The sequence below is a fragment of the Ipomoea nil genome, unplaced genomic scaffold, assembly GCF_001879475.1.
Source record: "Ipomoea nil cultivar Tokyo-kokei standard unplaced genomic scaffold, Asagao_1.1 scaffold1576, whole genome shotgun sequence".
In the NCBI taxonomy this organism is placed as follows: domain Eukaryota; kingdom Viridiplantae; phylum Streptophyta; class Magnoliopsida; order Solanales; family Convolvulaceae; genus Ipomoea; species Ipomoea nil.
In genome coordinates, this window is record NW_017618004.1 from 1,345,809 (window position 1) to 1,417,897 (window position 72,089).

Consider the following 72,089-nt stretch of genomic DNA (forward strand, 5'->3'; position numbering starts at 1 on the left):
TTAATTTTATTATAATTAATTTCAAATATTTCATATTATTATGTTGTGATTTAATCTAAGTATACTACCAGAATTATGTGGTCTAATGGTACCCGGGTTGGACTTCCATTTGAAAGATTGTGAGTTCAAGTCTCAGTGAAGGTGTTATTAGTTCTCTAAGTATACTGAGTTTTTGGATAATTATTTTTTATTTAATTCAACACTTTTGAACTTGAGCCTATACTTATTAAAATATTAGGTAAGATCTCATTCCTTTTTATTTTAAATTAAAATATCAAAGAATTAAAATAATGGATGCAATTTTATAATATGATGGTATAAGCAATTTGATCTAATCCTCATTATTTGTTGGGATACTTTTAAAATATTTAATATAAAAATTTTGAACTTGAAGATCATATTTTAATTTGGTGAAGTAAAATATTGGATGAAATAATGATTATAACATAATCATTTCTTGTTGAACCCATTAGCTTGTACGACATACGGTGACTGATTTGGGTTTCCTTTTTCTTCCCCACTCCCCTTTAGAGCATCCACACTTGTGCATATTATGGGGAGATTTCAGTTTGCATTCTTTCCTACAAGAGATAATAGCTAATGTGGAGGGGAGATAATTGAAAAATATTTATCCTGCAAATGTTTGCATATTGTCAGAAAAAGAAGAAGAAAGAAAAAAAGAAACATCAGGCTGCTGTGCGCGTTCCACACGGGCGCGTGCGCGTCAGGCGTGCCTGACAATTTTTTTTTATTTTTTTATTTTTTTTATTTTTATTTTTATTTTTTTTTTTGCGTTTGTTTTTTTATTTTGGTTTTTTTTTTTCCTCCCTTCCCCACATTTTCTCTCCTAATCACTCTTACATTATCCCCATATTCTTCCCAACTAATGTAGATGCTCTTATTTTATCTTAGCCATTTCTTGTTAAACTTATTAGTTTGTACGAATACGTGGTGTTTTGATTTTAGTCTGCAAATATGTATGAATGCTCCAAATCTACGTCATAGTGTCTGCCTAAGGGGGAACATACAATTCACTTTCTCTCATTTTCTTACAATTCACTTTCTCTCATTTTCTTACAAATTCACTTTCTCTCATTTTCTTACAATTTCACTTGCTCCAAATCTATGTACTTACAAATTCACATATTCGTACAAACTAATAGGTTTAGGGGAGGGGTCGTCGTCTTGGAGACCGGCGGTGGCGAAATAGATAACTGCATCAAATAGCTTATGTTCTTTGGTTCTTTGGTAATTCCAGTTGGGAAGAACAATAACACCACCCTTCACGGCTAAGCCGCTCTACTGCTTCTTAGGGCAACCCCAATAAGGGATTCATTCCCACATTTTAGCATAGTAAAATCCCCATGAGATGCTTTTCGACAAATGGGATAACAAAATTTGGCCTACATTTTTCTCCTGCAACTCACAAAATTTTGTCAGAAATTTTATAAAAAAAAAAACAATAAATGAAGGGTGAGACGCGCAGGTGCGTCTCACCCTTCTTCCTAGCGGGCGCGTGTGTTACACGCGCCCGCCAGGGCGTTTCAGAGTGGCCGCCAACTGGCGGCCACTCTGAAATTAATTTTTTTTTTTTCGGCCGTTGCCATTGGCAACGGCCATGTTTCCGGCACACCTTATTTTTTGTTGTGCCGTTGCAATTTGCAACGGCACACCTTGTTCTTATTTTATTTTATTTTATTTTATTTTATTTTAATAAGTGTGATTTTATTTGCTATAAATAGTACATTTTTGCGCAAATTTGATTGAGCATATATAGAATAAATAATGGCAATTAATTTAACCGTTTTGTATTTTAATTTTTTATACGTTTGAATTTATTTTTAACCACTTTGTAGTTGTTTAATTTTCATTTTATAACTATCGTATTAATTAATTAGGCTTACTATGTTTATTTTAATTAAAATGGTGGGTCCACAAAAAGTTGTGAAAAAACGTAAACTAATGGGAAGAAGAGATTTTGTGATTGAGTGAGATATTAGATGATGAGGTGGATGTTGGGGCCCACAAAAATGTGGGGGAAAATCCTCAACTATTGAAGATGTCCTTAGAAGAATTAGCAATACGGGCCTGGGCAACGGCTAATACTCTAGGAAGCCTCTTCTTTCGCAGCAAGGAATGATAAAGTTTGGGCCTTTCGGGCAATAATTCACAGGGTTTTCTTGCGAGATCCGGAGATAGGTTTGTTAATGGAGGCGATGAATTTATAAGCATAGTCATGAATTGAACAGTTTCGTGAAAGAAACAAATAAACAATTCCTTATCTCCAGAATTTTGACAAGACAAGAAACTTCATATGAAGTTATGGTTGAGCATTTAAAGATTAAAAGATGCAGGAAATCAAGAAAGAGATTAAAGGGAAGATGAAATGGAAATGGAGCTAAGGAGGAACATACGGTAAATGTAGTCCTTTCAATTCTTTATCATGTTTAAAATCTAGTTGTAAATATAATAAAGTCCTGTTTTTATTATTATTATTTTTTAATAAGGACTAGCCTAACTTGCTACCTCAAATAGTGTAATAGAGCATGTGACAGACCGGCCTACTTACTTGATACCAATGAGAGAGGGAAAGAGACTATCTTCTGAGTAAAAAATTTGAAGACATTTTTCGTCAAAAATAATCTTTTTTGCTTTAAACTAAAATGAATATTTTGTATTAACTTCATTTTGTGACAAATTAAAAAAAAAAATGACTTGAAACTTCCTAATTGGAACAAAAATGTAATGTTGTGTTACAAAATACAATTGTACGTGGTTAATTGATCATGCTTGATTAATACTTCTACTACTAAAAATGATTATTACTACTATCTATAGCTAGTCACCAGTCCCCACAACGTTGCATGAACCGTCCAATTAAGCTAGCTAGTGCATAATTCATCCAATCACAATATATAATTATCACTATATAGCTACAAACAAACACCAAATTAAAGCTAAGAAAATGACACTTGAGTTTATAAAAGTTAGTCCTTTCCCTTGTGTTTAATTTAGTTCTTAGTTTTTTATCGGTGAAATATATATGTCCTTGGTATTGTGAACTCACACGCTAAAACATCTGATGGGTATTGATCTGTCTTGGAGATTGCACAAAACATCTGATGGTCAAAGGAGGAGGGTACAAATTTGTATGGGTCTTTTGAAACCATTTACGGTACACCCGCAAGCAGAGGCGGACCCAGCATGGGGGCAGCTGCTCCCCTCACCCCACCCCACCCCACCCCACCCCATATATAATCCTTGTATGTATATATATGTATATATAGTACAAGGTTTAGTATAAGTAAAATAAAATAAATAAAACTCGACAAAGGGTGAGTAGATCAGGTGGCAAGGCGCGTGTTTTATCTTTCTAAGAGGCTTGGGTTCGAATCCTGCTTGTGTGCTCAATTTTGCAGTAAAATTTTACATGCTCCATGACAATCGGTCACTGAGTAGTTGAAACCATGAAACACTTGGTATTAGAGTAGAGTGCACCATCCACTGCCTATGCTTTTAGTCTTGAATAATTTATCCATTACAGTTAACAAGTGAGCGATTACAATTCCCAAGTTAGTGCAGATAGTTTTGCCTGAAAAAAATTTAAAATCCACTTATTGGCGGAATTATCCTTAAAGTAGTTATTGAATGTTGACTGCTTAGTAGGTGTCAGGTATGCCCCATCTGCTTAGATGATCTATTTTATGAGTAAATTCTGAATTGAAAGAACTAAGCTTGAGCAGCAGTGGCCAGTGAGTGTTTATAAAATTGATGTCTGGTGTATAACCAGGGGTTGGGATGGTTGTTTGTGTCAAAAAAATTGCTGCTATCCTTGGGAAACATTGCGTCTTTACAATGATTACCCTAAACTTTTCTTTTTGGTTTTGTGTTCCAACCGTGGCTTATTTTCTCATGTTATGAGTCCTGTGATTTATTTTCTCATTCTATGATTTGAGGTCTTCACCATCCACTGCTCTTCACAGTTGATTCATTTTAACTGTGCCTTCTAAATTCCTAAGATGAGTTGTGATTATAATTTTGAAGGGTACAATTGTTAGTCATAATCTGAGAGCAGTAGGCTGAAGTTGCTTGCTTGATTATATCTACTACGGAGTATTTAAATGTAGTGCATATTGGATATAAATTTATCATTTTAGATCTCTGCTGCTTTAGGTATTGGGTATTGATCTGTCTTGGAGACTGCACAAAACATCTGATGGTCAAAGGAGGAGGAGTGCCGTGGGAAAGAAGAGTGCCTTGGGAAAAGAAATTGAGAGGGAGACCATTGCCTTCTTTCCAATTAAAAAGACAAAGAAAAGAGTCAATATTGAAATCACATAATAATTGTAAGATAATAAGTGAAAATAATTCTTAAAAAATCAATATGAGTCAACAAATTAAAGTGCAAATTATTGGTATTCCATAATTTTGGTATGCAGATGTCACCCTCTACCTTTAACTTTCCATTCTTAATTGGTTCAATTCCAAAAATAATATGACACCAAAAATATCATGACCTTCCTTTATTAAGTTTAAAAAAAAAAAAAAAAAAAGAGAGAAGAATTCTTCAAAAAATTTCCAATGATTAAACATGATTTGAGTATTAGGCCCAACAGAAACTTTAGGCCCATTACGTATGAAACGGACGCAAAGAAAACGGCAGCCGTCAACCCCGGTGGCGGGACGGTGGCCAAAGAGACTGACATGGCCGGAGTCTGCAAGTACTCGTGCAGAACTTCGAGCGAAACTCTTCAATGGATTCTAGCAATTAATGATTTCATAAAGCCTTATCGATTCTTCCTGGATTCTCATGTCGTCAATTTCTTCAAGGTCTCCTCCTCGCTCTAAAATTTTATAATACAAATTTATTTTTAACATATGTAGATATTTGTGTGTATACTTACGGAATTTAGTGAAAATGTATTTGAAATTACAGGATAGACTATGGGAAGCTGTGGATAAAGAGTGGATGGATTGTTTAAAAGATGAACCTGTGGAAAATCTTATCCAAATTCCTTCCGGCGTGGTACAGGTAGTAATATCTGTATGTCTGTGAATATTCTGATAATATTTTTAGCTGTCGTTTCTGATTTGATGTGATGCTAAGTACAGTGCACATTACCTAAGAATTTTACTCCTTTTTCTGTTATGGAGATCAGCATTTGTTTAGTAACAAGCTTTCTGTCTTCCACCAATTGGGATGCATTAAGAAATTTAGTTGTTAGTTATAGTTCTGGGCATTGATAAAATATTGATCTGATCTTATTATATTAGTGGAAGTAGTGAAGTACCATAGGTTTGTTTGCTTTAGTTGAGAATTACACTTTGGTATAGAAATCAGATTATTAGTTTCTTTCTCTTGCCATCTCTTACAAAACCTGTTTCCTTCAATGATTTCTTTTCCATCTATGATGTCAGTAGGATCACTGGCCTGCTTCACTTAAAGAATTTGTCATTGCTCTGAGATCTCTTTCTCTTCCACGAAAACAGGCAGATTTGCTGGAGGTATTCCATTTTTCATTTTCTACCTTTAATGTGATCTGGTGCCTATAGAATTACATTGCCACATTTATTTCATGGTTAGTATCAGAGTACGTATGATAAACGTGTACCGTTTATTTTTCCTTTCATCATTTTTGTTTTTTCCTTTTCCCTCTTTTTCCTTGTCAGTTTATCCTTCAGACCCCTAGTTTTTGGAAGTTATAAGATAGTGCGTTTTGCTGATCCTTCTGTTTGCACAGGAATTCCCAGGATTGCACATGGCCTCTCTAAGTACTGTTCTTGCTCAAGGCATGAATCGTAAGAAAAAGCACGAAGTAGGGCATGGAATTTCAACTTATTATTCATGTTTGTACTTATGTTATCTACTCATCTGTTTCCTTGTGTCTTGCTTCTTTGCAAAATATATGTTTGGATGTTATTGGAAATTTGTCACTAATGTTGGTATGTTGATATGTGATTCATCTGATTGTAGAATGTGGCACAAAAGTCTGGTCATTTTTTGTTATGAGAAATTTTATGTTTCTATGCTGGGGTTTTAAAAGAAAAAAAAAAAAAAAAACATGTCCCTAATGAGACAGTGGTATCAACTTAGAAATTAGAGAATCACTGACCAATTTTCTCAATTTGGACAGCATGAGTTCTTCTGAAAGGTGTAACTTCAGAAAAATTGCCGAAACATCATTGGGCATAAATGTTTTATTCTGATAAATTACATATTTTCTTAATTGGCAATTAGTGAGCTGTTCTAAATTGTGTTCCTTGTAAAAATTCTGCTATTTGCAATGCTAATGTAGGCGTTACATTGCATAAGTAGGTGGAAGCACTTGCTGCTGTGGTAGGTCAGATTGCCAAAGATGTTGAATCAAAGACAATAGTTGATGTTGGCTCTGGTCAGGTAGTTCTTCTTCTCTGCTTTTATTGCTAATCACAATGTTCCTATTCAAACATTTTTCTCATCAGTTGTCTACCCTAATCTTTTACTTGGTTCAGATGCTCCTCGTGTTAGCGGTGTTAACCGGAAGAGAAACTTGATTTAGATATGGATTTTGAACAAGTGAATTGTGTTCTAGCATCATTAAGATATAGAACAACAATATACTCTAGGTCTCTCTCTTTGTTATCTTTTCTTGGGTCTCATTTACTCCTATCTTCTAGGGTTATCTTGCACAAGTACTTTCATTTGAGTATGGGCTTTCCATTCTTGCAATTGATGCCTCTTCACATCATGGAAACATTACTGATGCACGTGCAGAGAGAATTAGGAAACACTATGCTGCTAAGATCCGCAAGTCTGAGTATAGTGCTTAAATCCTTTAAATTCATCTTCTTTATTTAATTTAAATTGCATTCATATTAGTGCGTATGAATTGCTTTTGGTGCTAATTTTCTTGTAATCTTTACTTTTTATAATGAGCTTAGTTTGTAACTAATTGATGAAATTCTACTCCTGAGCCTATTTTGCCATTTTCATTATTTGTTTTCAGATCAGAAGACAGAGAGTTGTCTGTACCAAAGACAGTCACATGCCGAGTACTTTCCCCTGAGACATTGAAGGCCTTGAGTAATGGCTCACTGGAAAAATATGATGTTGGTAAACAATATCTTATTGGAGAAAGTTCTATTGGACAGGCTCAAGAACACTCTGAGGATAGATTAACTCCTCACTCCTACATGGTTGGTGATTCATCATTAATTCTTGCTGGACTTCATGCCTGTGGTGATCTTTCAGTGACTATGTTGAGGTGATTGGGCCTATTTCCTTATTTTAGTAACTTAGTCTCAGTGGAAGCTAAATATCCATGATAATTGAATGGGGATCCATCTAACAAAGATACTACAAAGGTCACGATAAATTGAATGTAGAAGAAATAAACTTGTATGGTTAGTAAATACTTCAACACTTTTTTCTGGTCAGCTTGCAGTCTATGGCATGAACTTAATCTTAGGGAATTACTCTATGGTTATTGTCGGTATGGAAAGCCTACTTTTTACTTTCTTATATTTGACTCAGTTTGTATTTAAATAGGACATTCTTGGAATGCAATGAAGTAAAAGCAGTGATTAGTGTTGGATGTTGTTATAACTTGCTATCTGAGGAAGCTGCTGGCAAGGATGATTCTCATTGTGGCTTTCCATTGAGTAAAAGTGTTAAAGCTGTTGGCTTAGTGCTTGGTAAAAGTGCCCGTGATCTTGCTTGCCAGGTATGTGCATATTTTGTGTTTTCTGGTTTTCCTGCATTCTATATGAATTCAGAGTTATGATCCACAGCAGTACATGTATGATTGATGAGAATTTATAGAATTGAATTCAATTGAGATATGGTTCCTGTAGGGTGTGATGTAGAATTGAGTATCACTGTATCAGCTGGTTTTTCACCATTCTGCTAGCCTAGCATCATATGGAGGCAAAACGAGAAAGAATGCTTCATTTATTTACCTTTCTTCCTATGCTCATTGTGATATTTGGCTTGTCTTGCTTTATCAGAGTGCAGATAGATGGAGAGGTTTAGGACAAGCTGCTGGCCTTCACAACTTTGAATTGCATGCATTTCGTGCTACCTTTCAGATGGTACTTGCTATTATATTAGTTTGTCTTTGGGTTTGACTCTTTTGTCAATTTTGTAGTGTCAAGGCTCTTGTAGTCTTACTGTATAGTGGTTTCCGTGAGTAGTAACCCCAAACTGGTTACTGGATTTACAGATTCTCTTGCGATACTATTCAGAAGTATTGGTAAAAAGTCCTGCAATAGGGCGCCAAGGGAAAACATTACGCCGCCAACATCATCAAAGGGCCCTGGAGTCTAATTTACAGTGTCAAGACTGCCCTAAAAATTCTAGTGGAGGCTCATCACAGAAAAGAAGTGAGGATGAAACTAGGTGCTCTATGTCTGACCTTGGCTGTGGAAATGATGGGAAGAAGGGTAAATCGATTCAACTATGATATATATTATGAGTTAATATCCAAAATGGTCCTCGACTATAGTGATTTTTTTCAATTTCGTCCTAAACGAATTTGGTGACCCAATGTAGTCCAAGACTTTTGTGTTTTTGCTCAATATAGTCTTCCGTTTGTTATTCCATCCAATTGGTGTTAAATAGAGGGACAATTTGGTAATTGCAATATTTGCTTCTCATTACCCATAGACTTGGGAAATCCCTCTTTCTTTTACGACCAGAGAGAGCTGCAAAATCCCTAATACCATTTTCCCCTTCAGCCATTGAACGAGCCCTACATAGCGGTATTTCGTAGCTTTCTTTGGTTATAAAACAAAGTGGGATTTCTCCTTATGAGAGGCAAATATTGTAATTACCAAATTGTCCCTCTATTTAACCCCCAATTGGATGAAATAACAAACGGAGGACTATATTGAGCAAAAATACAAAAGTCTGGGACTACATTAGGTTACCAAAGTTGTTTAGGACGAAATTGAGAAAAACCAATATAGTTGAGGACCATTTTGGGTGTTTACTGTATATATTATTCATGAGAAGTTAATATATGGTAGCAAATGGTTCTGTTTTTTGTGATTGACATGCCCTCATGTCTTGGAATAATTGATTCCAATCTATGAAGGATTTCATTACAAAAGGGAGTAGGCTATTAACTTGATGTGCTAAGATAGTTATACTGCTTATAATTTTTGTTGTATTGACACGGATGAAAAAGGTTTTCTAACTTAAAAACTTTTTTATTTTATTGAACTTCAACAATTATGCTCCTCTTTATACGTTGTTATGATAATGCGTTGCAGGTGTAACCTGTGATGATGATGCCCTCTTTCATAAAATTTCTTCCACTCGGAGTGTCAAAAATGAAAATACTAATGCTGTGGATAGTTTTTCATTATTCATGAAATTCTGTGACTCTGGGCTTGCCCGCCTTGGTATCAATGAGTCACAGGAAATTGATTATTCTGGCATATGGAAGGAGACACAACCTTTCACCGTAAGTTGTTATTATTCTTTTCTATATATATTTTCTCAAATATTGTCAATGTTGCAGAAGGCGCTAGGCGCTAGTCGGGTGTCCGGGGTCCACCTAGCGCCTAGAGCGCCGCCTAGGCGGCTGAGTATATCGTCTCCACATTTCCTATTCAGGGTTGAGAGTTGTTAGACTGTTATACTCCCCAAACTAGTTAGCTACATATGTAAGATGGTTAGTTGAGTAAATGGTTGGGGGAATATAGAAGAGAAGTAGCCAAGCAGGCAAAAGAAACCCACTCGGCCGAGTTGAGTGCCAACTCGTCTGAGTTGGGCACTGACTCGGTCGAGTTAGGAATTCATCTCGGCCGAGTTAGGTGCCCAACTCGGCGCCTAGTCGGCCAGTTAGTCGGCCGGCCGACTAAAAGCCGCCTAGAGTTGAAATCGCCTCAGCCTAGGGGCGTCAAGCACCTAGTCGGCGCTTAGGCCGATTTTTACAACACTGAATATTGTTAAGAAATGGAATTTAACTCTTCCTGTTCTGTTATCATTAAGCTGAGATTGCAATTTAGTTCATACTCTTCCCAACCCATTGTAATTGGCCACTTGACCGGATACTGCTTAAGAAAAGTCAGCTAAAATGTTCCACTAGCACCCTTCCTTTGGATTGCATTCAGTCTTGATTGATGTAATGTGGGCATTTTTAGAAATTTTCCATTAAATTTACGTAAAAAATTGCTAGTGGTCAAGTTTTTTTGGATCATTACAAAAAGGAATCGTGGCCAATAAAAATGGGATGGAGGAAGGACGCTTTTCTACTTTTTAGTTTTCTAGTTTTAGCATAAAAAGCCCCTTATACCTTAATTTTCCCCCTCCAGTTGGATCTGTAAGATACTCATATGAAACAATTTTGTGCAGGAAATGATAGGGCCATATTGGTCTCTTCGTGCTGCTCTTGGACCGGTTTTGGAAACTATTATTCTACTTGATCGGTTATTATTCCTCCAGGAGAGCAGTGATTGGGTGGAAGCTGCACTGGTTCCAATTTTTGACCCAGTATTGTCACCTAGGAATATGGCTATTATTGGTAGGAAAATTTGAAGTTTACATGAATTGGTGTCTTAGTCGGTTGATGCTAAGCTTGAAAAGTTGGGAATTAGGATTTGGGTTATGCATTATATCAAGTTGTATTAGGATAATATATGTTGAGGGAGGAGTGTACTGATAGGAAAGTTGTTTCTTTTTGTACTGGAGCAAGTTGTCATCATATCACCACTTAGGGAGGGGCGGTGGTTTGATCTGTCACTATGGTGGAAATATCAAAGTGAATTCCATGATATTGTTTCCCGGGCAGACCAAGACTAAATCCTATAGGGAGAGTGACTTCATGAATGTGGATGAGAGTAACAAACTGTTATTTTCTGCAGCCTATATATATATAAATGTGAGTTTGAGGACAGTTGCACTTGTTTAATCCCCAGTGTTCAATATATAATGAGATGAATTGAAGGTAGCTTTGGCAAGTTGCATAGTAATATGATGAAATCTTTGGTGCAGTGGAATTTTCTTAATATTTATCCTTAGCTTTTCATTTATCTTCAGACATTCATTCCATTGGACAAAAGGAATGTCAACTTCTGCAACACTTACCGCCCAAGTTATATATATTTTTCTGATCAAAATAATTAAGCCCTCCCCTTTCAACCGCAGCCCGTTCGAGCTTAGCTCACTGGTTCAGTAGGCAGTATTTAGGTTAAGAGATCAAGGTTCAAAATTCGGCAGCGACAGTGTGCAAATTATGTCCAAAGTGACCAGATCACTTATGTGTCCTGTTTGCTGTGCCACTGAGTTACCGTGATGCTCGGTCGGGTCAGGACGTGAGAGCCTTTAAGATTGGGGATTCAACCTTTGGGAGAAGATATATATTATCTGCCTTAGCTTGGCCTTGCTTCTTCCTCTCAAATATCTGAATGCATATATGCTGTCACTGTTTACATACGTACTTTCTCCATTCCCCATTCCTAATCTTTATACATACTGTTTTACTTGTACCATTTTAACTCACACCGTATTTCTATGATATATATATATAACACCAATTTGCACAAAAAGTCAGAATTGAAATGTTCTTTGATTTATTATATTTTCACAATAATTATTGCTTCTTAGCTTGCATGCCTTAATTGGGTCTACCATACCTGTCATGGCCTGCTTAACATATATTCAAACTATGTAAACTCAGATCACTTGTTTTACCTCAGCTCCAGAAATTTCCATACATCTTTAATTTTGAGGCCTTAGCTTCTATCCTATAATTTCTCTTTATTCTTTTTCTATTGAATCTTGGTCAAAGCTGAATCATTCTGCAGTTTTTAATTTGTCCAGACCAGATCAAACATTCTCCTGTCACACAAATTGCTTGATGGTCCTGGAATATTCTGCAAGTTTGTGTTCTATAGGATCACCTTCACTTTTTTCATATAGCACTAGTATTTTGCCAACGTTGACTCGATGACAACCATTCATTTCATTCAAAATAATTTTAAGTTGGATTACTTTTTTTTTTTTTTAATCCTTGTAATATTTCTTTACTGTAAACTAAAGAATCTGTTACATACCAAAAATCATTAGTTAGGAGCATTACCTATATGTTGATGGATAGATCAAATACAAGTTGTTTAATTGTATTTGGGAATTACAAACTTCAATGAAGAGAAAACTCAAAAGGGTGGTAAGAAAACTCAAAAGGCCCCTCAGTATGCAAAGAAAAACAAGACAAAATCCATTCCTCCACCACTTCGAAACAAAAACAAGAAAGAAAATGCAGCAGTGGATGCGCATAATTTTACACTCGCGCACATTAAGCACACAACTCACGCACCTTAGGCAGTTAGGCACAAGACTCACACACCTTAAGTACAAAATTCACACACATTAACGTTACACACCCACGCACACTAAGTACAAATCTCAGGCACATTAAGCACAATACTCACGCACATTGAGTACAAACCTCACGCACATTAATCAATCGCACAGGAACCTTTCAACTATATATATATATATATATATATATATATATATATATATATATATATATATATATGATTATTTCATTCATTTAAGTAATAAAAATAGATAGAGATCAGATAGAACATAATTAATAGCTAGCTGCATGTGGAAAGTCTTGTGGTAGTGATGGTCATTGTGAGTTTGTTGGAGTGATATGATGCTGCCATTCTCTTATTCTATTAACTGTGCTACCTAACAATCCTAACCCATTATCATATTCCCCTCCCTCTATGAAAATTACATCAATTATATATATATATATATATATATATATATATATATATATATATATATATATATATATATATATATATATATATAGGGCTCATCAAATGAGAACCCTTCTCCTTTACGAACGTGCGTATTATATATTGTGTATCTTGTATTGCTTGATTATATATATGGGCTGGATCGGATCACATGAGAATCACATTTTCCGTTCAAAGGTGCGAATTACTTATTGTTAATCTTGTAATGCCTGATTGTGTAGTTCACACATTTGCATGGAAATAGTGATTCTCATTTCATCTTTTCATATATATATATATATATATATATATATATATATATATATATATATATATATAGACACATCATTATGGAACTATCCCACCACATACAGTTTGAAAGGTTTTGTTGTTTTTTGGCTGCTTGCAATTGGTAGCCACCAATACTACTGTGTGTTTGTGTAAATCATTTTCTTTATGCACTATCTCCTCTCAGAAACTTCTTTGCTTTCTCAAAAAAAAAAAAAAAGCTTATTATATTTCCGCCAATCAGATTAATAGATTCATTCTCGTTCTCTTTGACTGTGTATCATTCCTGTGACTTTAGTTTATTTTATATAATTGTTGTTGGAAAGTAGTGCTATCTTCTTCTTTTCTTTTCTTTTTTTCAATTATCTTTTTTTTTTTTTTATCAAGAACTTTTATTGATTCCTCAAATATGATAATGAGTTTATATTACATAATTTGGACAAATTTAATTGGTTTACGATTTGTTTAAATAAAAACAAACACGATCGGTGAGAACTTTGCTAAATAGATTCTATAATTTGAGGCGTTAAATGTAATTCATATCTTTTATTAATGAATTGGTCTTGTGTGAGATCGTCTCACGTGAGACGTGTATATAAAAAATATTACACGTCTCATATAAGACAATTTTACACAAAATTTAATATTTATTGATGACATTAATATACTAACTTTTTCACAACATAATCTCTTAATTTTCACAAGATAAATTGAGTTAACCCCTTTAAGTGACCGAACACTAATAATTGCACCAAATATATACCAATTATAAGTTAGAAGATATACAATATATAATAGTATCATTTCGTAAATACTCCGTAACTATAAATACCGTATTGATAGCTTTTTGGGTATAACAAGTCAATTTTTTAAAAAGTTATTAAAAATAATGTTTTAATGGCTTTTTATTACTTGAAGATTATTATGTATTAATTATAATTATTATGTAATTAATAGTAAATTACTATTACAAAATATACTTATGTTTTTAAAAGTCTTTTTACATCTAACTTAACAACTAATCTTATTAATATTTCTTTACATAAAATTTATACTATTAGTTAAGTCGCTAACACGATCAATTAATCGTTGAATTATATTGATTTTTAAACAAAATAAAAAAAATACTCGTAATATGGATTAAATATGAAAAATTGGCCAAACACTCTGTGCTATTTTTGTGGTTCTCATTGAGGGAAGCTCATAGGATGAACCCGTTATATGTTGGGGTATTGACTTTTTAAGTTATAACTGATTGAAAAAACATATTGAACATATCAGATATTACACTATAATAGAGTTATACTCAAAAGATATGAAGAATTCAAAGGTGAAATGGTAGGGTAAGATTATGCGTTGGTCAACAGTAAGTATCACATCCAAGTTAAGGTGTGGTGCCAGGTGGCTTGCTTATGTGTGGTTACACGTGTAGATCAGAGGGTTGATTTTGAATGAGGTTATTTTGTAGTTAAGGAAGTTGAACTGGTAGTTCCTCATTATCTGGTAGCTTTTAGTATATCTGATCTAAATTGGAGTGGGTGAGGATGGGGTTGAGAATTGAGATGTTTGTTACTGTTTAGAAGAGGATAACCTCATCCACATGTTGCCATCACACAAAAGGAGCCCATGCAGCTTTCAAACCAAACCCCCCACCCCCCACCCCCCCCCCCAAACTTTCCAAAGTGTCCAGAAACTTTTTTTCTTTCTTTTTGATAACTAAGGTATCTTAGTTTAGGCAAATTATATGTTAGTCGTTCTCCAAAATTCCGTCTCTAGAGTTTCAGAAAGAGATAAAAACTCGATAAAATGTGAACTAGTCTATCCCTAGAACCGATGAAAAAGGTAAAAACTCAATAAATTGTGAGTCTTTACAATTGGGCATAACTCGAAATTAAGAACATCAAACACAATAAAATGGTGGGAATAAATCACATATCATTATTATTAATATGATGTTTATAAATACTTTATATTTTAATAGATTAATTTTAAGTATTCCGAAATTAATTTAAATACGATGATGCACAAATGAAACTTCTTGTCTACATAAACTAGATATATAGTTTATAATCAATTTAAATAATTATTCCCACAAATCAATTAATATATTTACTTTCCCATTGCCCCCTTATAAATCTCTTTCTCCCAAAAGGTTGAATCTCCAATTATAAGGGTCCCCAACACCCCGGTTCAACCGAGTATTTGGGGGATGTAAATCACGGTGACTCAATGGCTCAACATACAGAATCAAATATTGATACGCATAAAAAATCTATCCACTTTAAACATAATCTTCACACTACCACCGCCGAAGTTCAAACCTTACCCCATCTTCCCCTATGTAAAGATGACATAGTTGAAGCTTGAATTGGGTGTAACGGTGTTTGATTGAGATTAGGGTTTTGAAAGTTGGGATTAAGATTGTACATAGAGATTTCGTTTTCAAGATATATAGGTGGATGAAAGTGGCCTAAATCTTATCATGTAATCACGGGAACCTGCATTATATATATATTGACCATTTTGGATATTTCTGGTGGCAAACGCATATACTCCTACTCGATCATTTTTCTCCCTTTTTATTTGTTTTATTATATTGAGTAACGTTATATTTTCATATATATTAAATTTAAACCAGTTCTTAACATTGCCATCCTTATATTATTTATTACATTATTTAGTTAATACTGGGTTCAACCAGTTCGCGAATAACTAATTAAAATAAGTTTATAATGTCACGCCCATAGTTAATATTAAGGTGTGATTTTATTTTCTTAATTTAGTAATTAACTTTTTATTTTTTATATTTTTAAAATGTTGTATAAATGAATATATGAAATGGTTTAGGATAAGGATAACATGTAGATTCATTTTGAATTTTTAGAAGGAAGTCTGATATATATATATATATATATATATATATATATATATATATATATATATATATATATATATATTGAAACATTGAATTCCTCCCGGAATAGTCTTTGCTTGGACTTGGCATTCAACTAATGTGTGGAATTGGCTTAATGGCACTTTCTCTTCAGTACGTTTTAAGTAGCAATATAATTCACACATGGCATCACTATTTTAAGTAATTATATAATAAAGTAATACTACATAGGCCTCCTATATTTGCCCTATAAACTTCCTTCTTATCTTCTCCCAAAAGGTTATCCCAACCCAAGGGCTCCCCACACCCCAGCTTGATAGAGCATTCGAGATGTTGTAAATCATGGTGACTCAATAATTCAGCAGACATGACCAAATGTCGATGCGCACAAAAAATTTATCCACATTAAACATAATCTCCACACTATCACTATCGAGGTTTGAACCTTGGTCTCTTCTCCCAAATACTGTCCACTGAACCAGTGAGCTAAACTTTCTCAGTCTCTTGACATGACATCATTTGATTAGATTTTTCAATATTTGATTATTAACTAAATTTATTTTTTAATTAGTAGTGAGGTCAACTAATTAAGGAACACTGAATAATTGAAAGCCATATCGATCTGGGAAAATTGAGGAGAAATTCAAGAACGAAAGAAAAAAAAAAAACATGTTTCCTATATATAGAATAATATTTGTGTTATACAAAGTATATTTTTTAAATATTCGTCCTGCCAGTAGCACTTTTGCGTAGTGCACCTGTTATGGATTTATAGTTAGCTAATATTTATGTGTGTATAGAGAATAAATCATGTGATAATGTTTACTGGTGTAAAAAAAAATAATAATAACATACACTATTCAAATCAATTTTGGGTATTTTTTTCGTAATTAAAGGTGCAAGTGCATCAATATAAAGGGTACATTATGTTGCATTTTCACATGAATGACCCTTTTCAAACTAGATCTCACCTCGTGTGTGTATATATATATATATATATATATATATATATATAAGGAAAGCATGCAAAATGTGGTTTTTATCTCTTAATTAGTGATGTCATGTCATTTCGGTACCCTATTATCCAAAATTGCAAATATCACCTTTAATTTTGTAAGATCGTTACAGTTTTAATCACATGGCTAAAAGATTCGTCAAGTTTTGATAGTATTTTAATTTTATGCTTTAATTGTATGCCCATATGACTTACATGTTGAAACCAATTAAAGAATAATTATGTAAATTTATCTTCTCCAACCTTATTTCTTGCTTAGTCATCTTTCATTAGGACAAACATGTTATTTTTACTAAAGTTCATACACCTAGCAGACAGTACCACTTTGGGTGGCATAATTCCCACACTATCACCATGGAAGTTCAAACTTTAGTATTTGATATTCTTCCAAATACTGTTTACTGAACCATTGAACTAATTAATTAAACTCGTGTCAGCAGCATGCTTCCAATCTCAATGTGAGAACAAGTCCTACAAAATCAAAATGATGATCGATGAAACACAAAAATACTAATGCGATCTGTTGTCATTTATTGATTCAAAAAGAGTTCTTTACGTTAGCTAATAACAATTAGGGTGTGTTTGGTTGGTGGGTTTTGTCCATAGGAATGGGTATGAAAGTGATTGTTATTGTTTGGTTGATATGTTTTTAGAACATTACTATGGGTTTCGAATGCCCCATCAATAGAAAAACTCATACCAAAATAAAATAAGGGTTTCATTCACTTATTCATTCTCAAGCACTACTATTAGTAACTATTCTCATTCCACTCTACTACCAAACATGTTAAATACTTTTATCAAAACCCATTATCATTACCAAGTATTTGATAACCATTCCGATTCCGATTCCTATGTGTACGTGAACCAAATACACCCTTAGTTTTGTTTTATCACTTAAAAAACAAGATCGAATTAAGTGTGTAATCAATAAAAGATGAGAACTAATAATTCGAGAATCTTAGGGTGTGTTTGGTTAGTGGGTTTTGCCCATAGGAGAGTATGAAAGTGAATGTTGTTGTGTGGTTGATAGGTTTTTAGAACACTACTATGGGTTTCGAATACTCCATCAATTGAAAAACCCATACTCAAATAATATAAGGGTTTCATTCCCTTATTCATTCTCAAGCACTACTATTAGTAACCATTCCCATTCCACCCTACTACCAAACATGTTAAATACTTTCACCAAAACCTATTATCATTACCAAGTATTTGATACCCATTCCGACTCCGATTCCTAAGTGCAAACCAAACACACCCTTAATGTTACTAAGCCTACTTCATATCAATTAAGTTGGAGAGTGTTGTTGGATAGTATCCGATGAATCGACGAATAACGCATCTTTGTCTCTGATATGCACATGAACTATCTAAAATATTAGGTCACCTAATTATGCTATATATTAATTTCAAACTAATGGACTTTAGGGTTGCACGTGTGGTGTGCATGCATGCTTCCAGTTTAATTTGTTGTTTTTCCTAAATTCTGAAACATTCTTACTTATTGAAATAATACTACACGTAATATAATTTGCGGCTTTGTTATTAAAAATAACAATAAAAAATCAGTTGGTGCATGAAAGCATGGATGGAACTACTTAAATTTGAGTTTCCCAGCGATATTTCTGTTTTGGTTTGACTAAAAAATGAGGACTGTACAAAATGGTCAGAAATTTCTGCTATTTTTTCTTGCTTTAGTTGGCATTTGAAGCCAACTATTGACCCCAGAGATGTCCCATTACCCATCTTATTTAGCTTCCACGTACAGTACAACGTTAGATTACTCCGAAAACGACTTTACCAAATCAAATGGCCTGCCAAACGCTAACCATCAAACAGGTAGATTTTACTTTGGGAGTATTTGGTTATTATATGTTAGCTGCGCTGATAATTGTTAGCTAATTGTATTAGTGAGTTTGACTAGTTTATAAATGCTTTAAATAGTTTTTTAAATTTTAATATTTTGAAGCAATCAGCTGTTACAAAAATTAAATAATCAAACACTATTATTTAACTAAGTCAAACAGTTAATAGTGGTCAAATAAGTCAAAATTAACTGATAAGTTAACTATGTTACCAAACAGGACCTTTATGCATTATAGTAGTTATTACTAACAAATTTTATATGTATGTTTAGTAAAAGAAAATGTAATTTCTTTACTTCTTGATTTCATAATATAATTTTGTTTTTAATTTCTTTGCAAATATTATTTTTCAAAGTGTACATGAAAATGAAGAGACGTGCTTCTAGTGACAAAGTGAAGCTTGAATCGATATTGAATTTCTCCAATTACTTTTTTTTTCTTCTTTTAATTTATATATATATATATATATATATATATATATATATATATATATATATATATATATATATATATATATATATATATATATATATATATATATATATATATATATATAGCGTATATACAAGATTCTTCGAAGTTAGTTCAAATAGTTTCCATCTGCATCTCCATCCTGATCTTATCTTCATTTTCTTTGGCTTTATTGTCCTCTACTTTGTGGCCCCCACTTAGTTATTCCACGGCTTGTGTTGTGTATACTACATGCCAAACAGTCGCCTTCTTCACTACTCAATAATTCCTCTTTGCCTTTCCTTTTTTGGCCTAATCATATTTAAGTCTTCACTAATGTGAATGCACTTTCATTTACCCATTTCCCTTAATTATTTCACCCAATTTATTACCAACTCTTTCATATTATTTTCTTTCTTTTTTTTTTTTTTTTTTTTTTTTTCATTTTGGGTTAACATCAAAACCGGTAGATGGTAATAATCCTAAAACCGTGTAGGATTGACGTGGGTGATCGTGCACTCTTATCCCTTAAGAGATGTCGGGAGTTTGAACCCCTTATCGTATGAAAAAATCAATCTGACCCGCACTTTGCACCTTAATTGGGCCAACCCGAACATGAATTAGTATGAGTATGGTACGGGCTCCCCCAAATGCATTTTTTCTTTAAGAAGTTTCAAGTGATAAAGGATGACTAGTTGAATTACATAGAGTCCTAATACCCTCAACTGTACTTTTTTGATAGATCACTCTCATCGCTTAATTTTTTTATTTTTTTTTGAATGCTACTAACTCTATTACAATGTAGTATCTGTTCATAACTACTTTCTCAACCTACTAAAGCACAAAAAGCCAATAATACCTCCACTAAGACTCAAACTCACAACCTCCCGTATGAGAGTCCAATCTAGGTGCCATTTGAGCACAAAGTGCTTGATACTCTCATTGTTTATGTTCTAATATCAGTCTCAACCATTTTAACTACTTTAATTTTAATTTACTATTCTTCTTCTAAATGGAACTTCAATATGATTAATATAATTTGATTAATTAATAATGATAGATTCAACCAATTTATTAATAACTTTCAAAAAAAAAAAAACCAATTTATTAATAACTAGTGAATATAAAAGAAAACGACCCGTGTTAAGAGAGGATGGAGATAAGGAAGAAATAGTAGAATAGTAAAACATTAATTCCTCATCAGAATTTGTAGAGAAGTGAATCACTAATACTATACACTAAAGGATAATTAAGGATGGATAAAGAGAGGGTTGTATTCATCATAACCCATACAAAAAAAGCTTAAGTTTGAACACATTATTGACTGAAATTCTAGTGGTAGAGCTAAATCAAATCATCACCATTTCTTTTGACAAAGATGGTCAGCCATGGATATTTCTGGTATTACCAATTCCATGGGGCTTTACCATTTCAAGTATATTTAAATAAAATTAATAATAACCAACATGGCTGGCGTGGTGGTTCAGCACCTTGTCCCTTAAGCATGAGGTTGTCCATGTGAATGTAGCAAATTATTTGGTCAGTCCCCTACCACTTTTAGTGTGCTGACAGTAGAGACGGGGGATTAGTCTTCCGGCTTTCGGCTGGAGGGATACCTTTGGGCAACCAAAAATAAATGAAATTAATAATTAATTAATTTTTGAGAGAATACAATTACAATCAATTTCATGAAAAATAAAAAGCCTTCAGTTCAATCCCAGATAATAGTCCAAAATATGTGCAAGCATCATACCACAGTGAAGTAGTACAATGGTGGGCCTTAATTTTTTTGGTAGGACAAACATGCGTGCAGTGTGTCTTAGAATTTTATTAGGCACGAATGATGATAGCATAAGGAAAAATTTTAGAACATGGGGAAAATTAGTCCGACCATTTCGATCGATAAATTAAACGTGCATTCAATGTATCTGGTTAATTATATTCTGAATAATCGATTATAGTTTGGATATGAGTGTATAAGTTGGGGTGTCACTTATTTCTTTTATTTTAACTTGGATCTTACTAAAATTTGTTGGTTTTTTTTTTTTTAAATAATAAAATAGTTGTTTTCACACTTAGCATATATGGGGCCAGATTCTTTTTTTCAAGTGTGATATATTGGATACTTGTATTTGAATAATGTTGGTGTGCTTGTCTGTGTACACACACTAGAGGTTGTGTTTGTGCAAGAATACTTCAGATTTAATCAATAAAACATGTTAATAGTCGCTATTAAAGTAGTACAAAGGAAGTTAAAAAAACTTTTTTTTTTTTTTTTTGAGATCGGTGGGAGGCTAGCAGGCTAGTTAATATCTCCTCACAGTAACAAGGTGTGTTGTTTGGTAGCTCCTAAACAATCACCAACGTAAGTTTTTCTGACTTGGTGGGAAGCTCCTTGTACTGATCATACCAGTCACCATTCCCATTTAGTGTTAAATTGGTGAGGTTGTCAATAGCATTGTTTTGCTCCGATAGACATGTTTAATCGTAGTACTGCTCAACTTTTTAAAAAGAAAAACTAATTTTTATGTAATATGACAACAATACACCAAACAAATACATATAAACACAATTAATATTAAATCTTTTACCGTACATAATTAATTTGTTTCATATAAATATTGTTAGATGTGAACATTCAATATATCTAAATCAAGAAATGAAAAATTAAATTTACCGTGTATATATATATATATATATATATATATATATATATATATATATATATATATATATATATAAAGTGAGAGATGAAAAAGATAAAATATAATGACACTTTTTCCCTCTAAGTTATATGCTTATAATATTTTTTTCTCCCGAGTTATTTATGTATTCACATTTGTCCCCAATGTTATGCTAAAACTGACGATTATCCCCCTTTTATGTTAGAAACATTTTTACCCTTAAAAATATGTATTTCATTTATTTTTTTCACCAACAAATTATTGCTTATATGTATGGATGACTAGGTTCGGTTTGAATCTAACCGTATATTGTAGCAACTGAAACGAAACAGTATAGGGACAGTTTTGGTTAAGATTTAGAACCGGAATAAAATAAAATAAAATAAAATAATTGTTGAATTTAGAGTATTTTAAAAATAAGAAATAGAATTTACAAAATAAATAATTGTTAAATTTAAACTATTTTATTTCGCTTAGGTTCGAATCGAACAGTACTCATCTCTACATATAAGTAATTAGTTGGAGAAAAAAAATGAAATACTTATTTTTAAGGGTAAAAATGTCTATTTAACAATAAAGAGAGGAAAAACGTCACTTTTAATATAATTAAGGGGGTAAATATAAAATAATGAATAACTGAAGGAGGAAAATGTACTCATGGAAGTGCCATTTTCCCGATGAAAAATTAATTTTAGCAAAGATGAATAAGCGGCCACATCAGCAGATTGGGAAGCATCGGTGAGTCCACGTCATCGTAATGTGGACCAAGGAATCCTCCCCTCAGTTCACACCACGTCAGACTGATCAAAATCCTCTCTCACACGGAATTGCCGGTTGGCTTAACCACTTGATTTTTTTATTTTTTATTTTTTGGTTTTTTAATGGGTAAAAAGAATGTAAAAATTCCATTAATTAATGATAGTGGCAACTAAAATAATAATAAAAATATTCAGCCACCCACACCATTTTATTAATAATCTCCCTATATATATCTCCCCATATTTCTTCTGCCATTTGGCTCTGTTTCTATCAAATTTCTCATTCTCCTTTTCTGCATATATACTCAGCTCGCATATATACATACAAACCAGCTCCACCGTATCACCACCTCTCCCCTCTCCCCCCACCCTGAAATAATGAGTAGCGGCGGCGGTGGCGGCAGTTTGAGCATGGTGGAGGCGAAGTTGCCACCGGGGTTCAGGTTTCATCCCAGAGATGAAGAGCTGATCTGTGATTACTTGGCCAAGAAGATCAACGGCTCCGCTGATCCCCACCACCTCCGACCACCTTTCTTGATCGAAGTTGACCTCAACAAGTGCGAGCCTTGGGACATTCCTGGTATTCTTTCATCTCTCTCTCTTCCTAAATTTTCGCTATCCTAAATTAAGTTAGTTTCAAAAGACGAAATTCCCTGTTCCGGACCTTCAGACCCTGGTCCGACAGAATTTGTACTTTCAGACTCCGGTCTGACAGGATTTGTATGTCTTATGTATGCAATTCATAACCATATATGTATGTATGTATGCATCTATGTATGTATATGTGTGTATGTGTGGATGAGGGTGGGTGGAGAGGGGGTGTGGGGTTGGGATCTTAATGAGGGTTTAGGATTTTTTTTTTTTTTTTCAGAAATAATGGTTGAGATATTTTCCTAATTAATACATTTTATTTTTATTTTATTTGTATCAATATCAAAGCCATTTGTATGCATTTTTAGTTGGACAAAATAAAGACGCGTAGCAATAATGCAACTGAGATACTATATATGTGAGCCGAAATGTGGAGAATTAATAGCCATAATTATCATTAAATTAGGTTATTTTCATCATGAAGACTTATTAACTCATAAAATTTTATATTTAAGTTCATGATGGGTTCAACCCATTTGACTTTGTGTATTATGTCTTCAAAATTTTCAGTAATTATTTATTATTTATTTATTTAATTTCAATACATATAGGCTTTCAAAAAAAATAAAAAATTCAATACATATAGCATTTGGTTGTAATCCTTTTTTTTTTTGTCAGAAACGAAAAGTTAATATTGCTGACAATCAACAATTGAATTGAAAGAAACTCTTCTTTTTTTTTTTTTTTTTTTTTTTGTTTGTTTTTTTGTTTGTTTGTTTTTTTTTTTTTTTTACATGTATATAATTATATTATAATAATATTACTACACCTCTCCTAGTATTACTAGTCATTTAAAATTTGTATATTTTAACCAAAGACCTTGTGGTCTAATTAATTGTATTAAGTTGCTCTTCTATGTAAGGGGTGATGAGTCTCAGTGGAGGCAATTATGGTATTTTCTTATTAAAAAAAATATATATATATATATATTTCGTCTTTTAATTTTTTTTATATTATTATTTAAATTCAAAAAATACGTTTGAAATACTTTTTAGTGTAGTATTGTATAATATACGGGAAAACCTATATTTCCACACACATACATATATAGTATATCGAACGATTTTCTAATTATTTGTTTGTATTTGTAAGTAATAAGAAAAAAATTTCTTTTTATGGATATACACGTATTTGTTTAAAAGATGAATAATTCCATGAAAATATCTCATTCAAATGCCTTTATAAGAAATTGACACTCTTCTTGTTTTTGTTCTAACATAATTCAGGGATGGCGATAGTGATCAAGATAACAATGCAAAATTAATAATTAAAAAATTAAAAATAAAAATCATCTCAAGTCATCATGTCACTGATTTATACCTTTCACCTAATGTCAACCACACGCGTGTATCTTATACATACATACATACGTCGTAGTTACGTACCCATTATTTGCTATTGACTACATGATTCGAGAAGTCAGTATGTATTAATCTCATCGTCATAACTTGATTATCTCTTATTAATATCTGATTTAATTTGTGTTCATATTAAAATAAAGTTTGAAAGTAACTTGAATTATTTTAACTATTGAAAAAAATCCTTACACAAATCATATTCATAAAATTAATTATGAATTATATGAGTAGGATTTAAAAATTGAAAATTTAATATTATGAATAATTTTGAACCTTTAGAAATCAAACTTTAAGAATTTGTGACATAATAACTAATTATTCTCCTAACAAATTTTGGGTCTTGTCACTGTCATTAGGTGGACTAATTCTTTATTTTACTGTATGTACATGTATCTATATGCGTGTGTGTATATATGTAAACACACATATGAAATATGTGTATGTAAAATTAATTTAATTTTTTTTCAAATTTTATTGTTTAATATATATATGTTTATACCTCTTTATGAGCCTAGAGCGAGTTCATGAAGTCTATGATATGGTGAGACGAAATTAAAAAATCTAGATGATTATATATATATATATATATATATATATATATATATATATATATATATATATATATATATATATATATATCAACATCCTAGCTTTACCTCAGCAAATTACCAAAAATCTCCTCAATAATTCTCCAATATGAAATTGAAATATTGTGATTTTGCCACGTGTTGATAACCCACAGGGTGCCCCTACTTGCATCTTTAACGTCACTTCCTTAATTGCTAATACTCATATGACGTTACGTTTCATCAAATTCTTTCTTATCATTTTTATTTTTATTATTATTTTTTGTTTTAATTCCTTTCAGCGCACCAAAGAATATCCTAAATTTAGCATTTTCTTTTATTAAGAAAATTTGTATATCAAATCTTGCCTCTTTGCATATTTCAATCATTAGTGTCTTCTATTCACTCTTGTTCAATGTGTAGTTATGTTAACTTATGACATTATATGTGTTTTTGGCTTTAATTTAATGTATTTTGGGTCTTAACGTTGCGCGAAGCAAAAAATTGACGTGTACTTTTTGCTTGTTTTTACTGAATCTCAATTAATCAGCCTAAATATAAATCAACTGCTAATTGATTTTGTTCATGGATGTGGATGATTACAGTAATAGCATGTGTTGGAGGAAAGGATTGGTATTTTTACAGTCAACGCGATCGAAAATATGCCACCGGATTACGCACAAATCGAGCAACAGTGTCTGGATACTGGAAGGCCACCGGAAAAGATAGGCCGGTGATTAGTAAAGGAACTCTAGTAGGGATGAGGAAAACCTTAGTATTTTACCAAGGGAGGGCTCCAAAGGGAAGAAAAACTGATTGGGTAATGCATGAGTTTCGCCTAGAAGGTCCCCTTGGTCCACCTCAACTTTCTTCTACTAAGGTAATAAAGTCAATAGCATTCAAAAAAAATTTTCATTTTTATTTCCAATCATTCAAATTTTTTAATTAATATCAAAATTAAAAATACAAATTTCAATATATTAATTCAATAAACAGTGTAATAATAAAAAAATAAAAACATATAAAGAAAATAATAATGTAGGTATGGTATTGACATATACGAATATTTAGATCATTGTCAACACCACCAATAAGTTATATTTATCATTAGATGTAAAATTGTCAAAGTGAATAAATGTGGATGAGAGGCATATGACAATTGTTTTATTTAAGGAATAATGATGCATTAATTAGTAGTATTGTATATGGCATTTTTAACGTGCATAACCATCCAATTGATTATTGATATGTAAACATATTAAATATGCATTTATTACATCATAGATATTATTATTATTATTATTATTATTATTATTATTATTATTATTATTATTATTATTATTATTATTATTATTATTATTATTATTATTATCACTACTTAAATATTAATACGACTAAATAATAGTACATCATTTGTAATTTGGGTGACGAGAAAAAATTGTAAATCTTACCTTGTGACCTTAGTTTGCAAAGATAAACTAATTAAGAGCCGAACTTGTAACCTTGTAATTATTAAGTTTATAATCTGATCAATTTAGTTGGAGTTATGAACATAATTTGTGATTTATGTAGAAATATTCTTTGATGCTGAAATATCTCAATTAAAATTTAAATTTACAACAAAACAGCAACTTAATATTTTATACTAAATTCTATGCAGGAAGATTGGGTGTTATGCCGGGTTTTCCATAAGAGCAAAGAAATCCCTAGTGCCAAACAAGGAATAGTGAGTGGCGGCGGCGGCGGCAGCTACACCACCACCTACGACCACCATCACGACGTCGCAATAACCTCTTCATCATCTCTCCCGCCATTAATGGATCCCTACGGCGGAATTGGCTTCACCCAAACGCACCCTAACAACAGCAACGCCGCTCTTCTCAACGACTACTATGAGCAAGTGCCCTGCTTCTCCATTTTCAACCCCAACCACCCCGCCGCAACTTCCGCCGCCGCACCTTCCGCCTTCCACAACCCCGCCGCCGCCGCCACCACCGTGTTCAACGCCCTGCCGGCCGATATCTGTGCGTATTTCAACTCCGGGTCTTCTTCTTCCACCGACAAGAACGTGATCAAAGCTGTTTTGGGCCATTTGAACATTAATTACAACAACAATAATAATCATACTAATATTAATAATAACGTGAATAATATGGTGAACGTGAAAAGCGGAGGTTCTCCGAGCTTTGGGGAAGGGAGTTCGGAGAGTACGAGCTTCTTGTCCGAGGTTGGGTTGAATAGCATTTGGAACAATGATTACTGATTTTTTTTTAATGGGTGGGCCCGATTCGAATTCGGGTTCGGATCGAGCTAGCTTTCACCCAGAAAAATTGTCTAGATACGACTATACAAGTTTACTTTTAAATTTTTAGATTATTAGCATTGTTTAAGTGTGATTTGAGGCCCTGGCTAAGTAATTTGCTATGGATAGGTAGAATTAGTTATTCTCATCAAATCAATGTACAAAGCTCTTTTATAGTTGTGTAATCGACTTTTGTCTAATTACAAACTTTCATTTTTACTATATTTTTATTTTTAGTTTATTTTTTTGTTTTCATTATAATAACTACCACAAGAAAAATAAAAAATAAAAAACATGGTTGGAACTTAATACTCAGAATTTGAAGAGTCCCATTCGAAAATAGGAATAGAATTGCAGAAAAGGACTTAAAACTACATAATCTGTAGCACGTTGTCTCCTTCTCCCTTTTTTCTCATCCATTACCTAACTTGTATTGTTCACTTTTTTTTTTTCATTTTTAACAATCTTTTAAGGAATCTCATGTCATTCTTACAATATCGTACTGTGAATTGGATGTTGATTATCGACAGAGCCACGATGGACAACGTAACTATATTTTGCTATCAATATTATATTATTGTACTTTCAATTTTGGTAAATCTTATGATTCTGTTTTCCTTGATGGAGAGATGATAATATTTGCTTATCTTCTCCCCGAAGGTTACAATGACTCAATAATTCAGCAAACAGAACTAATAAATGTCCGTACGCAAAGTGATCTGTCTACTTTAACATAATTCCCATGCTGTCGCCGTCGAAGTTCGAACTTTTGTCTCGTCTTTCAAATACGGTCTACTGAATCATTGAACTAAACCCAGACGGAATAATATTTGCTTATCAATTTATGAGATTGTGGATGAAATAGCAGAATCGATCTTTTCTCACTTAATGAGGGGATCATGAATGGAACTAGTGTATGTACTTGACTAAATAAATTTGTGGTCAAATTTTTTTAAAACAAAAACGGGAGAAAATATTATTTGATTATCCCAATAAATATATTGTATCAAAGTAGTTAAGCACTTTGTGCTCAGATGGCATGTAGTGACCTCTCACATGGGAGATCCCATGTGAGAGGTCATGAGATCGAACCTGAACAAATAAATACTACAATGTAATATAGTCAGTACCATTCAAAAAAAATATATATATTGTATCAATGTGTGTTACAAGCTGAGAGTTTCTTTTTGGGTTTTAATCTTTAATTTATTTTATTTTAGATAATGAATAAATTGAATTGACAATCCATTGATAAACCTGACATGCTTTATCTTATCGTTAGAAAAATGTTTATTTAAATAATCCATCTTACATTAAATATTGTTGTTTAATTAAAGGATAAAAGTCAAATAAGTCTTCGAACTTAATTACTTAAGAAATCAATTAAGTCTCTAAATTTTTTAAAGTGGCAATTAAACTTATCTAACATCGTATTTTGGTGTAATGAAGTCCAAAAACCGGTTACTGATCTGATATCACATGTCATTAGGGTTCCGATCAACATTCCAGCCAACTCCAACGATATTTCCAACAATAAAGTAACCGGTAACCATAGAACCGTCATCGGTAAATCAACTGAGGAGAAGCCAACCTGTGGCTTCCTAAAAAATCGTCCAATTAATTAAATTAGTATATATGAAGATTATGAAGCTTTACAAAAGGCAAAGATCAACGGAATGATACCCAGAATTTAAAGAAATACCACAAATAATAAATAAATACTGCCTAATCAATAGAAGAATAAATAAATAATAATTTAAAAATACTGTAAATATTTAATTGGGAAAAATATTCTATAAATCTTGACTTATAAATTATTCGTGCACAATTATTAATATAATTTTGTTCTACATCACAATTCATATTTTATTATAAGGAAATACTTCTCACCCTTATAAAAATCACAATTTTTGTCACTCTTTGATGTGACTATTATCCTGTGGATAGTTTTTTTTTTTTTTTTCATTTTTATTTATTTATTTAATCTCATCTTACTACAAATTGGCACATTAGAAAGCTAGTTTGTGTGGGGGGTAAATGTAGGGAATGAAGCAAGGGCCTTTATTTAGCTCTAACTTCATCCAATGACGGCCTTTCCTGCATGAATTTCCCAATCAAGGTCGACTTCTTCGCATCATTTTCAGCTAACCAAACACTATCGAAAGTCCACATCAACTTAAATCGGTGTCATGTCATCATGGTAATTGAAAAATTTGTGAAAAATGCTAGACGAAAAAAAATATTTTGGTAAGTGAATCGAAATGAATTTTACAAAAGGTCAAAGTTTAGGGTAGTTCATGGTGCGAAATGACACTTTTGCATTTTTATAATATAAGAATGATTCTGATTGATTGAATATTATGATTATTGACTTGAAAACATTATTATTAGTAGTATATGAGGTGACCATTATAATATGGCACTTGTATCATGGCCTGTCAAGGGCGACATATTAAGAATTGCTTAAGTGGAGTCTCATTTCTTACCTCTAATTTGATAATTAATGTATTGAAGGATGTAATATATTCGTTTATGTGTTGAGACCACGACCTCTGTAATTAGGTGGCCACATTCAATTTTAATTAATTCATTAGGTTAGTACTTTATATTAGTACAAAAATACAAAATGATTTTAGCTTTAATTTGATATTAACAAATAATGTTACTGATTAGTTTATCAAATCTATAAGTACATCTGTCCAAATTCGCTAATTCTTTCGTTACTTACAAGGCACACTATTATATTACAGGACTTCCTTAATTATTGTAAATAATTTTTTAGAAGTACAATCTTGAAAAAAAAAGTTTCGAAAGTTTTTAAATTTGTTTTAATTTGATGTTTTAAAAATTAATTTTGATTAACTAAAGTTTCTTTAATTCCATTCTTTCACAAATTTGTAATGGAGTAATTATTTTTCTTGAGGTCCCACCAATTGGTAATGCCCATTTTATATTGGAGGTGTTTGACAAATACCCGATAGCTGATTAAGTTAGTTGATAGCACTGATAGTTGATTTGATCAGCTGATAGTGTTTGCTGATTGTAAAAAAAATGTTCGATAAATTAGCTGATTGTAGGTAGGATGACATATAAAAGCATAAATATATTGTGTTAATTTATTAACTCTTAAATACTTTTACAATTGGCACTAAAAAAATACTTTTACAATTTTATTTATTTATTTATTTTATTATTATTATTAGAAGGATGAGTGAAATAAAAAATAAATAAAAACATTATTATTGTTGTTATTTAAACATAAAGAAAAGGGGCAAGACAGATGACAACAACAAGAGAGATATAAATATTAGGCATGATAAGGGTAAAATGGTTAGCTAATAATTAAGGCCAATAAACTAACAAAAAATGCTACATACTCTTCTTAGCTTTTCGGGTTTCGATTTAATTTAGGGAAAATGTTCAAATAGGCCCTCGAACTTTAGCTTAAAAGTCAATTAGGCCCCTAAACTTTTTAAAGGTGCAATTACACCTCTCAACAATTCATTTAAGTGCAATGAAGCCCAAAAACAAATTAATGACCTGCTATCACAAGTCATTGGGGTTCAGGCCACCTTCCGGCGAATTTTCTGGCAAAAAAAAAAAAGTGACTGGCAAAATTTCTGACAAAAAAGTGACTGGTGAAATTTTCGGCAAATCTGGATCGGTTGCTGGTCACTTTTTTTTTTTTTGCCGGAAAATTCGACGGGAGGTGGCCTGAATCCTAATGACCTGTGATAGCAGGTCATTAACTTGTTTTTGCGCTTCATTGCACCTAAATGAATTGTTGATGGGTGTAATTGCACATTTAAAAAGTTTAGGAGCCTAATTGACTTTTAAGCTAAAGTTCGATGGCCTATTTGACCATTTTCCCTTTAATTTATTGTCCCAATAAGATAATACAATAACAATAAGTCATTTTACCAAACACTTAACATAGCTTATTAACTAGTTAAACTAGTCAAAATTGGCAGATCAACTATATTAGCAAACAGAGCCATCATATGAGAGTTGTACAAGTTCAAAAAACTTTCACTAAAGAAAGGGAAAACACATATTTATAGTTTAGCATCCACTATTGAATAAAATTTGTTTAATTTGTGATAATTCTGAATGAGCTTAGTAAAAATTTAGAGTGATACATGATTTTACGGGAGACCTGAAGTTATGAAAAAGAAAAGGTATCCAATTCATGCGTCTAACAATTCATTTGTACAACTTTTCAATTTTGAACTAATAGAATGTAACACAACAAGCTAGGGGTTGCCTTGCACCATCCATTGCCAATTGGAACTTCAAGCAATTAATGGTCTTCGAATTTCTTAAAATTTAAACTAAGAAATAGAATAATTAAATAAAATAATTAATGTTATTAATTAAACTATTACATATACTGAAGTGGCTAGATTGCATGCCGATAATGCGACTATCAAATCATTAATTTAAATATTAACACAAAAATACTTAAAATAATGTTACTTGCAAGAAATAAACACATACAATTAAACTAATAATGACTTATTTTTAAAAATTAAACTTCATCCAATAAACTAACTTACAACTTGAAACATTTATTAAAATATAAATATAATACACACAGTGTTAGAATGTAATTTTCTTAATTTTATTACTGAAAATTATGAAATTTTCGACCACCTGAAAGTGATCTTAAATCAAGTCGAAAGCCTTGTTCCTATCACTTTTGGTATCCGGAAAAACCTTTGTTACTATTTCCGACCATTTTTTACTTTCGAATTGATTTAAGATTAATTTCAGGTGGTCAGAAATTACATAATTTCCCGTAGTGTTTAATGTAAATTTGAATCACATACTACTAAACCAGTAAAAATATATCTACAAAAAAGTGCAACTAAATCTTAACATGACCTATTAAACATGTTACCATTAATGTGGCTATCAAGTAACCTATTTAACCTATTTATACTTGTTATGAAGTGGATTAAATAAATAATTAGGTAGTAGGGTAGGGTTTTAATTTGCATGACCATTAGGATAGTGCCAAACATTACCCAACAACAAAGAGGATAAAGCCATTGTCTCACAAAATGAAGACTAAAATCGTTGTCACTTTCATCCCCTAACACACACTTGAAAAGACAATTGAGATAAGAAAACCCTAGCTACCATGCTATATTCAAATCTAAGTGAGCTCACCTTGGAGATCCGCTGACTTAGCTTCATAGAGTTTGGTGTGATTTTCCTACCTATTCAATTCTTGCCTCTTCCATCCCTTTTTCTTTCAAACCCTAAATTCCCAAGATAAGAGGAAATTTGTAGCCTAGAAACAACTAACAATCACTACATCCATCTAGGCAAGAATATGTAGTGTTTTTATATTATAGCAGTATTTTCAGTCTTGAGTTTCAATCAGATTTATTATGGGGAGCTCTCTCCCAACACTTGTTGTTCCATTCATAAGGTCATAACCTAACTGATATTGAAAATTGGCTGGAGGTCGGTAAAACATCACTGATTGTGAAAGTACAAAACAAGTTCTAAAAGCTTGTGTACAAATATATATAAGGAGATCAGACCATGATGTTGGGCGTCAGCCGGGTTGGCCGAGTTCAGCCCTCGTTCGATATGAAACATGGTGTTGTGGCTTATCATAATGGGATGTGGTTGAATGGTTAATGTCCACTTACTTATCACCAATTGATTTTAAGTAGGATATGACAACCAGATAGCAAAAAAAGTCTGTGATTAAGCGTGTTTGATTTAAAACAGTCACAAGATGGTTCGAGCTTAGAAAGTCAATTAAACAACTCTGGTCTATGTAATCGATGTGAGATGATCCAAAACGATTTGATAATCGAGTAATGTATTGGTGACCTATAACAAGACATCTCACACGTCTAAGCTAAGTTTGCATGTTGCTCAATCTCTCTACATAGGATCAAATTTTTCAAAAGGCGATTTAAAAATTGAAATGTTACACCTAGCATGTTGTAGTTATTGTACTCCCCAATAATCCCAACATGCTCATTATAATTTGTAATGCATTACATATTATTATAACACCCATATCCATCCTAATATGATTAATATTCAATATTTGTCAAGTCAATAATGGCCAAATGAAGTTGAAGTTCATTTGTGAACAACATAGATGTCGACTTTTTGCCAAACCGGGCTCCTAGCTAGCTAGCTAGTGTTGCTTTCGTTTTCATTTCCACACGAGTGCCAACAACTCATGACATTTTCATTTTATCAAATTAAATCACTCAATTCAACGTGTGCATATGAGAAAAATGATAAAAAGTAATAGGAGTTAGGTTGGTCTGTGGAGCCAAAGTCAAGTACGAATCCCAGTATTTATTGTTATTATATTATTTTGAAAGAACAATATATGCATAAATAATAATATAATCCCCATTATAATGTGAAAAATATAATACATGAAAGGAACATGTGACCAAACTTCCATAATACTCGCTCCAAAAACAACAATTTTTCTTGGCATCTTAGTAAGCAAACATCAAACATGTTATATATATTTAAATTCAAATTTGTTATATTGAAAATTTTATTGTATTTTTCAAAGATATCACGTCACTTGATATCTCAATCAATAAAATTTAAACATTGCATTAATTTTCAAAAAGAGAAAAATAGTCATGGACTAAAATTAATACCATTTTTCTATATTTTTATTTTTTATTCATTTCAGCAAATAAATATTTTTTCTCTATGAAAATTAATGATGAAATGTTTAAATTAAATTGGTTCAGTAGAGCAGCCCATGCGGGCCGTATCTCTTTATCTTGATGTTAGGTTTTGACATGTCGTTCAAATATAGAAAGAAATAAAATTGGAATAAAAAGTAAGAATAATGCGTAGGCTCCCTTCCTTTTTTTTACCATATTTTCTTTTACCACTTGATGTGAAAAATATTTTCCACTAATAAAAATATGTTGACTATTCAACTTTTATTAAAAAAATAAAAATATTAGTGGGCCCTTTTAACTTAGTAATACGGAGTATCAAAGAGGAATGTTAAGAGGTGAAAAATGAGGAAAAATAATTATTTTCCAAAATATAGGGGAGTAGGTTATCAAATTGCGTTAGAAAGATAATATTAATTATACAAATAATCTATGCAGTTATAGTTATTAGTTGGAAAGTAAATTGTTTTTATGTTAATACAATTATTGGATGTTCAATTATTGATATACACTAGCCACCGTTTATTATTATTTAGTACGGAGTATATATATTTTCTTGATTCAACCACACGTACTATTTCTTGTGCGAAAATTTCTTCATAAGCTGCATGCGGTCCACCTATGAATAGTACATTTGAGCGTACAAATAAATTTATACAAGACGACTAAAATATACCAAGTACTTTGTGCTTATATGAAATTTTTGTAGTTCACATTGAGGGAATGTTACAAACTCGAACTCTGATAGTTGTGGGATCACTACTACACAGCAGGCTTTTAACGTCGACTAAATAGAGCTTTTAACGTCGGCTATCTACCGTAGTTGTTGCGCCCGTCGTTGTAAATATTATTTATAACGTCGGCTATTTATATAGCCGACGTTATATCTTATTTAAAAAATAAATAAATAAATACTTTCAACGTCGGCTAAATGCTAATAGCCGACGTTGTAGGTATTTTATAAAAAAATTAAATTACCTACAACGTCGGCTATTAGCATATAGCCGACGTTGTAAAGTATTTAAAAAAAATTAAAATACTTACAACGTCGGCTAAATGCTAATAGCCGACGTTGTAGGTATTTTAATTTTTTATAAAATACCTACAACGTCGGCTATTAGCTTTTAGCCGACGTTGTAAGTGTTTTAATTTTTTTAAAAATACTATACAACGTCGGCTAAAAGCAAATAGCCGACGTTGTAAATGTTGTTTATTTATTTTTTTAAATGTATTCAACGTCGGCTATTACTTAATAGCCGACGTTGTATGTTTTTTTTTTTTAATATACAGTTTATTTGTCCATTTATACCCAAAAACCTGCTCAAATCTACTCACAACCACAACCAAAACATGTTCAATTATTGCACCACAACCACAACAAAATATGTAGAATCTAATATTTATAATGAAACAAGTAATAAATCTCACAATTTGATACTAATTAATAATACAAGTTAACATTATCAAAAACTAATATCAATTTGTTCAATTTACATACTTAACCATACATCAACAAAGAAGTCGGCCCATACATCTCTTACTTGATCAATTTCTTGTTGAGTGTAGCTCGATCTACCAACTCTTTCAACAATCTACAAAGTTGATAATTATTAAATAATTAGTAAGCTATCATTTTTAAAATTAGAAAAAGAAAGGTATTATATTAAATTACATGCCTTATCCATTCCCGCACATGCTTCTTTGGAAAGAATTTCAAGCATGTATTTCATCACATAATATCCACATGCCGTACTTCCAACTTGTTGAGCACACTACATTTGAATTAAATTACATTTAAAATTTTATTTAATAAAAAACAATAAAATATATGTAGTTTTACAAATGTATAAAATATACTTACCAAAACCTTAGTCCATTTCGGCGAACGAGTTGATCCATTGCCTCTCAACAACTTTGCTGAATTGACACACCTAAAATTATAAGAGATTAGTTTACATAAATACTTTATACTTTATTAATTATACATATTAATACTTATAAGTTTACATACTTTTCAACAATATCTTTGATGTCATCACGTGGCTGGCCTCCAATTGAATCAAACCAATAGATTTCATTCAGTTGAGGACAAATTGCCATCAACATCCAATGATCACTACAAATCAATAATGTATTAGTTGTAAGTAAATATAATATATAATAAAAGTGTATTATATATAAGTTAATTATTTTAAACAATTAAAACTTACTTTAAAATATATGGTGCTAGATAGCATTGTTTTTGGCCATATTGCATGGTGACGTTGATATACCCTGTCCGTTCATCTATAGAATTCGAAATTGGTTGAATGAAATGTGGATCTAAGAAGCCATATGTGGTCTTTGATGCCAAATCAAATTTGTCATAAAGACCCCTATTCAAAAGTACAATCAATAATATATATTAGTAATATAATAGATGAAATGAAAAATATTATATAAACAAATATAATTAAAGAACTTAATTATTACCTTATAAACAACTACAATATGGAAAGGTCTCCATCTTTAAGAAACGCATAATCTCCAACTTGTTTCCCCTAACTTTCAACAATTCAACCCATCCATACACAGCCCACAACTTTCCTTTAGCAATCAATCAGCAGAAAAATAAGGCAAAAACATGTCCCAACCCAAAAAAAAAATGGCTCAAATAATACATGGATACAAAATTAGGCATTACATAGGGTTACATTTTAATATGCGTTTGTTATACACCCATAATTCTCACACCACAGTTTAATTACTGCAGTTTAGCAATTTCTGCATATAGAGAGATACAAAAAGCAGATCGAAAAGAAAGATATCGACGATATTAAATATCTATCTATATTTATACTATATACTAATGAGAGGCATAAATTTAATAAAATTCGAAATTAATCAATAAAATATACAAATATATACAAACAAACCCTAAATTGTAAATAAATTTAATAAAATTCAAAATTAATCAATAAAACATACAAATATATACAAACAAACCCTAAATTGCAAAAAAAATTTAATAAAATTCGAAATTAACATACAAATATACACAAACAAACCCTCAATTGCAAATAAATTTAATAAATTTCGAAATTAATTAATAATAATTAAAATATATATATATAACATACCTGCTCCGTCCGTCGTCGATGGCTGGCAGCGGCGGCGGAAGGGATGGCCGGTGGACGACGCGGCTGGGCGAAGAAGGAGGCGCGAAGCGGCGGCGGCGTAGAAGGAGGCGCGAAGCGGCGACGGCGTAGACGGAGGGCGTGAAGCGGCGGCGCGTCGGCGATGTCGTGGACGATGCAGCGAGGACGGTGAGGACGCCGGCGAGATGTCGTGGACGACGTCGGGGAGAGGCAACGGCGGAAGCAGCGGCGGCGGAGGCGGTGCGGAGGTGGAGTGGCGGAGGTGATCGAGACAGTGGAGGGAGTACAGTGAATAGCAGTGTATTATTCTCAGATCTGGATGGAGAGTTTAAAAGTAAAAAAAAAAAATAAAATAAAATATATATATATATATATATATATATATATATAACTATACGACGTCGGCTAAATAGTTAGCCGACGTCGTATTCATTTTTTTTTTATCTTTCGTATATAACGTCGGCTATTTCAAAATAGCCGACGTTATATATAATTAATTTGTTTTTTTTTTTAAATAATAAAACTTACGACGTCGGCTGTATTAATAGCCGACGTCGTAAGTTATGTATTTATTTTATATTATTGTTTTATACTTATAACGTCGGCTATTACTAAATAGTGGATATTGATTCTTTGGATTGTAACAAATAAAAAAAGTATAAATAGGACTCTTTGGATTGCAACAGATAGAGAAAGTATAAATAGGATTCAATATTCAATATAAATGTTGAGAAGTAATAGTCAGGGTTCAATATAAATATTAAATATTGAGAAGTAATAATTATTTTAAGTATCGGACGGACATTTCATTGTGGTGCATTTTTACATATCTAATGGTGAATTCGCACGGAGAGCACTGTCCGCATTTGAACATATATATATATATATATATATATATATATATATATATATATATATATATATATAGGGGTTTCCCGTGCAGTTGTGTGGGTGGACGCACATTAAGCACACAAACAAAACACCTTAAGAACACAACCACACGCACGTTAAGCACAAGCCTCACGCATGTTAAGCACAAGCCTCACGCACCTTAAGCACATAACTCAAACACCTTTTAAGTTTCAACAACTACTTACATTAAGCACAAACCCACGCATGTTAAGCACAAGACTCACGCACCTTATTAAGCACAAAACTCACATACCTTAAGCACAAAACTCACGCACATTAAGCACAAAACTCATGCAGCTTAAAGTTTCAACAACAACTCACATTAAGTACACACTCACGCACATTAAGCACAAAACTCACGCACCTTAAGCACAAGACTCATGCACCTAAGCACAAGACTCATGCACCTTAAGTACAAAACTCACGCACATTAAACACAAAATTCAGTACACACTTACACACATTAAGCACAAGACTCACGCACCTTAAGCACAAGACTCACGCACCTTAAGCACAAAACTCACTCACATTAAGCATTACACTGACGCACTTTAAGTACACAACAGACGCACATTAAACACACAAACAAATACATTGAGAACACAAACTCACGTACCTTAACCACAAAACTCACGCATCTTAAGCACAACCCTCACGCACATTAAGAACAAAACTCACACACCTTGAGCACAAAAACACACAAACCTTAAGTTTTAACAACTCACATTAAGTACACACTCACGCACATTAAGTACAAAACTCTCGCACCTTAAGCACAAGACTCATGCACCTTAAGCACAAAACTCACGCACATTAAGCACAAAACTCATGCACTTTAAAATTTCAACAACAATTCACATTAAAGTACACACTCACGCACATTAAGCACACAACTCACGCACCTTAGGCACAAGACTCATGCACCTTAAGTACAAAAATCACGTACATTAAGCACTACACACTCGCGCACATTAAGCACAAACCTCACGCACCTTAAGCACAAGACTCACTCACAACCGCCCGGGAAGCATTCACTCGCACGGGAACTTAAACTATATATATTGGTAGGGAATATCCCGACCGACATAGCTTCACCACGACCGAGATGCCTTTGTCCTTTTCTCTTTGTCTTTGCAGGTAGCAGGTCGGGCTCCTTGTGAAGAACCCGGTCGGGGTCCGACCGGGAGTTGCCCGAACGATGATGTCGACCACCGAGCGGTAGCCCTTTGGCGAGAGAGCTGATGGAGGACACGTGGCGGCTCTCCACATCGACAGGCAGGGCACCCGGGAGGGTGACACGTGGTGGCTACGTGGAGGACATGCCGAACGGCTGGAATCCTGTCCCCGGCATAGCGGCTATAAATACCCACAGTAGCTACAGTGTGAGGGACTTTTGGACGATCGATAGGTTGTTGTTAGAGAATCCCGACCGCAGTCAGTCGGTACTCAGAGCAACCAAGTAGATTGTACTTAGGGCCTCTACCGTGATCAATAAAGACATTTATTTGCTTTAGTTGGTCTTGAGTTATTTCATATTGCTTACGTAAAATTAGCAGTATCATTTTGGCGCCGTCTGTGGGGACCAGTGCAACAAAGCTACGTCTTGACCCTAGTGCAACAAAGCTACGTCTTAACCGGCACTCGGCCTCTTTGCAACGATGTATCCGTGGGCACACAACAACTTTGCCGACGACCAGGCGGATGCGGCGAGCTCCTCCGACCATTATGCTACCCAACAGCAGGGTCAGACGATGGACCTCAACCTCAACCTCTCACCACCACATCCATCAAATGCATACCCGGCCGCCCAACAGCCGGTGAATTACATACAACCGGGATACCCAACACCCGGTCTGCCATACCAGCAGCAGCCGATGATGTATCCTGCCCAGTATCCGTACCCGGTCCCACCTCCGCCGTATGGGTATTGGCCAGGCCAACCGATGTGCTACACTCCCCCGGTTGGTTATCCACCATATACGCCTGCTTATACAGCTCCAGCCGCCGCCCCTCCAGTACAGCCGACCGCACAGGTAGAGCCGCAGCGTCAGTCTGCATCCCGGGCTCGACGCTCGGCTCATTCGCGGTTGGGGTCGGGGGGTGCTGATGCGATGGAGGCACCAGCTCAGGCCGTCCAAGCGGAGGACCCTGAAGAAGTTGCCCGAGCGGTGGCTTTTGATCGTCTTCGACTGGAGATGCGCCAGCGTTTGGGACCCCAAGACCCGAACCGTGGGCAAGAAGACGTACAGATGCAGGAAGCTAGTCAGGAGGCTTCATCTGGGTATAGCGGGTCGAGATCTCACCAACGGCGAAGCGCTCGGGATACAGCCCAAGCCGCTCAAGCCGCCGAGCTCAACGAAACCTGAGGATTGCTCTATAACCTCCAGGCGGAAGTTGCGCAGCTCAGGAATGCGTACCCTGCAACACCCCCGGTCAACCAATCGACCCTGCACCAGACGCCTTTCACAGCAGCAGTAATGGCCCAGCCTTACCCGCTTGACTTAAAGGTCTCTGGAGAGAAGAGTTATGACGGACGGGCAGATCCTGAGGCCCACGTGAATGATTTTTTCAGCAACATGATGCTGAAGGGCGTTTCGGACGCCGTGATGTGCAGGGCCTTCTACTCGACCCTCACCGGTCGGGCGGCAGAGTGGTTCCGTACCCTGCAACCGGGGTCGATCGATAAATTTGAGACCCTGGCGGTCAAATTTGTGAGGAAGTTCATCACTTCCAAAGTGGTGAGGAAGTCCTACATGTATCTCGAGAAGGCCAAGCAATTAGAAGGGGAAAGCTTGACCGATTTCCTCATCAAGTGGAAGGCAGCGGTCGGGGAGGTCGAGCCTATGGACGATGCGACCGCCACCCATATGCTTCACATATCTCTCCGGGCGGGACATTTGTATCAAGACTTCATCCTACACCCCCCGACCAGTTACGAGGAAGCCCTTCGGAGGGTCACAGACTATGCCAACGCCGGCGAGGCGAACGCCGTAAAGCGCTTGCAGGAGGTCGGCTCTTCGTCCCGTAAACCGGCCGGCCGGGCGGGATATCGGTCGGGAGATGACAATCCCCGATCCCGCACCAGGCCTGGCGAGTTTACGGCCTTGAACCGATCCGCAGCGGAGGCCATGCAATACGCCCAGTCCTGCAATCTCATCAAACTCCCCCATCCCGATCGAGACGGCCCTGACAAGAGTAAGCACTGTGCTTACCATCGATGCGCTGGGCATGACACCGAGGAGTGTACCCACTTACGCCAATTGTTGGAAGATCTGCTCAACCTGGGAAAATTGGACAAGTGTGTGGGGAAGAGAGAGGACAACAAGAAGAATACCGATCGAAGGGATCACAGGCGTTCTCAGCACCGCTCCGATCGGTCAGGTCGGGACCGAAGAGATGATCGAAGGGACGATTGTCATGATGACCGACGGGACCCTGACCCTCCGTCTGGTAGCCGCCCGTCCGGAAAGCCTACCATCCATGTCATTTTTGGTGGACTGGAAGACGCATCCCGGCCAAGGACTAATTGCCCGATCGCTATAGTGGATTCCCGGGGGACCGGGAAGAGGCAGAAGATGGAACCCATAACCTTCACCCTCGAGGACCAACCTACCAGCAGCGACCACGGCATGGAGGCGCTCGTGGTCACGATTGACGTTAAGGGGACAGACGTCCAGAGGGTTATGGTTGACACGGGCAGCAGTGTGAACGTCCTATACTTGGACGTGTTTGAGAAGCTTGGCCTTGACAGGAAGGAGCTGACTCCGGTCGGTGTACCACTGTCAGGATTTACCGGGGATCTCATTTACCCCGAGGGAAAGATAACGCTCCCGGTCGAGATCGGTACCCCTCCAAAGTCGATCAAAACGGAGCTGGAATTTGTTGTGGTCAACCTCCATTGCGTCCACAACATTATCTTGGGCCGACCCGCCATCATGAAGATCGGTGGGATAATTTCTATGCCCCACCTATGCATGAAATTCCCCACCCCTAATGGGGTCGGCGTGGTCCGCGGCGATGTCCAATCCGCCCGGAAGTGTTACACCCGAGCGGTCAACAGACGTGACTCCGGTCCATCTTCCCGGGTGAACACCATAGCCAAAGAGGAGGCTAAGGAACGGAAGGAGCAGCCTGAGCCTTCCGAAGAAATAGAAGAAGTTCCCTTATCCGAGGACCGCCCGGATAGGAAGATCAAGATCGGCCGAGCTCTCACCCCCGAGCTTCGAGCAGAAGTTTTGGCCGTACTCCGGGAATATGCTGATATCTTTGCGTGGGGGCCTGAAGACATGCCCGGGATCGATCGATCGGTCATCTGTCACAAATTGGCCGTCGATCCCTCAGCCAAGCCGGTCGTGCAGAAGACACGACACCTTTCCTCCGATCGCCGCGAATTTGTCAGAGAAGAAGTCAAAAAGATGGCGGCGATCGAGCACATCCGTCCGGTAGTCTATCCCGAGTGGGTGGCAAATATCGTTCTTGTTCCTAAGCCCCCAGCATGGAGGATGTGCATCGATTTTACGGACCTCAACAAGGCCTGTCCGCTCGACCCGTATCCTCTACCGAGCATTCACCAGATGGTCGACGAGACGGCCGGGGCCGAATTAATGAGCTTCATGGATGCCTTCAAGGGGTACCATCAGATCATGATGCACCATGAAGACGAGAGCAAGACAGCCTTCGTGACCCCGGATGGGCTGTATTGTTACCGAGTGATGCCGTTCGGCCTGCGGAACGCAGGAGCGACCTACCAGAGGATGGTCAACATGCTCTTTGCCGATCTATTGGGCCAAACGATGGAAGCTTACATCGATGACATGCTGGTCAAGAGTCGGGACCGATCCGACCACACTCGGGACCTCCGGGAGTGCTTCCAGATCATGAGGAAGTACCAGTTGCGGCTGAACCCGACCAAGTGCACATTCGCGGTTCAGACCGGCAAGTTCCTCGGCTATATGATGACCAAGAGAGGAATTGAGCCTAACCCAGCCAAAGTAAAAGCGATTCTGGACATGCAACCACCTTCCACCATTCGGGAAGTCCAGCAATTGACCGGTCGGTTGGCAGCCCTCAGCCGGTTCCTCTCCAAGCTAGCCGAGCGCGCTTTACCTTTTTTCAAGGTATTGAGGAAGGTCAATGGATTCATCTGGGACGAAGAGTGCCGAGCGGATTTTGATGAGCTGAAGGAATATCTCATGTCACCGATCGTGCTCTCGAAGCCTGAGCTCAGAGAAGAGCTAGACGTGTACCTCGCCGTGTCCGATCGCGCAGTAAGCGCAGTGTTGTGCCGAACCGATCCGGAAGGGGTCCAGCGACCGGTGTACTATGTAAGCCACGCGCTACATGGTCCCGAGCTCCGGTACTCCCGGCTAGAGAAGGTCGTCTACGCCTTATACATTGCCGCGAAGAAGTTGGCTCCCTACTTCCAGGGTCGAGCAATTCGCGTGTTGACCGATCAGCCGATCGGGCCAGTCCTCCGAACTGCATCATCATCAGGTCGCCTAGTCAAGTGGGCGTTAATGTTGACCCAGTACACGATCGAATACCGACCGAGACCGGCTATTAAAGGTCAAGCTCTTGCTGATTTCTTGGTCGAGTGCACCGCCCGGGATACCCGACCTCCCGAGGTTGCGGATCCCGAGGCCGAGTGGTGGTCGTTGGCTACTGATGGATCAAGTAGCAAGAAGGGAGCAGGAGGAGGAGTGGTGGTCACGAGCCCGGAAGGATTCAAAGTCTATTTTGCTCTTATGTACCAGTTCCACCCGACCAATAACGAAGCCGAGTACGAAGCATTTGTTAATGGCTTACAGTGCGCTCGGGACTTGGGGGCTGAGTACATCCGAGCTCAGACAGACTCCGCGCTCGTGGTCGGGCAAGTTCTCGGAGATTATGAAGTCAATGGTGAGCGTTTGCAGTTATACCGAGACCTTGCCATGGAGAAGCTCGCTCAGTTCCGGGGATATACCGTCCGGCACATACCCCGATTGGATAACGCCGATGCAGATATCTTATCCAAATTAGCTCAAGACGCCCCGGAACACATGTCGAAAATAGCTCGGATCTTGGTGATCCCGAGACACAGCATTCATCGTCTACCGGTCAATCCAATCCAACCGGTGGAAGACAACTGGATCACCGATCTGAAGGAGTACCTCGAGCATGGTCGCCTCCCAGACGACCCACCGCGTGCCCGGAAGGCCAAGCTTAGGGCCCCAAGGTTCCAAGTTTTGGACGGTCGTCTCTACAGGCGATCGTATGGAGGCCCTCTGATGCGTTGCTTGACCGCATTTGAGGCCGATATAGTCATGAAGGAACTGCATTCGGGAATTTGCTCTTCACATCAAGGAGGCCGATCCCTGGCCCGTCGTATCATGCTGATCGGGTACTATTGGCCGTCCCTCCAGCTGGACTGTGAAAAGTTAGCTCGGGAATGTGAGACGTGCCAACTGTTCGCCCGGATGCCTGGACGACCGGCAACCTTCTATCAGCCAGTCACGACCGCAATTCCTTTCGCTAGGTGGGGAGTAGACATATTGGGCCCTTTCCCTCAGCTTTCCGGTCGGAGAAAATTTGTGATCGTCGCCATCGATTACTTCTCCAAGTGGATAGAAGCCGAGCCTTTAGCCACGATCACCTCTCAGCAATGTGCTCGTTTCCTTTGGCGAAATGTGATTTCCCACTTTGGTGTGCCCGTGCATCTCATCAGCGACAACGGCTGCCAATTCGTAAGCCAGTATTTCCAGAACTTTTTGGCCACGATCGGGACAACTCACGTTCGGTCGTCGGTGGCTTACCCGCAGGGAAACGGTCAAGTAGAGAACGCGAACCAGACGATTTTGGAAGGTCTGAAAAAGAAGTTACACTCGGCCGGTCGTAGTTGGGCCGATGAGTTGCCATATGTCTTATGGACTTATCGGACGACCCCGAGGGAAGCTACTTTCGCCCTGGTTTATGGAGCTGAAGCCCGACTCCCGATCGAGGCTTGGATCCCGACCGATCGAGAGAGAACCTACAATGCGGAGGAAAACGAACATGCGATGGCTGTGGATCTCGATGCGGTCGAGGAAAAACGAGAGCTAGCCGCTCGGCGCATGGCCGAATACCAAAAGCGTGTTAAGAGTTCTAAAGACGTTCGGGTTCACCCTCGTTATTTTCAGGTTGGAGATTATGTACTGCGACGAAGGGAGGCCAGTCAACCTTTAGAGGGCGGAAAGTTAGCTCAAAACTGGGAAGGGCCGTACATCATCAACGCGATTATACGCCCGGGTACATACCGGCTGGAAACGACAACCGGTCGGGTAATCGAGGGGACTTGGAATTCCGAGCACCTCGTTATGTTTAGGCATTAAGCCTCTTTTTTGTAATCTTTGGACGAAGAGGGGGCTTGACCTGCGTGTAGGTCCCGGTCGTCGTTTGTAATTAAATTCCTATGTTTGTAAATATTTACTTAACCGCCTGCGAGCGGGAAGGATTAATGTATATACGATCGGTGATTGCTCGACCGTTTGCATACGGCGGCCCGATCGGTTATTTTTTGTATCTCCAGTGCATGCAGATCAATTTATCTTCAAGCTACACCGACCGGGCGAATCTATCGACCGGTCAGATGCGCTCCACATCGGCGGACATTCGAGTCACGCCACTGATCGGGGAAGCCAGGAGCTCTCAGCATAATTCCCCGATCCGTCCAACTTCTGTCCACTATCGCACCCACTCGTGCCTCGAGTGCACAATAGTGTGGGGGCTGGGATAAATGAAGTGTTGATAGGCCCATATCGCTCGGTATATCCCGACCGGGGGGCTTACTTCTTTTCGAAAAATTCGTCAAGACCTGGAGACCGGGTAAACTTGGTCGGGTAGGTCAATATTATGACGAATCTACTTTCAAAAAATCGTCAAGGCCTGGAGATCGGGTAAACTCGGTCGGATTGGCCAATTTTACGACGAAACCTCAGATGTGCGACCAAGCCATAAGGCCCTAAGGTCGGGCGTTAGCAGGGTCGAGTATTGCAAGACCGGGCCTGAAGGCCGGGCGGTCGAGCGATGGTGATCAGTGTGTGCTCGAAGACGAACGGGATAAGTTGGACAAAAAAATTAATTTTATTAATAAGCAAAAGCGCCCGGTACAAATTCGGGACCGGGCTCCCGATCAGTGTCCCTTTACAAAAAAAAAAACAGAAGAAGCTTATCCCTACTTCTTCGCTTCCCGAGCTCCAGCAGCTTCCTTCTCGCTCGCGGCGGCCGCAGAAGACCCGCCTTGCTCAGCTGTTTTCTCTTTGGGGCTGAAGGGAGAAGGACCGGGATCGGCCAAGTCCGGGGGCAGCGTCGAGAGAACCAGCTGAGGGTCCTCCCCCTCGAGAGCTTGCTCCATCCGGGTACGAGCCCGCTCGAGCATCTTCCGTTGCCCGGCCTTGAAGGCCCACCGCCCGAACGAGAGGATCAGATCCTCCCCGACCTTTGTCCCCCGGGCTGCTGTGAGGAAGGCTGAGCCCGAGTCGCTGTCTTTGAAGACCGCTTGCGCCAACTCGCTCGGGTTACCGAGCTGAGCCTTCAGCTGTTTGGCCTCCTCGATTGCCCGATGGGCAACCTTCTCCGCCAGGACCCGGTCCTCGTCGCTCTTTTTTAAGGCCTTTTGAGCCTTCTCGAGCTCGGCTTGGAGCTCTTTAACCTCCAGAAGGCGACGGGCGGCCGTCTTCTTATGGTGGTCGGCTTCCTCGGCCAGCATGGCCCGACCCTGTAATAATTGGGCCGCTCGGGAGATCTGCAAAGACAAAGACAGTCGGGGTTAGCCCGGTCGAAGACACTTGCACAAAAAGATGAATAGCTAAAGAAGGCTTACCTCGGCCAGATCGTAGCCGATCCTCTCGGCTACCTGGGTCGGGGTCATCTTCCCCAGGTCTTCTTTGGCTGGCCCGGCTTTGCCGATGCGGGCCAGCACGGACAGGTCGTCCTTGTTGCGCCCGGTCGAAGGACTCGGGCTGCGCTGCTCTCGGCGGCGCTTCATCCCGCCGACCTCAGTTACGGTCCGGGCGGGCACCTTCTCCTTACCTCGGGCGACTTCCACCCGGGTAACTAGGACATCAGATGGCTCCACGACGAAGCCCTCGGTCGTCGTCACGGTCGAGGCGCTTAGCGGTCGGGCCAAGGGGATCTCCTTTTCCCCCGCTGGCTTCGCCTTCGTTTTCTTCTTGCCGCCAAGGGAGATCTTGGCGGGCGGGGGAAGGGGGACATCTTCATCACCAAACTCTGCCATGGCTGCAAACAAAAAAAGTTAGATCGATTGGTATAAAGTTAAATCGGGAAGAGTAGCTCGGGTTAAACCTTTCTTCTTCTGCCTTGACGGCTTGGCGACCGTCACGCCCATGGGTACGGGCAGATATTTTTCCTGTAGCTCGTATGTAGGGGGCGGGAGTTTAGCCGCCTCGAGACTCTCGGCCGTTCAGAAGATTGTGTATTCGTGCAGCTCGCTCGAGATCCGAGCGACCGTCTCCTTGAGCGCTTGTGTCTCGTCCGACACCACTTGTTTCCGGAAGTGGGTGCTCCAAGCGCGGTCGACCGGGAGAATCCAAGGATCATATTTGATGGAAAAGATCTTATTCTTCCATCCTCTGTTGTTCCCGGGCAGGCCTTTGATGGCGCACATGTTCGCTCGAGACTGCAGCATTAGGAACCCGCCTCCATAGCTGCCCGGGAGAACTTTGACCTGGTAGATGTAGTTGAACAACTCCATCGTACAGGCGGCCTCATGCCGAGCGCATATCTGCGGAAAGCAGGCTATGATCCGGTGCGCGTTGGGGCAAATCTGGGCCGGGACGACCCGGTAGTAGGCCAAGAAAGCGTTCAGGAGGGGGGTGAAGGGAATGGCGATCGGGGCCATCAGGGAGTCGTAATGCAATCCGATCCATTTGCCCCGATGCCGATCGATGACATTCCCTAACTTCCGGCTCGTGTCGAATTCCACCCGACCTCCGAGCCTTTCAGCAATCCTAGCCGCTTCACCTTTGGTCAATCGGCTCATTTGTTGTTCGACATTCTCGCTGTTCAAGAATTCGAACTCCGTTGCGGCTGGTGCGCTCGTCCCAGCGGTGTTTTCCTCGGCCGGCTCGGGAGTATTTACCCGGTCACCCCCTCAAGGAGCAGTTTCCGGGTGGTCCCCAACCACCCGGATAGGCGTTTCCTTAACGCCTTCGAGCGGGGAGCCCTGTCTGCCTGATGAGGCTCCTTCTTCCTCTTCGCCGGAACTCCCCGATCCGCTTGAGCTGGAGCTCGATGACCCAGAGGAGCTTGACGCGTTGTCTTGTTCGGAAGCCCGCTCGGGGGCCGGCGCCGGTCGGTGGGTGACCTCGGGAGAGTAGGACATGATGTCCACCTCCTCGTCGCTGAGGTGCTCGACCTCCTCGTCATAGTCCGCGATTGAGGCGTTCTGGCTGTCAGAATCCGTCATTTCGATCTACCTAAAGGTCGGTCGGGGTTAGTAAGGGACTTGAGACGTCCGGGACAGTTAGTTGGCCTACCAGTTCTACTTATAAATGAAAGCGCAAAGTAAAGGGAGGGGTTGAGAATTTACCGAATGAAGGAACTTTGCGGTTGAAAGCTTGAAGGTTTCCTTGCTCGACTGCCTTGTTAAGGTGATCTGCTCGGGACTCTCTGAGGGTACCGACTGAAGCAAAAGAGTGAGGAAAGTTCAAATGGAGGCCTCAAGGGCCTATTTATAGGAGAGCATTTAGGCGAGAAACCAATCCACTTGCGTGACACGACCCGCACTGACTCCGAGGCCGGCAGTGGCCGACACGTGGTGAGGGAAGGAATGACAGCTGGCCGGTCGGTTTAGTGGCCGACGGTTAGGCTTCTTCATCCCGTCCCGTTTTTTCCCGGACGGTCAAAAAGGCCCGGGCTGGGGGGCTCTTGGTAGGGAATATCCCGACCGACATAGCTTCACCACGACCGAGATGCCTTTGTCCTTTTCTCTTTGTCTTTGCAGGTAGCAGGTCGGGCTCCTTGTGAAGAACCCGGTCGGGGTCCGACCGGGAGTTGCCCGAACGATGATGTCGACCACCGAGCGGTAGCCCTTTGGCGAGAGAGCTGATGGAGGACACGTGGCGGCTCTCCACATCGACAGGCAGGGCACCCGGGAGGGTGACACGTGGTGGCTACGTGGAGGACATGCCGAACGGCTGGAATCCTGTCCCCGGCATAGCGGCTATAAATACCCACAGTAGCTACAGTGTGAGGGACTTTTGGACGATCGATAGGTTGTTGTTAGAGAATCCCGACCGCAGTCAGTCGGTACTCAGAGCAACCAAGTAGATTGTACTTAGGGCCTCTACCGTGATCAATAAAGACATTTATTTGCTTTAGTTGGTCTTGAGTTATTTCATATTGCTTACGTAAAATTAGCAGTATCATATATATATATATATATATATATATATATATATATATATATATATATATATATATATATATATATATATATATATATATATATATATATATATATATATATATATATATATATATATATATATATATATATATGAGTGTTAGGAATATATTGTAATAGATTTTGATATATCAATTTGTATTTTAGAATCCCCAATTTTATTTGTTGAGTCTAGGTTTGTCAAAGACCATGAAAGAAAAATTAACAAACATAGAAAAAGGGAAAATATACTAAGAAAAAGAAGGAGATGTATGCATATGATATGTATACTTAAACAAGCCCACACGCCCAACTCAAAGAAGAAGTCATACTGGATAATCTCATACGAAGAAATGAGAAGCAAACGAGATTGCATGAAGTTATCTTGGAGATCAAGCATATGTCAAAACAGGGGATTTTTATCATTTTAAAAAAGATTATGTGTTTTCAAGTATAAAATTCTGTATATTCGAAACATGAGAATTTTTAGCTATAAAGAGTGAGTTTCAAACCTGAGACTTTGGAGTTAATTTATCAAACTTTCAACCATCTCGTCTGTACAGATTATTAGTCATTGTAGCATTCTCCTTGATGTACTTCTTTCTTTCCAATGTACAGAATTTTATTCTTGAAAATACAGAATTTTATAACTGAATACACATACATTTTCGTCGCGTTAATTCCTCACACAACCTTAACAAAACGACGTCGTTTTGTAAGGCGCGGGGTGCACATTGCTATGTGCGCCCTGGTGCACGGTATAACAATTGATATATTACTAATGGCCCGTTTGGTTCACGAAATAGGCCGGGAATGGCATAGCATTCCTAGTAATAGGCATATTCCTTTGTTTGGTAACAATTTCTATTACCAGGAATAATATTCCTAGTAATAGCCTATTACCTCAAATAAGGTAATAGATATTACTAGCCCCCCCCCCCCCCCCCCCCCTAGTATTAGCCTATTACTGAACGCTCAGGAATATATTTTAGAATCTATTTTCTTTTTTACCTCTTTCTTTAACCTAATTTTTTTTTTATCATATATATAAATTTATCCTATTTCACCACCATCGTCGCCACCACCACCACCACCACCGCCGCCGCTGCCGCCACCACCACCATCGCCGCCACCGCCACCACCACCATCGCCACAACCGTCGCCGCCCCCACCACAACCGTCACCCCCACCCTGCCACCGCCACCACAACTACTACCACCCCAGCACCACCACCGCCACCACCATTGCCGCCGCCACCGCCACCAAAACCACCACCCAGCAGCACCACCGCCACCACCATCGCCGCCCCACCACCACTGCCACAACCGTCACCGTCACCACCACCACCGTCGCCCCCACCACTGCCACCGCCACCACCACCATTACCACCCCAGCACCACCACCATCACCACCACCGCCACCACCACCACCACCGCTGCCACCACCACCACCACCACCACCGCCACCATCACATATTTTTAAAAGGGTATTTATGTCTTTTAAAACATATTTCATTTCTATTCCTTAAATCAACCAAACACTGTAATATAATTCCTAAAGTCTATTCCTTCCGCGAACCAAACAATAGAATACAATTCCTATTATATTCCTTGCCTATTTCATTCTTTATGGAATAACATTCTTATTACCTCAAAATTCATTCCGTGAACTAAACGTGTTGTAATAGAATTGTAGTATATGAATTAAGTTCGTGATTAGCTTGTTTTCAAAAAAAAAAAAAAAAAAAGTTCGTGATTAGCTCATGTACAATGTATATGCAAATCGCAAATTATGCCGTGGAATCGTGTTCACCGAGAATGGTGAACACAAGTCAAAACGACGTCGTTTTTAGGCAAAAAAAAATAAAAATCGCGGATGTGGAGTTAACGGCGCGTTACTGATCAAATTATGAATTTTCTGTTATGAGATTATGAATTTTATGAAAATTCATAATCTCATAACAGAAAATTCATAATCGCATAACAGAAAATTCATAATCTCACAACTGAAAATTCATAATCGCATAACAGAAAATTCATAATCTTATAACAGAAAATTCATAATCTTATAACAGAAAATTCCAAAGTGAATGTGCAGGCATGGATTCATAATTTATGAATGTCCGTGATTTCGGACGGGAATATGTAGGCATGGTTCCAAAGTGAATGTGCATGCATGAATTCATAATTTATGAATGTCCGAAACTCCGAAATTATGAATGTAATGAAAATTCATAATCTCATAACAGAAAATTCATAATCGCATAACAGAAAATTCATAATCTCATAACAGAAAATTCATAATCTCATAACAGAAAATTCATAATCTCATGGTTCCAAAGTGAATGTGTATGCATGGTTCCAAAGTGAATGTGTAGGCAGTCACGTAATTAATTAAAAGAAAAAAAAATAATAATAACGATGCACTAACACCGTTGGAATCGTGTTCACCATTCATGGTGAACACGGTTCCATGGCATAACGTCTGTATGCAAATAACGTCGGCCCAATTAAGGAGAAATAGGCTTAAATTGGGTTACATTCGTTCTTAATGAACTGACAAATTACCCTCTATAAGGCCCAGTTTTCTTTAATTGGGCCGTTAAGCAATCTTTTGGAAACTTTGAGGAAACCTGGCAATTTATATTGTGGATCACGAATGCATGTTCATTTTTAATATAATGAATATTTATTATTTAGTAGTGTAAAATATTAAGAAATTGTTCAGTAAATGACCAAAGTTTTTTTTTTTTTTTTTTTTTTCATTTTACATTTCTTACTTTTCATTTTAATTGGTCAATCCCAAAATATTTTTAACTTTTCAATACTACTAGCATTTTATTTTTCTCAATTAATTCTTAACTTTTCATCGATCAATATGATATGCCCTATTTAGGGGCAAATTATGGTCCACACAATGTTTTGTGGATCATAATAAAAAGTACATTTTTAATATATTAAATGTACATTATTCATGTACTGAATGTACATTATACAAAATATTGTATTTTCAATACTCAAATAATGTACATTATTTTTGTACTGAATGTACATTATTTTACAATATACAAAATATGATCTATACAACTTGTATGGACCATGGTCTACATAATAATGATTGGTATTTAGGGGCAATTTATATCCTGCACCATGGCTCGCGTTGCATTGTACGCCCAGATGCAAAACGACGTCGTTTCAATTTTTTATTTATTTTTTTTGAAATTTCGCTACCCAGTGTTTGACAGTTAATTTTTCTTTAAAAAAAATCTCATGTTCAAAAATGTACATAATGTTATACTAGAATACACATAATTGTATACATGAATGTACATAATTATATAACAAAATACACGTAATCTTTTTAAAAAATAATACACATAATCTAACATAATAAACATAAACTTTTAACATAATACACATCAACTCTTAACATAATACACAAAAATTTCCTGATTCGGATGTACATAATTGTATAAAAAATGTACATAATTATATAAAAAAATATACATAATTGTATAAACAAATATACATAATCATGTCAACTTCCTACCGCGCCTTCTAAAACGACGTCGTTTTGAGAAGCGTTGTGCGCATAGTGCATTAGTGCGCCGTGGTGCAGGGTATAACGATTGGTATTTAGGTGTCTCACTGCCTATTGTAATTTTTGCTGGTCTTTGTAGGCTGACAGATTAGAATTTTTCAAAAGTGTCAAATCCTTCTCGATTGATGGTGCCATCGCTAATATTTCAAATTGAGTTAATACCCAAAATCGTCCTCGACTATAGTGGTTTTTCTCAATTTCGTCCTAAACGACTTTGGTGACCTAATATCGTCCCAGACTTTTGTGTTTCGCGCAATTTAGTCCCAGACTTTTGTGTTTTTGCTCAATTTAGTCCATCATTTGTTATTCGGTCCATTTGGTGTTAAATAAATAGACAATTAAGTAATTTTAGTATTGGCATTTCTTTAGTCATAGACATGTGAACTGCGAAATCCCTTTTTTTTACGAATTACTTCTAGAATTACTCCTAAAACTACGAATATAAAATTTGATTTGCAGGTCCGGGAGTAATTCTGGGTGTAATTTGTACAAGAAAGAGGAATTTCGCCCTTCACAAGTTGAAAGTAAAGAGAGATCAATATTGACATTACTGAATTGTCTCTTTATTTAACACCAATTTGACGGAATAATAAATGGAGGACGAAATTGAGCGAAACACAAAAGTCTAGGACGATATTAGGTCACCAAAGTCGTTTAGGACGAAATTGAGAAAAACCACTATAGTCGAGGACGATTTTGGGTATTAACTCATTTCAAATTTAACCAAAACGGCAAAATTACTATATTATTGCACCGCTAGCAAATAGGCTTATTTCATTTTTTTCCTTTTCTAAACATTGATAATACTTACAAATTGGGAAATTTAACAATTTGAATAGATCTTATAATTGACCTCTAAAAGTTAAGGGAGCCGATTCTTCTTTTTTCGAAACTTCAATATATTATTAACTTTGTTACAATATAATATCTATCTATTGACTTCCCATTGCATTTATAAGTTACAGTTATGCCACTTGACCACAAGGTTTTTGGCTCCATACATCTTAGGTGATGAGTAAATTTTTTTAAGTGTCAGTTTATTTATTTTCTTAAGAGAAATATGAACTATAAGTAAAACTAAACCAATTACTGTAAATGAAACTAAACAAATAAAATAGTACAAATTTAATATTAATAAATATCTGCAAGTATGCTCAGAACAGTAACATGGTTGAAGATTTAGGTAAGATATTACAGGAAGTAGAAAGATGGTAAATAATAATTTACTGTGAGAGAGCACTGGTGTTGTACACAAGGAGGGCACCTCCTGCCAGGATGCCAACCAATGTAACAGCCCAGATTGCTAAGCCAGTGGTACCTGCATAATATTTTTCACTCCCAAAGGTTAAATCTTTATTCTTCATAATTACTTTTGAGATTATTATATATTGTCACTTATTATTACGAATTTTCATGACGCTAAATAGTGTCAGTATCTTTTATACTAGGTACAATCATTAATGTTATTTAAATTGTACCAAGTACGGTCAATACTTATCCTCAGTCATACCCGATATAATCAGACATACCATGTCTGGTTATACCTGATACAAAAGGCACTATTATAGTAATGCTGATCAACATTTAAAAAAAAAATATTATATATTGCATACCATGTGTGGTTATAGCTGACATAAAATGCACCGGTACTAATTGACACCTTTGAAATATTCCTTAGTAATTATATAAGTTTATTCATTTTTAAAAAAGTTTTAAGGTATCATATATATTATATCTTCATAATTGTATTCCATGTTCAACATGACAAAGTCTATTTTATTTTGAGATATGCATACATACATACACTATATATACACACACACTAAGAGTATATTGAGTGCACAAATTATATTAATTCATATATAATCTCAATATTCAACTTAAGTTGCGCCAAATTTCACTATATTCATGTTTTATAGATTAGACTGATAATATAAGAAAACAATCTTACCTCCAACATAAACATCACCACTTGGGGACCATTCGTCCTCGTTGTAAATAGGGCTGCACATTTAATTTTCAAACTCACATCAATTATAAAGTATTTTATCGTGACATATCAACTACTTAATTAGGCGTAAAGTAACAATATATCTAATGATGTTTAAATTATAACTTGATGATTTTTTTTTTAAAGAAAATTTGCACTAGCTAGAATATACTCTAGTTAAATAGTAATTGTTGAATTTCCCAATGTTGTTACATTATTAAGCTTTTAGTTGAAATGTAACATGCTTCAAATTAGTATCAGAATCAATCTTGTGTAAGGAGTTATGAATTTAAATTTCTGTGTCATTTTAAACTTTTAGTTGAGATTAGAATAGATGAAATATGTTAGTGAAGATAGGTTGAAAGTTTCACCTGTAACCATCCACGTTGGCACCATACTTGTCTGTGTATTGGTAAACACCCTTTCCCTGTTCATTGATCACAATATTTTGTAAAAATAATTAAATTAAATTAAATTAAATTAAAATGATATGCGTACAGTAATTTTTGAGTACGATATGCATACAGTAATTAATTATTAAGTAATCAAAGAATTTTTTACCGTAGGCTTCCTGCCAGAGGCATCAACGCCATTCCTCAAGTTCATGCCTCCACTCACTCCTATTAACAAAACCCACCATCATCAACAAAACATACATACATCTATACTTACACTTCCAATATTTGTTATTTAATTAAATTAAACCAAATAATTGAGATTAAACCAATCTGGTTAGCACTTGTCCCTTAATTTGGCCAGCACAATGCAAACGGGAATTCATTTGAGTATAGCGTTTAGGGTTTAGGGTTTAAAGGTGCTTCTTACAGTTAGGATCTACTCAAGATACCTCGTGGTCTAACCTAAAAAAAAAAAAAAAAAAAAAAAAAACAACCTCGATATGCTCCTTAATACTAATCAACTATATATTAACTATATACACAATTTTCCTAGTAAAGATCGAAAAATTTTGTAGTGTCGTGCACAATATAATGATAGTGTCACACTCTTAAGTTGCTCTTGTTGGGCGACAAGGAAAAACTCGAGGATGTTTATTGGTTGAATCTGATCAAGATTAAGCGGGTGTTAACAAGTGACAAGGAAAATTAACTATCACCTATTATTACTTGAAGATATGTATTGAAAAAATAGTAGTAACAAGAATCAAACTTATAAGGTAGGTATGAAAACTCTTTCATATCAGTCTCTCTTGTTTATATTACTAGTACAATATATACTTTCTTTGTTCAATTTTACATGTCTTAATATTATAAAAAATTAAATTAAAAATAACTTTGGTAAACTAAATCAGTCATGTTAACTGAACTAGACACATAAAATGAATGTTTTAAAATATGAAAATAAGTTCACCGTATGGCTTGTCGGTCTTGATCTTCTTGCCACCACTGGCCATAATTCTGAGGGAAGAGCGGCGGGAAAGCGACGGCAGGCCTCTGGCCGCCGGTGTCTGGACTCTCAAAGGAGTGGGCTTCAGGCTCAGAGAACTCATCACTGTGGTTGCCATCTCTCTCTCTCTCTCTCTGTTCACAAGTCACAAACACAAACTTCAGCCTTGGATGGATTTTTTGTTGATTATATTAGAATTCCACCTCAAATTGGTGATTTCCCACGTGACACGTGGCGACGGTCTTGTGGTGTGGTTGTGGATATGATGTTAAAACGTTATCGGTTTCCAAGCTTCGTTACACGACGAGTTTTAAGTTTTAAATAACCAGTGGCACGAGTCCTCCTGCTGACGTGGATCTCCGCTATTGGGTGCTCAATATCCACGAATTCGCTTGATTTTTCCATGCTCTATGAATATTAGACCTCATCATTTAAGAGGGGTCAGACCTCCTCTCTTATGAAAAAATTAATTTGATCGCACTTTACTTTTTAATTAGATTGGTTTGGTATAAATGACGATTAGTCTGAATATGGTACGCGTTTAAAGATGTCTCTTACATTTAGATCTTGCTTAGAACACCTTGTGGTCTAATAAAATAAAATACCTACATATTTCTAGCTATTTCATTGTTTTACTAACAAAAATTCATTAGTAAATTAAATAATGTGATATGGATTGAGAAGTTTGACTTAAGAGAGCAAACTAAACAGGGTGATGAAGTTTTTCTTTATAAATTTTGTTTCTAGTTATTCCAGAGTAACCTTAAGTTAGGATGGTTCAGACCATTCTCGGCCTATCACACGATTATTTTCATTTGACATTGTTTATGTAATCCATCTACTCCAGGATCATTCAAGGTGTAGGAATTTTATTTAAATACAAGTGAAATTGACCGGTTAAATTTAAGAAATCAAATCCAAGTCGTGTGTTACACACACTTTTTTTTAAAATTGATTCACTACCTCCTAAAGGTGCAAGGAACGTTGTAGCGTTAGTCTCCCAAGATATATAAAATAGATTACCAACAATATAATTGAGCATTCACGCTATATTATTTTCAACAAACGTGAACAACTGAGCACCTAGAAATTTGAGGAGAGGTTGAAAGAAAGAGTTTTCTGGAATTTTATGAGAAAACATAGAGTGAAAGTTAGATTTTTCCACATGTATTTATAGGAGAAGATGAATTCAGTAGCACTAATGACATTAAAAAATTGAATTTAAAATTCAATTCATAACTCGCAAAATTGACAATTTAATCAGAATAATTATAATTTTTAGCTTCTAACTCGCAAAATTGACAATTTAATCAAAATAAGTATAATTTCAGCCTCACTAAGATATTTTATTTGTACCCCACCCTTATGCAAGAGAGATGCTCTATGCTATACAATTTAAACTCTTTTAAAAAGAGAATTGTATATATACAAATGCAAACTCATATATACCTCTTTTTCAATGTGGGACAAATCCTCCTTATAATCCTTTCCCACTTCATTTTTCCCAATTCAAATGACGAAGACAATTTTCATTATTATTACTAGTATTTGCACCCGTGCGATGCACGGAATAGATTTGTTGTAATATATTAAGAATATATAAATTAATATATAATTATTTAAATTAGAACATCAAATATTATATAGTGCAATTTTGATGTTATCATTGCTTGAATTTGTGCAAATATTTGATCAAATTAATAGCTAATGTCTAGATGTAAGCATGCGGTGCTATAACTTTGAAGATTTTATTTATCATTGTTTAGTATTTTCATAAATTAGTCAAATGTGCTCGTTCTCTAACAAATCAGTTATATAAATGAATTGTTATCCTTATTCATTTGTATGGAAGATATGTGTTTTTTGTCTAGATATATAGCAATTTTTTCATTTAAAAAAAAAAAACTTAATATCACCGATTATATTTAAACCTCTTTGTAGACGACAATGGTAGTGGCAACACAATCTTGTTCATCTTCGCCTAGAACTAACACCTTCAATCTATCAGGACGGATTACTTTGGTGAAAATATATAATGGTAGAATATTACTCAATTAGTTATACTTGTATATTTTCAATCAATTAGTAATATCATATTCATTTTCAGCCAATTATTCTTTTTTATTTTCAGTCAATTAGTGAATTAGAATATCAAATGCAGTGTTATTTTTTACCTAATTTTCGTTCCATTTTTAATTGATGATGTAGATATTATTATTAAAATATTTCCGTTCCATTTTTAATTTACCTTTACTATTATTCAGGGGCGGAGCCAGCATGGGGGCAGCTGCCCCCCACCCCCCACCCCCACCCCTACCCCTACCCCTACCCCTATATTATCCTTGTATGTATATATGTATATATAGAACAAATTAAAGTATTAGTAAATGAAACACAGAAGTGTTAACATGTGTTGGTTTAGTGCAGTTGGCTAGGCGGGCGTTTAGCCTTTTGTTAAGTCGAGGGCTCGAATCCTGTGGTGCTAGTAAATTTTATGACTATTTATTATTAATTGTTAGGCTATTGCTTCAACACAATTTCATATATATAAAATGAGATGTGTACTTTATAATTTATTTTCTATTCTAATTAATTCATCAAATTAATTATGTTTCATATTTTATTATAAATATTTTTATAAAGTTTTGATATGTTTTATTTTTTACTTATATATCCAAAAATATTTATAATTATACTTCTTTAAGTGTTTCATTTTTTTAAAACTATTTTTTTTTTTTGTAATGTTCTGCCCCCACTGACAAAAAATCTTGGCTCTGCCACTGCTATTATTTAAAATATGCATTTACTATTGATAATGTAGAATATTAGTATTGAAATATTTTCCTCCAATTTCTAATTTCCATTCCATTTTTAATTAACATGCAATGATCTGGCCATTTCTTTTTTTTTTTTTAGTCAATTATGGATCCTTTTGCAGTCAATTATTAATATTCATTTTCTTTTATATTTTCAGTCAATTAGTAATATTAGATTCATTTTCAGTCAATTATTCTTTTTAATTTTTGTTGGGCGTCGGCCGGGATGGCCGAGTTCAGCCCCTGCTCGATTCGAGACGTGGCGCTGTGGCTTACCATGGAGAGATGTGGTTAAATGGTTAATGTCCACCTACCTATCACCAATTGGTTTTAAGTAGGATATGTCAACCAGGTACCATAGAACTCTGTGGTTAAGCGTGCTTGACTTCCGGCAATCCCGGGATGGGTGACCCCCTGGGAAGTGAGCATAGTGCAGCGCTGAGATCCAACAATTGGTATCAGAGCCGAGGTCACGGGTTCGGATCGATGGCGAGGCGAAAGCCGAGTCCAGTCCCAGGTGGGATGTGGGCGTAGGTCGGGCCAAGTCCAAGGACCGAGTCAAGCATGCTGCGCAACTGGGCTTGGTGATCAAAGGTTGCGGCAGGTGCTGGGAGGGGGATTGTTGGGCGTCGGCCGGGTTGGCCGAGTTCAGCCCCTGCTCGATTCGAGACGTGGCGCTGTGGCTTACCATGGAGAGATGTGGTTAAATGGTTAATGTCCACCTACCTATCACCAATTAGTTTTAAGTAGGATATGTCAACCAGGTACCATAGAACTCTGTGGTTAAGCGTGCTTGACTTCCGGCAATCCCGGGATGGGTGACCCCCTGGGAAGTGAGCATAATGCAGCGTTGAGATCCAACAATTTTCAATAAATTAGTTAATTAGAATATAGATGCAGTTATATTTTCGTTCCATTTTAATTTAATGATGTAGAATATTATTAATGAAATATTTTCGTTTCATTTTTAATTTACCTTTACTATTTTTGGAAATATGCCTTTACTATTTGATGATGTAAAATATTATAATTGAAATATTTTCTTTCCATTTTTAATTTTCCTTTACTTCTTAAAAAAAAAAAAAAAGACTTTGGACTTACCAATACTTGCCCACATTGATGGCCAAATAATTATGTTTGTAAGAGTAGCAATTTATATAGAGGAGCTCAAAAGCTCATCTTTCCAGACAATTTTAATGTGAGATCAAAATGATACCACATTATTTACAAAGGAGCCAGTGGCTCACTTTTGTCTTCTTCTTATTTTTTAATTTTAATTTTATTTTATATATCGTTTTGTTTGGATTATTATTATTATTGTTATTATTATTATTATTGATTAGTTGTTGTTGTTATTATTGTTATTGTTATTATTTTAATTTTAATTGTAATTTAATTTTATTATTATTACATTATTACATAGGGTTTTTATTATACTTCAACAATAATATTATCAATTATATTATAGAATATAATACCATACATAATAGTACTAATTATGCAATATTACCAATTAATAGATTTTATTTAATTTCCATTTGACATTTACATACCAAATAAGCTTTACTACAAAAGTTTGGACGGGAAAAATGAAATAGGATGATTTTATATATATATATATATATATATTATTACCCTAATACCAAATTTATAATTCTGACTTTAAAATTCTTATTATTATTATTATTATTATTAACATCAACATTTGATTAGTTTTATAAATTCTGTGTAATTTATATATGCACTATGCATAAATTCTTAATTTTCTAGTATAATAATATTTTTCTGCCCATATATATATTAAATATTATTAATTGTATATAATATCTATATATAAATAATGGATGATATTACAAAAATGCCCCTATATTTTGGGGTAATTTGGCTAGCAGGATTTTACTTTTAATTATATATAGAATAGAATATAGAATATAGATTTCCGTTCCATTTTTAATTTACTTTTACTATTGTTTAAAATATACATTTACTATTTATGATGTATAGTATTATTATTGAAATATTTTTGTACAATTTTAGTTTCCATTCCATTTTTAATTAAAATGCAATGATCTAAGCATTTATTTTTTCATATTAGTCAATTATGAATCATTTTTTTATTTGCATTCAACTATTCTTTTTCAATCAATTATTCTTTTTTATTTTCAGTGAATTAGTCCATTAGAATATTAGACGCAGTGATATTTTTACCCCATCTTCAATTGATGATCTAGAATATTATTATAGAAATATTTCTGAAGGGGATACCCACATATACAATTTACACCTACACCAAGGCTCAAACTCTAGAACTCCCAGATAGAGGAGCAACCTGATACCAATGGACCACAAGGTCCTTGGTATTTTTAATTTACCTTTACTATTGCTTAAAATATGCATTTACTATTGATGATGTAGAATATTATTATTGAATTATTTCCTTTTCATTTTCAATTTACCTTTACTTGATGATGTAGAATATTATTATTAAAATATTTCCGTTCCATTTTTAATATTCATTCCATTGTTTAAAATTGTGAAAGATTTATGACATAATTGTGATTTGATGTATTATACTATATAATATCAAAATGCAATGATCTGACCATTTCCTTTTCCATTTTAGTCAATTATGGATCTTTTTTTTTTTCAATCAATTATTAATATTCATTTCTTAATTTATGTTTCCTTTTCTATTTTTAATTTTAATTTCTGTTTCGTTTTCTATTTTAAATTTCCAGTCAATTATTAATATTCATTTCTTTTTGTTTTACGTCCATTCCATATGTTTTTTTTTTTGAATGCTACTGACTCTACATTGTAGTATCTGTTCAAACATACTTTCTCAACCTAATGAAAAGCACAAAAAGTCAACAACGCCTCCACTGAGTCTGAATCTCATAACCTCCCACATAGGAGAGGTCATTACATGTCCATTCCATTTTTAATTTACCTTTATTATTTATTATTGTTTCATTTGTTTGGGTAGGAAATCAAATAAATATAATTTTATTTTTAATTATAGTATATATAGTATAGAACCTTTCAAAAAAAAAAAAAGATAGTATAGAAGTATATATACAGATATAGATATAGATAGAGATATAGATTATTATTATTATTATTATTATTATTATTGACTTATATCAGATTCTATTTTCCTTTTTATTATTTTATTTTTTTATTTTACTTTTTTACCACAAACCATGTTATATTATTATTATTAAGTGAAATTACTAATAATATTATAGGTAAATTATAGATCCTTTTGTATTAATTAATTAATTAATTTATTTATTATTATTATTATTGAGTTACATATCATATTTCATTTTTTTTACTACAAACCTTGTTATTATTATTATTATTATTATTATTATTATTATTATTAAATAGATTATGGATCATTTTCCATTTGTCCTTTTTACTCTTAACATTATAAGTAAATTATAGATCTTTTTGTATTTTTTCATTTATCATTATTATTGTTATTATTATTATTATTATTAATTAATTAATTAATATTATTGACTTACTTATCAAACTCGATTTTCTCTTTTTACTGCAAATCTTGTTATTATTATAAATTAAGTGAATTAGGGAATCATTTTCATATTTTCTTTTTTACTCCTAATATTATAAGTAAATTATAGATCCTTTTTGTTTTTAATAATAGTGTAATAGATGACACTTGTGCATAGATGGCTCTTATTATTGACTTACAAATGAGATTCCATTTTCCTTTTTTACTTTAAACCATGTTATTATTACTATTAAGTGAATTATGGAATCTTTTCCATTTTTCCTTTTTTTTATTCCTAATATTATAAGTAAATTATAGATCCTTTTGTATTTTTCCACAACGCCACTTCTATTACCAACTCCAGCCACACTCATGATCCAATCTCAGGATACCATAGAAGATGGGTGTTTGCACATACTAATCCCGAGTTTGCTATATAGTTTATTCAAACACCGATGTCTTGAATCAACCCAAAGCTTCCTTTGTGCCAGAAATTCATAAAAATTATGATTTCTATATCAAACACTTGAACTAAATCACCTTATTGACCTCAAAATCATCTTCATTTTCTCAAACACTCCCAACAAAATCTGGTTTTTATTTCAGCCCTTTCAACACCCAAATACCCTTTACATTAACACAACCACACCTAATCATACATCTCTACTACTCACAAGAATATGCTCACTTTTGCAAGAATAGAGAACTAAAACTAACCAAAGTCAAAAGATTCAATCTTTATAACTCTATCAAACAATTTTTAAAAACCTAATCTGATATTTCAGCCACTAAAAGACCTTGACAATAATGAAAGAGTATAGAATACAAAACTCAGTGTTCACTCAATTTGCTCATTAATTCACATTCTATGATCAATAAATCTCACTTTCAAATATAAATTAACATAATCCATCCAATATAAACAAATTCAAGAAATCCCCACTTATTCAAAAAATTCAAGAAAAAAAAAAACAAACAAAGAGGGTACAGTTTTCCCCAAAAATTAAAGCAAATAGAAGAGAGAAAGCCATTGAATCATTCACCTGGGCTGATTGGGCAAAGATCACATTCATCTTCCAAGATTCAATAAAATTTCTGTCTTTCAACCTCTCAATGCTATCCCACGAAAAATGTCACCATATGCATTCCAAATAATGTGTGTGTGTGTATATATATATATATATATATATATATATATATATATATATATATATATATATATATATATATATATATATATATATATATATATATATATATGAATATAATATAAAAAAATGCTTTGAATATTATTTTCGTTTTTAGTGTATTCTTATCATGCTTCCCTTTGTATCTGTTTACATATATACAGAATTCGTCCCTCTTCAAACTTTATCCACTTGATGAGCAAGGAAATCTATCACTTCCCGATCAATCTTTATAGATCTGTATCTTCTCCACAAAAATAAATTAAAAAAAAAAGAATATATCAATATTTTTTCTTACGAATCTGTTTTCTTGTTTAAAAATCAAAAAATACAAAAAAAAAAAAAAACAAAAAACAAAAACAAAACAAAACAAAACACAAAAAGAAAGAAAGAAAAAAGAAACTAAGATAATGAAAACCTCACCCGTGCAAAATACGTATCAACCTCAACTGTGGAAGATCACAAGATAATTAGCAAAAGTCAATGAAATAATTAACCTTAGTTGAGATTGTGAAATTGATGAGTTGTCTATGGTCATATAAGTTGTATTTATACACAATAGATGAGATCAAAAAAGCTTAGTATTGAAATTATAAAATGGTAAGATATATTAAAAAAGGTAAAATCTTCCAATTATTTATTTTCTGCCCAACAATACACGGCATTCCATATATATACACATTATGTATAAGTATAGCTTTTATATATAAATAAAATACTACACACTAATTAGCTTAATTAACAATAATTACCTTAGTTACTACATATTGTATAACTGCATTGTTCTTCCGGTTATTTATCTCTAATTATTTAATTAATAAAATATTACTAATATAATTATTCCTAATATATTTGATAATAAGACTGCGTATAAAAAAGGTAATAACATTATTATTATTATTATTATTATTATTATTATTATTATTATTAGATTACATAAATGCCCTTAAGTTTTGGGGGAAAAACTTGCCTAGGAGGATTTTACTTTTATATATATATAGATTATTATTATTATTATTATTATTATTATTATTATTATTATTATTATTATTATTATTATTATTATTGTTATGGTTGTTGTTGTTATTATTATTATTATTTGTTGAATTCGTTATGCATTTGGAGCTCTTTATACTTATTAACTTAATTAATGTTTTCATATATAATAGCTAGAAAATTATTATTTGACTCTATCACAAATAAAAATTAAAAATTGTAAATTAATATCCAACTAGGTAAGCCCGGAAAATGGAATATAGGTGATGGAATTAATTAAATCGGGGGTCCGGATTAATTAATCCGAATGAATAAATAAATGTAATAAGTATCGGACTGAAACGACAATAGAGGTACAGATATAGTGAATTGATAAGCGGATTACAACAAGTGTAACATTATTACAGTAGAAGATTAAGACCAGATAGAAGGTGTCCCCTTAATAGGATAAACACATGCCTATTTATACAAAATAACCCTAACTAACTCGCTAATTTCACGATGGGCCAAAAGACTAAGTTAAAGCCCATGTGATGGGCCGTAGGACTAAGTCCAAGCCCATGTGGTGGGCCGTGAGACTAAGTCAAGGCCCATCATTCTGGGCCCGTAAGCAGGCTCCGGGCTTGAGAGTCTTCTTGGGTTGCTCGTGTTATACATCCTGGACCCCGGGTCTCTATTATTATTGGGCCATTTTCAATATATCCATCATCAGTCCCCCACTCTCTGAGTTACGAGTTGTCGACAACGAGAGAGAGTAAACGTTTGGCCCAATTGAAACTGCTCGGGGCTCCATGCTTGGATGAATGCTTCAGGGTCAACTTGAAAGAATATTTCGTTTATTCCAACACCTTTTAAGCTTTTAGCTTTGTGATCCGTGTCATCTCCGTTCGAGAGTGGGCTTTCTGGACCACGCAGGGTCGTTTATTAGATTCTTGCTCGCGTGATATCTTTGCTTTGTTTTTTTTTTTTTCTTTTACGTAGTATGTAGTTATTTGGCCAAGGGTACTCTTGGTCCAAAAACTCTTCCGTTGGGGTTGGTACGCGAGGTCGGACCTCGTGCCCCCTTAGGGTGATAGCCCTTAGACCCAAGTCATTTGACACCAGGTCGTTAGGCTCTTCCGTCGGGGTTGGTACGCGAGGTCGGACCTCGTGCCCCCTTAGGGTAATAGCTCTTCGACCCAAGTCTTTTGACACCGGGCCGTTACGCTCTTCCGTCGGGGTTGGTACGTGAAGTCGGACATCGTGCCCCCTTAGGGTGATAGCCCTTAGACCCAAGTCATTTGACACCAGGTCGTTAGGCTCTTCTGTCGGGTAGCTAACGGGATTGGATCCCGTGCCGGCCCTTAGGGTATAGAGCGAGCAAGCTTTGTTTCAAAATCGAACGAAATGGAATTCAATTCGGGGACCGTTGGTTTGGAGTCCTTGGTCCCGGCACCCTCCCACCTCAATAAAATTTACCAAACTTGGCCTAATTTTGCAATCAAACAAATGTTTCACTATAATAAAACAAATTGTTGGTCGGACCAACATAAATGGAATATACCAATAATAGGCTCTTCCATCAAGTAGTGAGCGGGACCGGACCCCGTACCACCGTTAAGGAATGCCAAAGTCGGGGCCGGCGCGCACGACCGTGACCATGGATATATTGATTACTTTGCCTAGGCGAGGCCGGACCTCACAACGCCACTAGTGATCCAGAATCAATAATAATAATAATAATAATAATAATAATAATAATAATAATAATAATAATAATAATAATATTATTATTATTATTATTATTATTATTATTATTATTATTATTATTATTATTATTATTATGTAAAAAGATGCCTGCTATGAAATAAACTGTGTAAACAGCACATGACATTACGGAAAAGGCCATGAATCTGTGTTGATTACAGCCACGGATTTGTGCCCTGCGAGTGACGGACCATGCCGCCCACCGCATACACATTTTGATATGTTTTAACCTGTAGTTTTCCAGATCATAGGACAAGTAGGGGGCAATGCTCCGGTCCAATATCCATCTCCTTTCCGATATAATATACTTTAATTTTTGATTTTTAGCTTCCATTCTTTGCACACCCATGTTACATATAACATCTACAAACACAGTGCGGGCCAAAACTTGAGCGGAGTCTTCTCATCCTTCCTACTATATTTCATAACGGAGTTCACGAACATCTATCACTCATAACCCCTAGCCTTTTTTCTAATTATATTCCGATCCATGTGCAGAATGTGTTATTGTTTTGTTGAAATAACTATTTTGCAGAGAAGATAACTAGATTAGTAGGGACATGCTGTTGGAATATGGACTACATCGGAGAAGCAGAGATGGAGCAGATTGAAGAAGAAGAAGATTGATTGTTATTCTGATAAAGTGTAAAAACATTACAGAGAAGAAGGAAGGTTATATATGGTTATATATGAAGCGGTTAGAGCAGAAGGATTAGGACAAAAATAAACCTACGCTATTTTATCCTCCAACACCTCCCCGTAAGTTGGAGCGTGTAGACTCTACATGCCCAACTTAAACACAAAAGGTAGTGAGGACTGCAAACATAGGTTACTCATTGAGTCTACCAAGGATGGTGGACCTTCTTATGTCATCAACATGAAGCATCATTCTTCATCATGAACTCAGCTCCATGTCTTAGCAAGACTTTGAGGCACTCTTCTTGTTTGTACCTTGACAGCTCCAGCATTGCCACAAAGAATGGCATGATGTAACAGAGTCCTTCCATCAACAACTCCAGCAAACAAGTACTTGCCCGAAGAAAAGCCACCCTTAATCAAATCAATGGTCTTAGTTCCACAGATCAAGTCAAAACCAAAAGCAGTAACTCCCTTCAAAGCAGTAAGGGTTTTGAATGCTTCAGCAGGAATATCAGCAAAGTAGGTCTCAACAAGAACATTAAGGCCACCAAAACATGACTCCAGCTCAGCATAGGCCTTAGTGAATGGTTCCAACTGGTGAGATTCAAGATCCATCACAAGGTTGGGCTCATCAAACTGGATCCAAGAAGCACCAGCACCCTTCAATTCAGAAATAACTTCCTTGTAGATTGGAAGGATCTTGTCAAGGAGAGACAACAATGCGAATGATTTTTCAACACCCTTGGCAGGTTTAGATAACAGCAAGTATGACACTGGTCCAATAAGAACATTATCTACAGCAAGGATCTTGTTCACTAATCCACCAGTAGAAGTGGCAGTAGCCAAATTACCATTTCCATCAACAGCTACACATCCAACTGTTCCAATTTGGCTATCCCCGTTAGGAATCGTTTCTTCTTTCTCAACTTTAGGCACGGGTTGTGTATAATCGATCTGAACTCAGTTTGCTTCTTTTGCTTGCTTTAGCCTCTCAATATTCTCAGGAGTGATGAAATGGCTAGTATCCACAGTTTCAACACCCTGTTCCCTTGCAAATGCCTCGGCCCCCTCGAAAGCAAAATATATATGCGGAGTCTTCTCCATGACCAGCCTTGCTAGAGACACGGTATTGACAACTGTAGTGAGACCCGAAACAGCACCGCACCTCTTTGTATTGCCATCCATGATGGAAGCTTCCATTTCAACAGTCCCGCTATTTGTCAAGATAGAACCTCTACCGGCATTAAAGCATGGAATATTTTCCAGTTCGCGAACCACGAGTTCAACGACATCCAAGGGGGATTTGTTGGCCTTGATGGCGGCGCTGATCTCTAAGCAGTGACGGAGGGCGGCCTCTCTAGACTGGCGGCGTTCTTGAGGGAGATCCCGGGGAATGTCACCGGCGCCATTGTGCAAACCGAACCCCAACATTCCAGTATAAACGCAATCCCTGAGACTGAGTCGACTCTGCTTCTCGGCTTGCCGTTGCTTGATTCTAAGTTCCTCTTCTCTTTGCCTCGCTGCCGAGGCTTGTCCGATGGCTAACTGGACTAAAATCCGACTAACAACTCGGATCTCAACTGATTCCTGCACCAGCTTGAAGAACCTCATCAACTGATTCTTCTCAGGAAAGCTCAAACTACGGTCTTTGAAAATCGCACTGCGCGAATCAAGCACATTGGCCAAATTGTCGTCCGGATTGATCGGAATCGACGGAGCTCCTCCCTTCCGCTGCGGAATGGCTACGGAATTCCGCTGCTCCGAACTCAGATTCCTCTGCGAAATCCTTGGTGATGTTGATCGGACTAGCGCGTCGGCTTTGTTGTTACACTGCGTAACAATAATTCTCTCCATCGCCTGGAATGGAAGGAGAGACATCAGCTTATTCAACTGCTCAGAGATGCCTAGATCATCTGAGTTGAGGCTCCTGTGAGCACGACTGATCGAGTTACTCTGCGGAACTGAACGATTGATCGAGTTCCTCTGCGGAACTGACTCTGGAACAATACGAGAAAGGAATCGCACAAATAGAGATTGTGCGGCTGGAGATTGTGCGATCGGAATGGTAGCCAGCGTCTCCTGCTTCACGTCGGCGACGGTAGAGGTGGCGGCGGCGGTGTAGGATCGCGGCTCTGATACCATGTTGGAATATGGACTACATCGGAGAAGCAGAGATGGAGCAGATTGAAGAAGAAGAAGATTGATTGTTATTCTGATAAAGTGTAAAAACATTACAGAGAAGAAGGAAGGTTATATATGGTTATATATGAAGCGGTTAGAGCAGAAGGATTAGGACAAAAATAACCCTACGCTATTTTATCCTCCAACACATGCTGAAGCTAACGGAGGTGAAGAAGAAGAACACCTGGAGTACGTGGGAAGAACTGATGTATGTCCATAATGAAGTTGGCTGTAAAATTCACTTTTACAGGAAACATTATCGGGGTTCAAGTTCCTTGGTCCAAGACTACGAGGAGTTAAACCACCACTAGGATTCACTGTGCTACAGTATTTAGAAACCAACCAGCAGAAGTAGTCTCAGATGGCCGGACATGAAGGTGATGAACTCGATCACACTCGAGGTGGGAATCGGCCACTCGGTCATAATATCTCTTTGCAACCTCAATTGATCTTTGGTCTCTCTCACAAGCAACTAAACGACCTTGCTCTGGAAGAACTAAAGCAATGACCCATGATGAGTATCCAGAATAGATGCCAACTTCAATGCATTGTTGTACGCTCTTTGGACCTGGGCAAGCATTATATTGCTAATAATAGTTGTGCTTGATCAAGCGATACTTGCATCTGACTGCCCCGCATTGTTGCAGTCTCTTCTCTAAGTTCACGTAATATCTCTTGTTCTCTGACATTTCCCAGTATATAATTAATCATCTGGGCCACCCCCATATTTCACATTATCAGACACAATTGTATAAGATAATGGCGCCTGCTGTGAAGCTGCACATACGGGCTCGAGGACTGGGACTCAATTTCCATGAATGCAGCTCCGGACCCGGACCTCCGATCCTTGCCCGACCTACTCGCTGCTCAGGTTTGCAATGAGAAATACCAGGGCGTCCATCGCCGCTTCATGGACAGTGACGAATTGTCGGTAGATGCGGACGCTGGTGGCGGTGTTGTCGATATTCCGTGGCTTGAGGACTGAGGAGAGACGTTTACAATATGGCTTCCAAATGTTTCTTGCATTTTTATTTTTTGTTTGTAGGTTACGTATCTTACTGCATGCGTAACCCAGGCCAAGATCATCACACCACTGGGATTTGCGATGCCTCCGGAGGTAGTCCAACGCGTCCGCCATCATCTGCGGCGATCCCTCCCTCCGCGAAGATCGGATAAACGTATGTGTCAGAATTCCACGGCGCCATGCTCACTACCGGTTTTATGGTTGCGGGAATGCAGATTTGCAAGCGACCCAACGAATGATGAAGCCTCGGTTGTCGGAAATGACGGTGACCTCCATGCCACATCTGATCAGCGGCTTTCGCTAATTATGGTGGCATTCAGATCATACTCTGATTTGTTCGTGCCACGCCATTTTGATGTGCGATCAGTGGTTATCGAGACACGATCCATGCTCTTTCGACGCAACAATCCTACCGAGAATTCAGGATCATCGGCACTCTCCATGCGCTTAGCTTTCGACGCGCAACAGTCCTATCGAGACACGCTCCATGCGCTTTCGGCGCGTTGATCATGTTCGAGAGCAGTGGAATCTCAGCCAGGAAGGGTTTCCCCCATCAAAAGAACACTATCAACGCGCACGACTGGAGAGGCCCGGCGGAACCAATTGGATTCTCCATTAATTTTTCAATATCACAACAGAGCCGGAGGTAATGATTTCAGGAGATTCCACTGCATCGTACCTCGGGCGGCCACAGAACTTCTATTCCATTTTTGAAGGTTGGTTTCGTAAAAATATGTTGATTAACGAGAGCACGCTCAAGCTTGTACAGCCGCTCTCAACAAGAGCACCAATGATGGAATTAATTAATCCGAATGAATAAATAAATGTAATAAGTATCGGACTGAAACGACAATAGAGGTACAAATATAGTGAATTGATAAGCGGATTACAACAAGTGTAACGTTATTACAGTAGAAGATTAAGACCAGATAGAAGGTGTCCCCTTAATAGGATAAACACATGCATATTTATACAAAATAACCCTAACTAACTCGATAACTTCACGATGGGCCAAAAGACTAAGTTAAAGCCCATGTGGTGGGCCGTAGGACTAAGTCCAAGCCCATGTGGTGGGCCGTGAGACTAAGTCAAGGCCCATCATTCTGGGCCCGTAGACAGGCTCCGGGCTTAAGAGTCTTCTTGGGTTGCTCGTGTTATACATCCTGGACCCCGGGTCTCTATTATTATTGAGCCATTTTCAATATATATCCATCAATATGGAATATATGTGTGAACTCACATCCATGTGTCAACACACGAA

At 36.3% G+C, this 72,089-nt stretch overlaps 3 protein-coding genes across 3 annotated transcripts; 2 read left to right on the top strand and 1 right to left on the bottom strand.

Moving 5' to 3' along the window:
* Window positions 1-4,581: 4,581 nt before the first annotated feature.
* Window positions 4,582-10,934, top strand: LOC109190302 (protein RRNAD1). The gene is made up of 12 exons (XM_019340775.1): window positions 4,582-4,830; window positions 4,937-5,032; window positions 5,422-5,505; window positions 5,742-5,816; window positions 6,317-6,397; window positions 6,658-6,791; window positions 6,987-7,244; window positions 7,529-7,703; window positions 7,987-8,070; window positions 8,202-8,421; window positions 9,253-9,446; window positions 10,340-10,934. Exons 1-12 carry the CDS (start codon window positions 4,582-4,584, stop codon window positions 10,520-10,522), a joined length of 1,833 nt encoding a protein of 610 aa, XP_019196320.1. The 3' UTR covers window positions 10,523-10,934.
* A 12,013-nt stretch (window positions 10,935-22,947) lies between these two features.
* On the top strand, window positions 22,948-27,796 carry LOC109190496 (NAC domain-containing protein 21/22). Its single transcript, XM_019340982.1, has 3 exons — window positions 22,948-23,277; window positions 25,878-26,152; window positions 26,933-27,796. The coding sequence occupies exons 1-3, from the start codon at window positions 23,076-23,078 to the stop codon at window positions 27,533-27,535; spliced, it is 1,080 nt and encodes a 359-aa protein (XP_019196527.1). The 5' UTR covers window positions 22,948-23,075; the 3' UTR covers window positions 27,536-27,796.
* A 26,631-nt stretch (window positions 27,797-54,427) lies between these two features.
* LOC109190828 (photosystem II 10 kDa polypeptide, chloroplastic) lies at window positions 54,428-56,894 on the bottom strand. Its single transcript, XM_019341455.1, has 5 exons — window positions 56,684-56,894; window positions 55,877-55,935; window positions 55,687-55,742; window positions 55,277-55,329; window positions 54,428-54,643 (listed from the first exon to the last, which is right to left on the bottom strand). Exons 1-5 carry the CDS (start codon window positions 56,835-56,837, stop codon window positions 54,549-54,551), a joined length of 417 nt encoding a protein of 138 aa, XP_019197000.1. The 5' UTR covers window positions 56,838-56,894; the 3' UTR covers window positions 54,428-54,548.
* Between the last annotated feature and the right edge of the window lie 15,195 nt (window positions 56,895-72,089).

What these genes read in the sequence shown, in the direction of transcription:
- LOC109190302 (XM_019340775.1), top strand. Translation starts at nt 4,582, where the DNA reads ATGATTAAACATGATTTGAGTATTAGGCCCAACAGAAACTTTAGGCCC. An exon ending in ATCGTAAGAAAAAGCACGAA is followed by an intron (nt 5,817 to 6,316) that starts GTAGGGCATGGA and finishes TTGCATAAGTAG; the next exon opens with GTGGAAGCACTTGCTGCTGT. An exon ending in AGGAGACACAACCTTTCACC is followed by an intron (nt 9,447 to 10,339) that starts GTAAGTTGTTAT and finishes AATTTTGTGCAG; the next exon opens with GAAATGATAGGGCCATATTG.
- LOC109190496 (XM_019340982.1), top strand. Translation starts at nt 23,076, where the DNA reads ATGAGTAGCGGCGGCGGTGGCGGCAGTTTGAGCATGGTGGAGGCGAAG. An exon ending in CGAGCCTTGGGACATTCCTG is followed by an intron (nt 23,278 to 25,877) that starts GTATTCTTTCAT and finishes GGATGATTACAG; the next exon opens with TAATAGCATGTGTTGGAGGA. An exon ending in CTCAACTTTCTTCTACTAAG is followed by an intron (nt 26,153 to 26,932) that starts GTAATAAAGTCA and finishes AATTCTATGCAG; the next exon opens with GAAGATTGGGTGTTATGCCG.
- LOC109190828 (XM_019341455.1), bottom strand. Translation starts at nt 56,837, where the DNA reads ATGGCAACCACAGTGATGAGTTCTCTGAGCCTGAAGCCCACTCCTTTG. An exon ending in CAAGACCGACAAGCCATACG is followed by an intron (nt 55,936 to 56,683) that starts GTGAACTTATTT and finishes TTTTGTTAATAG; the next exon opens with GAGTGAGTGGAGGCATGAAC. An exon ending in TGGTGATGTTTATGTTGGAG is followed by an intron (nt 54,644 to 55,276) that starts GTAAGATTGTTT and finishes AATATTATGCAG; the next exon opens with GTACCACTGGCTTAGCAATC.